Source organism: Triticum aestivum, chromosome 3A (assembly GCF_018294505.1).
Source record: "Triticum aestivum cultivar Chinese Spring chromosome 3A, IWGSC CS RefSeq v2.1, whole genome shotgun sequence".
NCBI lineage: Eukaryota > Viridiplantae > Streptophyta > Magnoliopsida > Poales > Poaceae > Triticum > Triticum aestivum.
This window is the reverse complement of record NC_057800.1, coordinates 112721342-112793430: the sequence shown is the minus strand read 5'-3', so window position 1 is coordinate 112793430 and position 72089 is coordinate 112721342. Positions and strand designations below refer to the sequence as shown.

At 44.8% G+C, this 72089-nt stretch overlaps 1 protein-coding gene across 1 annotated transcript; it reads left to right on the top strand.

Annotated features, from left to right (window-relative positions):
- Positions 1-15029: 15029 nt before the first annotated feature.
- Positions 15030-19775, top strand: LOC123058082 (cytokinin dehydrogenase 2). Its single transcript, XM_044480906.1, has 3 exons — positions 15030-15760; positions 15847-16268; positions 18847-19775. Exons 1-3 carry the CDS (start codon positions 15085-15087, stop codon positions 19450-19452), a joined length of 1704 nt encoding a protein of 567 aa, XP_044336841.1. The 5' UTR covers positions 15030-15084; the 3' UTR covers positions 19453-19775.
- Positions 19776-72089: the final 52314 nt, after the last annotated feature.

The window sequence follows — 72089 nt, the reverse complement described above, 5'->3', positions numbered from 1 at the left end:
CTACATCTAAACATAGGCTAGATGAATTATTTATTACTAAACAGAAGCAAAAAGCAAAGAACAAAAAAAAATTGGGTTGCCTCCCAACAAGGGCTATCGTTTAACGCCCCTAGTTAGGCATGATGATTTCAATGATGCTCACATAAAAGATAAGAGTTGAAAAATAAATAGAGCATCATGAAGAATATGACTAGCACATTTAAGTCTAACCCACTTCCTATGCATAGGGATTTTGTGATGAAACAACTTATGGGAACAAGCATCAACTTGCATAGGAAGGTAAAACAAGGATAACTTCAAGATTTTTGACACATAGAGAGAAAACTTGATATTATTGCAACTCCTACAAGCATAGATTCCTCCCTCATAATAATTTTCAGTAGCATCATGAATGAATTCAAAAATATAACCTTCACATAAAGCATTCTTTTCCTGATCTACAAGCATAGAAATTTTACTACTCTCCACATAAGCAAAATTCTTCTCATTCGGAATAGTGGAAGTATCATAAGAAACTCTAATACTATAAATTGTTTCCACATTAAAAAAGTAATGTTCATAAAAAGGGTAATCATAATCATGACAAGTTTTATAAGTATAATCATCACTACTTTTATATCATAAGTGTCATCACAATAGTCATCATAAATAGGAGGCATGCTATCATCATAATAAATTTGCTCATCAAAACTTGGGAGACTAAAAATATCATCTACATTAAACATAGCATCCCCAAGCTTGGGACAAACATTAATTGCAGCAAATAAATTCTCAACCATGCCATTCTCATCAAACATAGCATCCGCAAGCTTGGGCCTTTTCATATCATAAGAATAATCACTCTCATCATTAATAGTATGGATAGCACCAATAGTATAACAATTATCATCATTACAATGAGTAATAGGAGCAACGTCATTTGGAAGGGATACCTTTTTCCTTTGCTTCTCCATCTTTTCTTTCTCTTCTTCACATCATGTGTGGGTTCAATTCTCTTTTTGGAGCTTCTTATTAATGAGTTGGTTGAATAGAAGGCTCCTTCTCGTTACCTGATTCATCATAAGAAATAATATGAGGGTATTCACTACTAGGAAAAGGGCTATAGATGAAATTGACACTAATGGCGCACCAGAGAAGTGGCGCACCAGAGAAGTGGCGCGCCACTACTATATATTAATGGCGCACCATGTGGCGATGCGTCATTAGTGTGGAAGACACTAATGGCGCACCGGGCACAACGTGCGCCACAAGTAACAATTTTTTATTCATTTTTACAAACATACTAATGGCGCACCGTGGCAGAGTGCGCCATTACTAGTTTAAACTAGTAATGTCGCACTTTGCAACGGTGCGCCATTAGTATATATATATATATATATATATATATATATATATATATATATATATATATATATATATATATATATATATATACTTTTTGCAAAACTGCTAATGGCGCACGGCCAGTAGGTGCGCCATTAGTATGTTGGGCTACTAATGGCGCATGGCTGTATGGTGCGCCATTAGTAACCTGGAACCAGCTAGATATTTTGGACATCCACACCTACACACTCACTTTCACCGCCGCCGACGAGCACCCCCGGCACCCTCCCTCGCTCCACCGCCGTCGACGAGCACCCCCCGCACCCTCCACCGCTCCACCGCCGCCGACAAGCACCCCCCGCACCCTCCACCGCCGCCGACGAGCACCCCTCGCACCCTCTCCCGCTCCACCGCCGCTGACGAGCACACCCGCACCCTCCCCTCGCTCCACCGCCGCCGACGAGCACCCCCGCACCCTCCCCCCGCTCCACCGCCGCCGACGAGCACCCCCGCTCCACCGTCGCCAACGAGCACCCCCCGCACCCGCCCCCGCTCCACCGCCGCCATCGATGATATTTTCAAATAAAAAATTTGATGATATTTTTTAAAAAATTATGACTGTTTTTATAAAAAAATATTACTATTTCATATTCATATTCATTTTAAAAAATAATAATAATAAAGTGTAGACTACAATTGTTGTTAAACAACAATTATTACTGTTTTTATAAAAATATATTACTATTTCATATTCATTTTTTTAAAAAAAATCTTACTTATGGCGCATGGGTGGCTGGTGCGCCATTGCTATCTAAAAAAAGAATACGTATAGCGCACTATCGCGCTGGTGCGCCATTGCTATGAAAAAAACATTCTAATGGCGCACCACCTGGGGGTGCGCCATTAGTAATCTTCCCCCATCCATACACCACCGCGCCGCTCCTTCCCCCTCCCTATCGCCAGACTACTTCGATTCATCCCTCTCCCTGCACCTCGCCGCTCCCTCCCTCGTCCCTCCCTCCACCGCGCCCCGCTGCCATGACCCACTGCGCCGCAGCCGCCCACGTGCCCCCACCGCCTCCCTCTCCCCTTCCTCCCCCTCGAGCGCCGCCTCCCCCTCGAGCCCCGCCTCCCCCCGAGCCCCACCTCCCCCTCGAAACCCTAGAAACCTCGGAGCCGCCCCACGTCCACCAGGAGAGGAGGCCCCACGTCTAGCAGGAGAGGAGGCCCGCGACCTCCCCGCCGTCCAGCAGGAGAACACAGTACGAATCCCTTTTCCGGTTGTCTCTTGCTGATTTTCTTCTTCATCTCCTCCATTCTCTGATGCATTCTCATCTATAGTTGTGTTGTGTTGTTGTGTTGTGTGAAGGAAGGACTTGGTTCAACTTGGATACAGAGAAGCTGCTGCTGTGGGTTCGACTTGTTTGGATTTGGTTCCCCTGTCACCAAGGTGACCACTTGTCTCGCCTCTCCCCCCCTCTATACAAGTTCATGGCTGTGGAGTGCTATGGTCGATGCTTTTCTCAGCTATATGCATTTGATTTCAGACTATATAGCTTGTATATGCAAAGTGCCTAGGGTTAAATAGGTCTGTACAGTAACACACAACATGATACCAATTGCATGCATTGAGAAATAGAGTATTAAAACAGAACTTGACGTGGTTTTCCACTTAGCTATCTGAATTGAGAAAAAACATAGCTTTTGCGGTCTCTGAGGCAAAACTTGCTACTCCATATACAACTAATACTACTACTAGACAAGATACTACTCCATATACTACTAATACTACTACTGTATTTCATTTCAAAGTTCAAAATGCTGGTACTGAGATTTTCATTTCCAATGAGTGATGTTTTTCCTAGCAGTAGAAAAAACATAGCAACTTCTCTGATTTTATAAAGTTGTTCTTATATGGGTGAAACTTCACTTGTTTTTAGGCTAGTGCAGGGTGTTGCTTCTTCTGTATGGGCCAACTATGTCACAAATAAATTGTTCCTTCTTCTGTATTTGACAAGTAATGACTTGCAAAGATGATGGTCATCTTGCTAGTTTGCTGGGTTTTGTCTCCGACCATTGTGTCGTGATGAATTTGCAGGTACCCCGAGAGGCCCTTGAGTTTGCCGGAATGTCGATTAACTTCCGTTCCGGCAAATTCGGGTACTCCATATGTCCTATTTCAGCAAAGGTCATGCCGAAATTTTCCGTGAATTTTAGCATGACTTTGCTAAAAATAGGACATATGGGGTACTTGCGACTAATGCATGGGCCGGGGTATCTTAGTACTTAGTTAAGTAGGATCAACTACCCCGCCATTCTTGATGCATTAAATCATAGGTGGCAATAGAGCCAAGTGATTAGGCCCAACTTAGAATTCTCCTTAGCATCGATAAACCCTAGATGATAAACCCAACATAGGTGGCAATAGAGCCAAGTGATTAGGCCCAACCTAGGGTGCCTCGGCATCGATAAACCCTAAATGATGAAAACTTAACTTGGCTTCTATAGGGTGCCTCGGTGTCGATGAGAACCTAAATGATGTACGCTTAGGCTTTTAGGGTGCCTCGGCATCGACAAAACCTAAATGATGAAAGCTTAGGCTTTTAGGGTGCCTCGACGTCGACAAACCCTAAATGATAAAACCTTGGCTTTTAGGGTGCCTCCGTGTCGATAAGAACCTAAATGATGAAAGCTTAGGCTTTTAGGGTACCTTAGCATCGACAAACCCTAAATGATAAAAGCTTAGCTTTTAGGATGCCTCGATGTCGACAAACCCTAAATGATGTAGTTTTGAATTATGAACGTAGGATATGTCGTCATCATCATCGGACGACGAAAGTCTCTCGGGGGAGTGCTACTGGTGCCACGACGATCGAGGTCTATGCGACATGCCTCACCCGGACGATGATCGGCGCTTCAGCATTAAGCTCGAGGAGACCTTCGAAGTTGAAATGATACACAACGACGACAAGTGTAATAATATCTTTCATGTACTTAGAATAAGGATTGGTTTTGAGCATATCAGTTAATTGCATACACAAAAAGATAGGTCTAATCATTTCAGCAAAGCGCTCAAAATCCTCATCATCCTTTTTCTTGGATGGTTTGGGAGGAAAAGGCATGGGTTTCTGAACCCAAGGCGCTCTTTCTTTACTATGTTTCCTAGCAAAAAAGTCTTTTTTATCATAACATTGATTCTTTGATTGTGGGTTATCAAGATCAACAACAGGTTCAATTTCTATGTCATTATCATTACTAGGTTGAGCATCATTATGAACATTATTGTTAACATTATCACTAGTTTCAGGTTCATTACCTGATTGTGTTTCAGCATCAGAAATAGAAATATCATTTGGATTCTTAGGTGTTTCAACAATAGGATCATTAGAAGCATGCAAAGTCCTATCATTTTTCTTTTTCTTCTTTTTAGAAGAACTAGGTACATCTACATTATTTCTCTGAGAATCTTGCTCAATTCTCTTAGGATGGCCTTCAGGATACAAAGGTTCCTGAGTCATTCTACCACCTGTAGTCATAACTCTTGCACATTATCATTATCCTTACTATTCAATTCATTGAGCAAATCATTTTGAGCTTTAAGTACTTGTTCTACTTGAGTGGTAACCATAGAAGCATGTTTACTAATAAGTTTAAGTTCACCTTTGACATTAGCCATATAATCACCCAAGTGTTCAAGCATATTTGAATTGTATTTCAATTGTCTACCAAAATAAGCATTAAAATCTTCTTGCTTAGCCATAAATTTATCAAACCCATCTAAGCATGGGCTAGCAAATTTAGTAAATGGGATTTCAGCTTTATCATATCTGTAGAGAGAATTTACCTTTACTACCTATGTCGGGTTATCAAGACCATGAGTTTCTTCAATAGGTAAAGGATTAAGATTATATGTTTCTTCAACAAGCGGTAAATTCAGACCATGTATTTCTTCAATAGGAGGTAAATTATTAACATCTTCAGCTTTAATACCTTTTTCTTTCATAGATTTCTTTGCCTCTTGCATATCCTCAGGACTTAGAAATAGAATACCCCTCTTCTTCGGAGTTGGTTTAGGAATAGGCTCAGGAATTGGCTCCAGAGGTGTCCAATTATTTTCATTTGTCAACATATTATTCAATAGAATTTCAGCTTCATCCGGTGTTCTTTCCCTGAAAACAGAACCAGCACAACTATCCAGGTAATCTCTGGAGGCATCGGTTAGTCCATTATAAAAGATATCAAGTATTTCATTTTTCTTAAGAGGATGATCAGGAAAATCATTAAGTAATTGGAGAAGCCTCTGCCAAGCTTGTGGGAGACTCTCTTCTTCAATTTGCACAAAATTATATATATCCCTTAAAGAAGCTTGTTTCTTATGAGCAGGAAAATATTTAGCAGAGAAGTAATAAATCATATCCTGGGGACTACGCACACAACCAGGATCAAGAGAATTAAACCATATCTTAGCATCACCCTTTAATGAGAACAGAAATATTTTAAGGATGTAAAAGTAACGAGTTCTCTCATCTTTAGTGAACAGGGTGGCTATATCATTCAATTTAGTAAGATGTGCCACAACAGTTTCAGATTCATAACCATGAAAAGGATCAGATTCAACCAAAGTAATTATATCAGGATCAACAGAGAATTCATAATCCTTATCAGTAACAAAGATAGGTGAAGTAGCAAAAGCAGGGTCAGGTTTCATTCTAGCATTTAGAGATTGCTTACTCCATTTAGCTAATAGCCTTTTGAGTTCATTTCTATTTTTGCAAGCTAAAATAGCTAAAGAAGCTTCTTGATCAAAAACATAACCCTTAGGAATAACAAGTAATTCTTCATCATCACTTTCATTAGTATCATCAGATTCAATATTTTAAATTTCTCTAGCTCTAACAAGTTGTTCATCAAGAAATTTACCAAGTGGCACAGTAGTATCAAGCATAGAAGTAGTTTCATCATAACTATCATGCATAGCAGAAGTGGCATCATCAATAACATGCGACATATCAGAACGTATAGCAGAAGTAGGTGTAGGTGTCGCAAGCTTACTCAAAACAGAAGGTGAATCAAGTGCAGAGCTAGATGGTAGTACCTTACCTCTCCTCGTAGTTGAGGGATAGATCTTGGTTCTTGGATCTTTCAAGTTCTTCATAATGATAAGCAGATATAAATCCCAACTGACTCAAGGAATAGATCTATGCTCCCCGGCAACGGCGCTAGAAAATAGTCTTGATAACCCACAAGTATAGCGGGTCGCAACAGTTTTCGAGGGTAAAGTATTCAACCCAAATTTATTGATTCGACACAAGGGGAGCCAAAGAATACTCTCAAGTATTAGCAGCTGAGTTGTCAATTTAACCACACCTGGAAACTTAGTATCTGCAGCAAAGTATTTAGTAGCAAAATAATATGATAGTAGTGGTGATGGTAACAAAAGGTAACGGTAGTAAAGTAATGTTTTTGGTATTTTTAGTGATGATAGCAATAGCAACGGAGAAGTAAATAAGCGAAGAACAATATATGGAAAGCTCGTAGGCAATGGATCGGTGATGGAGAATTATGCCGGATGCGGTTCATCATGTAACAGTCATAACCTAGGGTGACACAGAACTAGCTCCAGTTCGTCAATGTAATGTAGGCATGTATTCGAATATAGTCATACGTGCTTATCGAAAAGAACTTGCATGACATCTTTTGTCCTACCCTCCCGTGGCAGCGGGGTCCTTACGGAAACTAAGGGATATTAAGGCCTCCTTTTAATAGAGAACCGGAACAAAGCATTAACACATAGTGAATACATGAACTCCTCCAACTACGGTCATCACCGGTAAGTATCTCGATTATTGTCACTTCGGAGTTAACGGATCATAACACATAATAGGTGACTATAGACTTGCAAGATAGGATCAAGAACACTCATATATTGATGAAAACATAATAGGTTCAGATCTGAAATCATGGCACTCGGGCCCTAGTGACAAGCATTAAGCATAGCAAAGTCATAGCAACATCAATCTTCAGAACATAGTGGATACTAGGGATCAAACCCTAACAAAACTAACTCGATTACATGATAGATCTCATCCAACCCATCACCGTCCAGCGAGCCTACGATGGAATTACTCACGCACGGTGGTGAGCATCATGAAATTGGTGATGGAGGATGGTTGATGATGACAATGGCGACGGATTCCCCTCTCCGGAGCCCCGAACGGACTCCAGATCAGCCCTTCCGAGAGGTTTTAGGGCTTGGCGGCGGCTCTGTATCGTAAAACGCGATGATTTCTTCTCTCTGATTTTTCTCTCTCCCCGAAACACAATATATGGAGTTGGAGTTGGAGTCGGAGAGGCAACAGGGGGCCCACGAGGGAGGGGGCGCGCCCCCCACCCTCATGGACAGGTGGTGGGCCCCCTGACCTTCATCTTTTGCAGGTATTTTTCATATTTTCTGAAAAGTTGCTCCGTGAAGTTTCAGGTCATTCCGAGAACGTTTGTTTCTACACATAAATAACACCATGGTAATTCTGCTGAAAACAGCGTCAGTCCGGGTTAGTTCCATTCAAATCATGCAAGTTAGAGTCCAAAATAAGGGCAGAAGTGTTTGGAAAAGTAGATACGACGGAAACGTATCAGAGGGATGTTTCCCCGGCAGAACAGCTCCGCCGGAGCCCTAGATTGGTTCCACCAAGGTTCCGCCTCGAGACGGCGGCGCTTCGTTCCGAAAGCTTCCCCCTGATTTTTTCTAGGGCAAAAGACACCTTATACCAGAAGATGGGCATCGGGGGGCTTCCAGGTGGCCCACGAGGCAGGGGCGCGCCCCCACCCTCATGGACGGAGGGTGGCCCCCCTCTGGTGCTTCCTTCGCCCAATATTTTTTATATATTCTAAAACTGACTCTCTTAGAGTTTCAGGAATTTTGGAGTTGTGCAGAATAGGTCTCTAATATTTGCTCATTTTCCAGCCCAGAATTCCAGCTACCGGCATTCTCCCTCTTCATGTAAATCTTGTAAAATAAGAGAGAAAAAACATAAGTATTGTGACATAATGCGTAATAACAGCCCATAATGCAATAAATATCGATATAAAAGTATGATGCAAAATGGACGTATCAGCGACCATAAGCGAAAGAGAGCGGCGTGGAATATGAACCCTCAGCGACCTACCACGTCAAGCTAGCGATGGGCTTGGTACATGCTTGTGTTAATTACATAGGGTACCATGAGTGACCAAGCCCCGCGAGATGGCACATCCACTGTTGGTCAGGGTAGCCCCAGGTGCAAAATTTATAGCCTTGTACAACTCAGGTTGCTCGCTTAACAGCCGGTAAAACGCTTCAAATACGAAAATCCTAGACTTACGAACAACTCTGTTACTAAAGAGCATACGGGAGTATGTGTCCATCAGCTAATCTCTCTCTACCCCCCTTGAATTCAGCCATGGGCCCTCCTATATCAAATCTGGTATTGCCACATCACCCTGTAGGTTATAATCCGTAGGAAACTGTCCGAAGTTCTAGCAAAACTCCTTCAAATACAAGCGGGATGACTGCATGGATGCTAAGAGAATTAGGCAATCGTTGTTGACGTGGCTACACTGCTGATGCGGACATGATGCATGTTTAGATAATTAAGATAGTGATGATGTGTCTTTAGGTATACATATGGGAGCGACTACAGCCTAGTCGACTGAAGTAATTTTGGGTCAATTGACTGACCCAAAATCGTTTCAGTCGAGCCTGTTGTCGGACATCCTCACATGATGAGCTACCATCTGCGTATTTGTACATAGTAATTTTTAGGTAGTCCTACCCCTACATGTATGGTACTTCTACACAGTTCTGTCCCTAACGTACTTCCTCTGTAAACTACTCCCTCTGTCCTATAATATAAACAAAGTGTAAAAAACGCTCTTATATTATGAGACGGAGGGAGTAATATAGAAGTGTTTAGATCACCAAAGTAGTGATCTAAACATTCTTATATTAGTTTACAGAGTGAGAAGTTCCTAGAAGCACATCTGCACATGAGCTAGCTTGGCATGTTGGCTGAAAAGCTACCTGCATGCCCATGCATATGCGACTACACATAAAACAAACAATGATAGAAAATTGCATACAGTTGGCATGGAAATTGCACGGTTTCATAATATGCAAAAATAAGTATATAGTACTGCAATTTTTAGACAACGGTATGAACCGCACACACATTATATTAAAATTGAGTGACTGTTTATCCTTGTTATGAGGGCAATTATTTGATAGGCGCTTAATTTTTTACAGCCTGGCTCGGACCCAGAAGCAAAAAGTAAAATAAAACATATACTAGTGGAGTGAGATCGGTATTGGCTCTAAAGAAAGAAAATAAAATAAAATCAAAACAAAATCAAAGTCAAAACACTAAAGTTTTCTATGGAAGAATGAAACCCTTCAAGAAGAAAGAAAATGAAAAAAAAACTAAAACAAAATGAAAATAATAAAGTTTGCACTAAAATTGCACTTTTAGTAATATGCAAACAACGAACATATAATATTGCAATTTTTTGCACTCTACTATAATTTATACACATGTTGTATAGTACTTGTGTGTATACTTATTTAAACACAAAAATATAACATTTTCTAAAAATGAATGAAGTAGTGGCATTGGTACCACCCTTTAGGAAGAAAGGAATGCAAAAATAAATCATGGTAAATTTGCACATAATTTACACATAAATTGCACTTTTTATAGCTATGCAAGCACTAGCATATACTAGTAGAATTTACATAAAAAATAGGTTTCAAAGAAGAAATGAATTAGTGTCATTGGTATTACCCTTAAATAAGAGAGAAAGTGAAATAAAAACTTAAAACTAAAATTTTGTCAAGATTAGTACAAAAAATACACTTCTTATAATATGTAAGAAGAAACATACAGTACTGAAATTTCCATACTATAATATAATGTATACATGTAGTACTTGTGTGCATATATTTACACACACTCAACATAAAAAACGCGTAAATAAAAAAAATAAAAGTTAAAACACACAAAAAACAAAAAATAACAAATAAAGGGAAATAAAGAAGGAAAAGTAAAAACACATACAAACAGAAATCTTGAATAAAAAATTGAAGCAAAAATACCCACAAAATAAAGAATGAATATGTGGCATTGGTATTACGATCTAAGAACAAAGAAAATGGGAAAAATAATCTAAAACAAACACTGACAAAATTTATGTGAAATATACATAAGAATTGTGCTTTTAAAAATATGCAAGAATAAGCATATAAAAGTGGAGCTTTTGCAAAAACAAAATCTAGGAACAAATAAATAGTGGCACATATAGTGCATTTTTCACAGAATAACAGTTTACACGCAAATTATACATTACTTACGAGTATATATTTTATATTCATCCAACAACCAAAATATATCCATAAAAATAGACAAAAAACAGAAGTAAAAAACGCACGCAAAGAACCTAATAAGAAAACATGTAACAGGCTTTAGCCCAACAAGAAATCGACTGACCCAAAATAGGGGTCAATCAAAAAACGTCCAGCCCAATACAGGACACAACACACAACAGGAAAAAACAATTAGCACGTATCTTGGACCAGCAATCAACGGTAAAAAAATCGACTGGCCCAAAACTTAAAACTCAGTCAGCTGGCATGTAGCTAAAGTGTATACATATAAGATATATGATAGGGACCAACTATTGATAAGCTGGTCAGTCGACTGACCACAATTTTGTGTAAGTCGACTTACTTTTTTTTCTTAGCCTATTTAAGTTGATTAGCTCTCAGCTGACAAAATGTGCATGCAAATTTGGGCCCGGCGTTTGTCGCAGGGCCTTGCCCATGCACATTGGGGTTATCTGCTCGCATGCACGTATGTGCCATCCTATTTCATATGGTTCAACACGTATTTTGTTTGTAATCACAATTTTTTAGAATAAAGGCTTAAGAAGAGCCTGACTTTGAATTAACAAAGCCATCAACCGGCCATGATTACAAGATCAACTGCTTACAACGAAAAGCAAAGGGAAACAAAGCAATAAGTACAAGGAGGTCAAGCAAAACAACTTGAAGGCAGCACCAGAAGGGAGCCAAATCATCACCATGCTACTGCCAACACCCTACAAGACGACCTACACCAGCAGAACAAAACTAGGGTCTTGGGAGGAATGCACCACCACGCAAGCTTCGTGATCACAGCCACCCTCGAAGACAGACATGGACCAGACCACCATTTGTTCTGCCTTTGCAAAGGGCTCCTACCCCTTCATCCTGGCTCGAAGGATGTCGCACCGGCAGTCGGCAGATCGGTTCACCCTAGAACCCGAATGGTTGGCATCCAAGCTGCAGGGAGGAGACACTAGAGCGGAACCGCAAGCCCAGGACACACTACTCACGAGCACTGTCGCCGTCTGCGGCTCAGCCACACCAAAGGCCGAGAGTTGCCGGCCACAGTCGCAGAAGCAAGGGAAACAACGATAAGCAGATCAAAGGCCAGAGCTGGATTCGCCGGAGCACATGGCTCCCACCAAATGGTATATCGTTGATGCCGTAGAAGGGAGCCCAATCCCCTCTCACCTAGGCTCATGGGCGTCGACTCTCCGGCGACCTCGACAGGGACCCTCCAGCCAGCAACCTATGAAGAACCCAAACCAAGTTGTCTCCCGCCACCATCACATCCACAACCAAACTCTCTCACCGCCCCTGCAATCCCCGGACGGTGCCTCCAAGAAGGGACACGACACGGGCGTGCCGTCGTCGCCCGAAGTAGGGGACCTAGGCTTTCACCTACCAGGGGACGGAAGGAGGGGGGAGGATCCATACCACAACCTCCAAATAGGGAAACGGCGCCCAAGGCGTCGCTTTTGGTGTGACCACCGCACCGGCCATAATTTCCCCCGGATCCAACCCCGCCTGACAAGATCCGCGCAGCCAGCAACCGGGAGCAGTGGCCTAAGCCACCAGGACCCAGATCCGGCGATGGAAGGAGCAGATAGGGGCGGAGGGGATGGGCTTCATCTGGCGGTGGCATAACTGCGGGGAGGGATGCACACCAGCGACCTAGGACCACCATCGCTCGTCACCCGCGTGATCGAGGGGGTGCCTAGCCAGCACCAGCAGGGCAACCAGCTGCCAGGGCCACCCCACACACACCTGCCGGGGCCGCCACCCCGGATGCCGAGGCCCTCCATGTGTCGTGCAGCCGCCGAATCCCCACCGCCACCTTCATCGGTGTCGAGCGCGCACGTCGGAGCACACCTCAGGAGGCGACGGAGAGGAAGGAGGGGGAGGAGGGGCGCGGCGGTGGCGGCTAGGGTTACCCCCGAGTCACCTCGGATGAGACGACGCGGGAGGGGGAGGGGCACTGTAGAGGTCACGCGTTGGTTCGTCTATCCCGTTTGTAATCACAATCACCCCTGTTTAGTTACCTTATTACTTTATTTATCGTCATTGCTCAGCCTCTGTCGATGCATACGTGCGGACACTTGAAGGGTTAATGATATTCTTTTCAAATGTGTACGGATTGGTATTAGCTTTCTAATACTTGTGAGTTCTTGTCTAAGCTAGTACTTGTTACTCCCCAGTCCTAAAATAAATGTCGAAGGAGTATTAGCTAAAAATGCACGTAGCACAAATTCCAAATCACATATAACCAAGGCTCTGTTGGATAGCAAAGTATTTCCTAATTATTCTTATAATATCACATTTTATGCAGGCATACAAACAAATAGAATTCAGTTCCATTGGTATTACCTTTAAAAACAAAGAAAATGAAACTAAAACATAAAAAGGAAAATAAAAAGTTTACTAAGGAAGAATTGTGGCAATAGTATTTCCCTTCCAAAAGAAAGAGAAAAAAATAAAAAGACAAAATTTGCACACAACTTACATAGAAATTGCTCTTTTTTATACTACGCAAGAATAAGCATAGCATAGTGGAATTTGAAATAATGAAGTTCCATAAGAAGGACATAATTTAGTGGTATTGGTATTACCCTTAAAGAAAAAAGAAAAATAAACAAAAATAAAATAATGAAGTTTTTTGGAGGAAGAATGAATTTGTGGCATTAGTATTACTCTTTCAGAAGAAAAAATATATTAAAATTTACACAGAAATTGCACTTTGTTATAATATGCATCAATATGTATATAATGGTGGAACTTCAAAAAATGAATTTTCCTAAGAAGAAATGAATTTAATGGCATGCATTATCTATAAAAAAGAAAGAAAATGACACAAAAAACAAGAAATGGAATTTTCTAAGAAAGAGTGAATTTGTGGCATTAGTATTTCCCTTCCAGAAGAAAGGGAAATAATTTCAAAAGACCAAATTTACACACAACTTACATAGAAATTGTGCCTTTTATAATATGGAAGAATAAGCATAACATAGTGAAATTTCAAAATGAATGAAGTTCCCTAAGAAGGAAAGACTTTAGTGGGATTGATATTACCCTTAAAGGACAAAGAAAGTGAAAAAAACAAAATAATGAAGTTTTTAAAGGATGAATGAATTTGTGGCATTGGTATTACCCTTTCACAAGGAAAATAATATCAAAATTTACACACAATTTACACTGAAATTGCGCTTTTTTATAATATGCAAGAATAAGCATATAATAGTGAAATTTCCTAATAAAGAATGAATTTAGTGGTGCTGGTATTATCTATAAAAAAGAAAGAAAATGAAATAAAATAAAATAAAATAAAATTCCGAAGGAAGAATGAATTAGTGGCATTGGTATTACCCTTTAAGAAGACAGAAAATGAAAGAAGCAAACAATGAAAAAAATTGCACAAAAATACACATCAGAGCTTGGTCAGCATATCATCTTGAGATTTACGAAGTCACCGTAGGCACCTCGTCGTCGACGAAAACGTCTCCTCCCACTAAATACGCATCGTCGAAAATTCTAAAATAAATCTAAAAATAAATGCGAGCATCAGAATTTAAACCTTGGTGGACTAAGAATAATACAGTCCCTCTAATCATTCAACCACATGTTGCTTGGCCCTGCGTGTCTAGTTTGATCCGTCCACAACACTTTTTCGTTTCTAGGATAGGATTCTACGTGTCTACACGAAAGTCGTTGTAGGTGCCGTCTACACATTAATGCAATCGTGTCGTGAAGTGCGTACGATCGGTGCATGCATCAACCAGACCCAAGCTGCCAACCGCACGCATGCTTGCCGTACCACTGCCTCATCATGCGTGGTGCTTATGTTGCTCTCTCGGCCTCGTCGTGTTGCCCGGGAAATCTTGCGCATGTAATTTTTCCGTTTCCATAGTAGTGTAACTGTACACGTGCATGTTGCTCTCTCGGCCACACGTACTACATCTTTAGGCGCGAGGCCTTTCAGTGGCTAGCTGTAGTTACTCGTAGTCATAGGACACCTGTTCTTTCACCTACGGATTGCAAGATCTCTACCATCGACATACACGCCTGTCTCACTGTTCGTGCACCCAGCTACTTACTGCACATGCTTGTAGACATGTACATGCCATGACCACAAAGTACGTACGGCACAATCAAGAAAATGATCTTTGGACTTTGGGTCTCTGCCCTTTTGATCTCATGCGAAGACTCACAGGAAGCAAGCTAATTAACTAACTGACCTGCTGCTTAACACTTACAGTGTACACGTCTACCTGTACGCTACACACGGTGCCCTTATTTATGCCCAACTCTCCGCCTGAAAGGAGTGTCACGAAACACAGAGAGATCGATCGTTCACCCAAGCTAAGACACAGATGGTCGTCACGAACAAAGCGCGTGCGAGAGAGATGAGACTGATAACCGCTCTCTTCGTGCTCAGCTGCCTCCTCAAGACAACGACGACGAGCCCCGCCACCTGGGCGTACTCACGTGATGATGCGCTCGCCTGGAGGCCGGCCTCCTCCTTACTCCACCAGCTCCGCCACCTCGGGGTCCGCGCGCTGATCCGTGACGACGCCGAGGCCACCGCGCTGGCGTCCGCCGACTTCGGCAACATGTCGGACGCCCAACCGCCGGCGGCGGCCGTGCTTTACCCGTCGTGCCCCGAGGACATCGCCACGCTGCTGCGCGCCTCGTGCACGCGCCCCTCCCCGTTCCCCGTGTCTGCCCGGGGCTGCGGCCACTCGACCCGAGGCCAGGCGTCCGCACCCCGCGGCGTCGTCGTCGACATGATGTCGCTCGGGTGCCACGCCGGCGGCTCAGCCAGCCGCCTCTCCGTCTCGGTCGACGGCCGCTACGTCGACGCCGGTGGCGAGCAGCTGTGGGTGGACGTGCTGCGTGCCGCCCTGGCGCACGGACTCACCCCGAGGTCGTGGACCGACTACCTTCACCTCACCGTCGGAGGCACCCTCTCCAACGCGGGCATCAGCGGCCAGGCCTTCCGCCACGGCCCCCAGATATCCAACGTCCAAGAACTCGACGTGATCACCGGTACGTATGCGCACGATGGCACGAGATGAACCCTTTTGGTTCTTCATGTCACGTTCATGTACCAATGATTGTGAATTGATATGTAGGGCTCGGGGAGATGGTGAGATGCTCAAAGGAAAAGCACGGGGACCTGTTCGACGCCGTGCTGGGCGGGCTGGGGCAGTTCGGCGTCATAACGCGGGCGCGCATCCCACTGACGCCGGCGCCGGCGAGGGCGCGCTGGGTTCGGCTCTTCTACACGGGCGCCGCGGCGCTCACGGGCGACCAGGAGCGGCTCATCGGCGTCGACCTCGGCACCGCTGTCTCCGGGCTCATGGACTACGTGGAGGGCTCGGTGGTGCTCGCGGACCAGGGCCGCGTGGGCAGCTGGCGGTCGTCCTTCTTCTCGGACGCCGACGCGGCGCGCATCGCCGCGCTCGCTGAGGAGGTGGGCGGGGTCCTTTACTGCCTCGAGGGAGCGCTGTACTACGGCGGCGCCGCTCGCGGCGGCGAGGCTGACGTCGATCAGGTAAAACTTGTAGTGAGTATCATCTTTTGTTTGCGTGGGTGCGCTGTCGTGTAGCTAGCATGGCCTATACGGTGACCTGCCAAGTGAGACCGATAGTGACGTTGGGCCACAATGGTGCATGCAGATCCGTGAACCATCAACGTCGTCGTACGTAGTTGGTCTGGCTTTGTCTGCCCCTGAAATGCTCCCGTCGCTGTCACAAATCTAACCCGGCCCCATCAGCAGTACTAATCCCGGTTTAGGGCATTAAGTAAACTATTACTTCCTCTGTAAAAAAAGATTTACATCACTATTTTAGTGTTTTAAATGCTCTTACATTTCTTTATGGAGGGAGTACTAGCTTATAGGAGAAAACGAACATACAAAATGCTCTTTGAGAGCGTAAACCAGCATGTCTAATAACCACTTTTTTCTACCAATATTAATTACGAATACACTAATTCAATTATATAGCATCAAGATTAAAGTTACTCCCTCCGTCCCTAAATATAAGTTTATTTTACAGATTTTAATATGAACTACATACGGAGCAAAATGAATAAATACACTCTAAAATGTGTCTATTTACATCCGTATTAAGTTCATATCGAAACCTCTAAAAATACTTATATTTAGAAACGGAGAAAGTATATAATATTGGTTTGCTATAAAAATTTGTACACCTTAAATCTAGAATGTGTACAATCTACATTTGCCCATTTTTGTTGGATCAAGACTTAAAGTCTCAACTACGACTTTGACCAAATCTATGGCAACTTGCCCTCTCACATATTTGGCCTTTACAAAAGAATTGGGGTGGAGTGACCTATATTATACAATAAAGTAATAAAACAGACAAACTAATCAGTTTTGCTAAAAGCATACCTAGACTAAACTAATCATGTAATAAGGTGAAATTTCTTCTACGATATTTGTGAAAGCTAGCATCCACGATAGAAGAAGGTAAAGGGAAATAGATGGCTTCACTTTTGTAGGGACTAGGGTGTGCACGAATAAATCAATTATTATGGGCGGTCTCGTCACGTACTTATATACTTTGCCAGAATTACTTCAAAACTAGCAAGTAGGCTTTTGCCAGAATTACTTCATCCATGCATCAATCAAGACTCAAGAGCTAGCTAGGCCATGCACTTTCTTCTAGCCACTGCACTGTACAGGCAGTGGAACTGTGCGAACGAGATCTAGGGCCAGTTCTTTTGACCCAATTCTGAAGAATTACTGCCGGCAGAATCACAATCGCAAAAGAACTCGTTGTTGCCCCAGGAATGATCTTAGAATGGCCACAATCACCAGTGCAATCGAAAAGCACCATCCCACCGCGATTCTGGCTATTCTGCGACATCCCGCAAAAGAAAACGGTTGGACTTATCAGAATACCCTTGTTTGAGCGGCATTTTACAGCCAAAATGCCACTGGCCATCCTCCACAACCCGTAGAGCAAAAAACGAGAGCATGACTCGTTCCCCTCGGTCCTCGCTCGATCCCCTTCGAGCGCTAGGGTTCCAGGAGGCAACCGCGCCGCCGCCGGGCCGATCCGGCCTCGCCGGCCCCACCTCGCCGCTTCGCCCCCAGCGGCCTGGACGTCGACGCCTCCTGTCGTCTGCCTCGGCCCTTCCTGTCGCGGCCCGCCGCCCCTCCCTCTCTGGCCGCCCCTCTGGCCCTCCTCTGCATCTGGACGCCGACGTCTCCCGCCGGTGCTCTGGCCTTCCTCTGCCTCCGCGCCGCCGCTGGGCCGATCCGGCCTTGGTGTTGCTGATGTTGGATAGATGGATGGATTTATGTTGGATAGATGCATGGATTTATGTTTGATAGATGGATGGATTGATGGATAAATTTGCTAGATGGATGGATGAATTGATTGATGATTTTGCTAGATGGATGGATGGATGGATTGATGATTTTGCTAGATGAACATGCTATTGTCAATGATGATTCGTGCTGTTGGATAGATGGATGGATGTATGCAATTCAGCACACAATTTCAGTTCAGGGACATTATAGATATTTCAGACCACAACTCATACAACAATCACATGCTAGAATTACAGAAAAGAACTGGACAGACAATTCTGTGGGCAGACGATTCTATGGGCAGTTTCTAGAATCGTGATTCTCCAGAATTATAGGGCGAAAAGACCTGGCCCCTAAAGGCATGAACGGGGGCCGTGCATGCATTGCACATGCAAGCGGCCAAACCCTACGATCTTGCCTGCCCTACACGCTGTTCTAGTTCCATCCGTATACACGTCACACAGCCAGCCACTTGTCAGCAAAGTAGCTCGCTCGGGATCTGCTTTTGTTAAATTTGTACGGTCTGGTCCTACAAATCTTTGCCCTGATTTCTTGTGAAAAACAACCAGTAGATGAGTAGAGATCACTGAAAGAACTCACAGTCCATACATGCTTGTACAATTTTCAGCCGGTAAAGGCCAATGTAAAACTCTGCATGTATATGTCAACTTTGACACGTCCAAGTCTTGCATACCTGCATACAAATTTTAACTGCGGAAAATTTATTAATCAATGCATGCATGTACTGACAGAATTGCATGCTCTGTGGGTGAATGCATGCGTGCAGAGGCTGAATGTGCTGCTGGGGGAGCTGCGGTACGCGCGCGGGTTCGCGTTCGTGCAGGACGTGTCGTACGCGGGGTTCCTTGACCGGGTGCGCGACGGCGAGCTCAAGCTCCGCGCCTCCGGCCTCTGGGACGTGCCGCATCCCTGGCTCAACCTCTTCCTCCCGCGCTCCCGCGTCCTCGACTTCGCCGCCGGCGTCTTCCACGGCATCCTCCGCCGTGACAGCACCACCGGCGCCATGGGACCCGTCCTCGTCTACCCCATGAACCGGAACAGGTGGGACGCCGACACGTCCGCGGTGCTCCCGGAGGAGGAGGAGGTGTTCTACACCGTGGGGATCCTGCGGTCGTCGGTGCCGGCGTCGACGGACGGTGGCCGCCAGCTGCTGAGGCGCCTGGAGGAGCAGAACGAGGACATCTTACGATTCTGCGAGGAGGCCGGGATACCGTGCGTGCAGTACCTGCCGTACTACGCCGACCAGGACGGGTGGGAGAAGAAGCACTTTGGTCTAGCCAAGTGGGCCAGATTCGTGGATCGGAAGAGGAAGTATGATCCCAAGGCGATCCTGTCCCGTGGTCAGAGAATTTTCACCTCCCCGCTCGCTTGATCCATCCATCCATCGATGCCCGCCTAGCTAGCTAGTAGCCCTAAAAAAAAGCTAGCTATCCAATGCACTATGCATGCATGTCATCGCCATATTTCTTGCTTGCAATAGCCCATGAGAGCTGGGCAATAGCCCAGTGACAAGACACAGTGGTGCATCGTCCTTGCAGACCGGGGTTTGACTCCCGTTGAGAGTTAATTTCCGTGATTTCACCTGCATGGGCTCATTCTATGAAAATATGTTCTGGGTGCTAGTATTCATGGATCTCATTTTCTCTTTGATTTATGTTTTAATTTTCTTAAAATAACGTTTAAATTTCTTGCTTGCATGGTCCCTGCCCGAGCATCGATCGATACATAGTACTCATATGGTGCACATATATACGTATCATGTTGGCAAGGGGGATTTGGTTCGAGTTTTCAGCTTTACTAAAGCACATCTAGATGTGCCCAAAGTGTTACGGATCTAAGTCCTAGTATGTGGTCGATTTTACGCAAAGATTCGTGTTGGTATTTTTTTTCTTTTTCCTTTTATATTTCACTGAGTCAGTTGAATGTGCAATAAGGGCATCTCCAACGGCAGCCCGCAAATTCCCTCTGGCATCCGTCCGCGGGCAGGGGGACCAATCCGTGGACACGGATGTGGGAGGCGGCCATTCAGTGATACCTTGTATATGCCCGCCAGTATAGGGCAATTTGAAATTCAAATTTAGCCCAATCCACACAACGCGCCAGATCACACAAGCGCCAGATCGCATGTCCGATCACAACCAAAAAGAGGCAACTATGCTTAGTTTTTACATGCTCGAATCCAAAAGTAAAGGAAATATGCCCTAGAGGCAATAATAAAGTTGTTATTTTATATTTCCTTATATCATGGTAAATGTTTATTATTCATGCTAGAATTGTATTAACCGGAAACTTGATACATGTGTAGATACATAGGCAAAACACCGTGTCCCTAGTAAGCCTCTACTAGACTAGCTCGTTAATCAAAGATGATTAAGTTTCCTAACCATAGACATATGTTGTCATTTGATGAACGGGATCACATCATTAGGAGAATGATGTGATGGACAAGACCCATCCGTTAGCTTAGCATATTGATCGTTAAGTTTTATTGCTATTGCTTTCTTCATGTCATATACATATTCCTTTGACTATGAGATTATGCAACTCTCGGACACCGGAGGAATACCTTGTGTGCTATCAAACCTCACAACGTAACTAGGTGATTATAAAGATGCTCTACAGGTATCTCTGAAGGTGTTTGTTGGGTTGGCATAGATCGAGATAGGATTTTTCACTCTGAGTATCGGAGAGGTATCTCTGGGCCCTCTCGGTAATACACATCATAAGAAGCCATGCAAGCAATGTGACTAATGAGTTAGTTGTGGGATGATGTATTACAAAACGAGTAAAGAGACTTGTCGGTAACGAGATTGAACTAGGTATGAAGATACTGACGATCGAATCTCGGGCAAGTAACATACCGATGACAAAGGGAATAATGTATGTTGTCATTACGGTATGATCGATAAAGATCTTCGTAGAATATGTGGGAACCAATATGAGAATCCAGGTTCCGCTATTGGTTATTGACCGGAGAGGTGTCTCGGTCATGTCTACATAGTTCTCGAACCAGTAGGGCCCACACGCTTAACGTTCGAAGACGATTTTGTATTTTATGAGTTATGTGATTTGGTGACCGAATGTTGTTCGGAGTCCCGGATGAGATCACGAACATGACGAGGAGTGTCAAAATGGTCGAGACGTAAAGATTGATATATAGGACGATAGTATTCAGACACCGGAAGTGTTCCGGAGGGTATCAGGTACATATCGGGTCACCGGAAGGGGTTCCGGGCACCCCCGGCAAAGATATGGGCCTTAGGGCATCTCCAGCCGTTGGCCCCCCAGGACGCATAAAAATCACCCCCTGGGGGCGAGCCGGCGATACAATCAGCGCTGGGGGCAGTTTTGCGCCCAGTCGTCGCCCCCAGCTCGCCCCCAGGCGCCGAAATTGGCCCACTTTGCAGCCCAATTTTGGCGAATAAAGGGCCCATATGGGCGAGAATAGACCCATATTCGGCGTGGTTTCGCCGTGTCTCGGCGTTCAGTTATCAACACAATTATTTCTTATCACATATTTCATCACAGAAAAATCAAATACTTCAACAAAATAGTACAACAACAAATAGTTCAATACAAATTATATAGTTCAACAAATAAAAACTCGTATTTCATCACATGGCGTCCCCCTTGAGCCTCCATAGGTGCTCAATCAGATCTTTCTGCAGTTGATGATGCACCTATGGGTCTCGGATCTCCTGACGCATACTGAGATAGGCAGTCCAAGTTGCCGGTAGCTGGTGATCGACTTCGGCTAGAGGACCCTGCCTGTAGTATGGTTCAGTGTCAACTGGGTCTTCTTGCTCGCTCTCGATGATCATGTTGTGCAAGATGACACAGGAAGTCATAATCTCCCACATTTGATCTTTGGACCAGGTCTGAGCGGGGTACCAAACAATAGCGAATCGAGATTGGAGCACACGAAATGCCCGCTCGACATCCTTCCTGCAAGCCTCCTGAACTTTCGCAAACCAGGCGTTCTTGCCTCCTGCCGCAGGGTTTGAGATCGTCTTCACAAATGTCGACCATCTCGGATAGATGCCATCTGCTAGGTAGTACCCCTTGTTGTATTGGTGCCCATTGATCTCGAAGTTCACCGGAGGAGAATGGCCCTCAACGAGCTTGGCAAAAACAGGAGAGCACTGCAGCACGTTGATGTCATTGTGAGTTCCTCGCATACCAAAGAAGGAGTGCCAAATCCAAAGGTCCTGTGTGGCTACCGCCTCGAGCACCACACTGCAACCGCCTTTGGCGCCTTTGTACATCCCCTACCAACCAAATGGGCAATTCTTCCATTTCCAATGCATGCAGTCGATGCTTCCAAGCATCCTAGGAAATCCTCTTGCTGCATTCTGGGCTAGGATCCGAGCAGTGTCTTCCGCATTGGGTGTTCTCAAGTATTGTGGCCCAAACACTGCCACCACTGCCCGACAGAACTTGTAGAAACACTCTATGCTGGTGGACTCGGCCATGCGCCCATAGTCGTCGAGTGAATCACTGGGAGCTCCATATGCAAGCATCCTCATCGCTGTCATGCACTTCTGGATGGAGGTGAATCCAAGAGCGCCAGTGCAATCCATCTTACACTTGAAGTAGTTGTCGAACTCCCAAATGGAATTCACAATCCTGAGGAAGAGCTTTCGGCTCATCCGATAACGGCGCCGAAATGTTCTCTCGCCATGAAGTGGAGCATCGGCGAAGTAGTCGGAGTAGAGCATGCAGTAGCCTTGGAGACGATGCCGGTTCTTTGCTTTCATCCACCCCGGCGCCGAGCCACCTCGCCGCGGCTTTTCATTGCTCGCCAGCAGTTAGCCGAGGGCGGCGAGCACCATGAGATGCTCTTCTTCCTGGACGTCGGCCGCGGCTTCCTCCTCCAGCAGTGTGGCGAGCTCTTCCTCCTCATCCGAGTCCATCGCCGAGGCAGGCAAAACGCCGAACACCTTGCGCTCGGTGGGCGTGTACCCGCTGTTAAACCGCGCCTCCACGGTCGGAAACGGCGGCCGAAAACGCCCAGCTGCTGTGGGAGGGGCTGCCGCGGCGAAGCGCTACTATTTTCCGGCGGAGAATGGCTATCTAGCGGAGTAGGGCGGCGGCCGTCGCCGGGATATAGCTAATGGTGGCCGAGGGCGCGGGGGGTGCGAGGCGAGTCGGGGGAAGAAAACCTTGACTTTTCCCTTGTCGGTGTGGGCCAGGCGTGCTTTTCCCTAGCGCCGGAGCCCCCAACTGCTCCCCAGCGTGCCGGGTTCGGCCTGTGACCTCCGGGCGGAAAAAAGGTCCGAACCGGCAATTTTCGGCGTCCTGGGGGCGCGACTGGGCCGTTTTTTCGGCGCCGGCGCCGAAAAAGTGGCCTGGGGGGCCCTGTTGGGGGCGCGGCTGGAGATGCCCTTATGGGCCAAGAGAGGGACATACCAACCAGCCCACAAGGGGTCGGTGCGCCCCCATATAGGCCGAAATAGGAGGAGAAGGAAAGAGGGGAAGGGAGAAGGAAAGTGGAGGATTCGGCCTCCCCCTTCCTTCCACCCCCCTCTCTTTCCTTTCCCCTCCGGTTAATAAGGAACGACGGGGGCTGAATTGGGGAGGACCCCAAGTAGGATTCCTCCTACTTGGGGTGCCCCCTTGGCTGCCTTTCCTCCCCTCCAACCTATATATATGTGGGGGGGGGGCACCGCTAGAACACACACCAACAATTGTTAGCCGTGTGCGGCGCCCCCCTCCACAGTTTACGCCTCCGGTCATATCTTCGTAGTGCTTAGGTGAAGCCCTACGCGGATCACTTCACCATCATTGTCAACACACTGTCGTGTTGACGGAACTCATCTACTTCCTCGACACTTTGCTGGATCAAGAGTTCGAGGGACATCATCGAGCTGAACGTGTGCAGAACTTGGAGGTGTCGTACGTTCGGTACTTGATCGGTCGGAACAAGCAGAAGTTCGCCTACATCAACTGCGTGGTCAAACGCTTCCTCTTCGGTCTATGAGGGTACGTAGACACACTCTCCCCCTCTTGTTGCTATGCATCTCCTAGATAGATCTTGCGTGAGCGTAGGATTTTTTTTGAAATTGCATGCTACGTTTCCGAGCGGTGCCATCATGAGCCAGGTCTATGCATAGATGATATGCACGAGTAGAACACAAAGAGTTGTGGGTGGTGATCATCATACAGCTTACCACCAATTTCTTATTTTGATTTGGCGGTATTGTTGGATGAAGCGGCCCAGACCAACCTTATATGACCACGTTCATGAGACCGGTTCCACCGACATACATGCAACTAGTTGTGCATAAAGGTGGCTGGCGGGTGTCTGTTTCTCCTACTTTAGTTAAATCGAATTTGACTGCGTCCGGTCCTTGTTGAAGGTTAAAACAGCAAACTTGATAAATCACCGTTGTGGTTTTGATACGTAGGTAAGAACGGTTCTTGCTAGAAGCCCGTAGCACCCACGTAAAACTTGCAACAATAAAGTAGAGGACGTCTAACTTGTTTTTGTAGGGCATGTTGTGATGTGATATGGTCAAGACATGATGTGATATACGTTATTGTATGACATGATCATGTTTTGTAAAAGTTACTGGCAACCGGCAGGAGCCTTATGGTTGTCTCTTTATTGTATGAAATGCAAACGCCATGTAGTTGCTTTACTTTATCACTATACGTTAGCGATAGTTGTAGAAGCAATAGTTGGCGAGATAACCATGACGCTATGATGGAGATCAAGGTGTCGAGCCAGTGATGATGGAGATCATGATGATGCTTTGGAGATGGAGATCAAAAGCACAAGATGATGATGGCCATATCATGTCACATATTTTGATTGCATATGATGTTTATCTTTTATGCATCTCATTTTGCTTACTACGGTGGTAGCATTATAAGATGATCCCTTAACTAAAATTTCAAGGTATAAGTGTTCTCCCCAAGTATGCACCGTTGTGACAGTTCGTCGTGTTGAGACACCACGTGATGATCAGGTGTGATAGACTCTACGTTCACATACAACGGGTGCAAAACAGTTTTGCACATGCAGAATACTCGGGTTAAACTTGACGAGCCTGGCATGTACAGACATGGCCTCGGAACACTAGAGACCGAAAGGTCGAACGTGAATCATATAGTAGATATGATCAACATAGAGATGTTCACCATTGATGACTACCCCATTTCACGTGATGATCGGACATGGGTTAGTTGATTTGGATCACGTATCACTTAGATGACTTGAGGGATATCTATTTAAGTGGGATTTCTTAAGTAATTTGATTAATTGAACTTAATTTATCATGAACTTAGTCTTGATAGTTTTGCATATCTATGTTGTTGATCAATAGCTCGCTATATAGCTCCTATTTTTTTGATATGTTCCTAGAGAAAAATAAGTTGAAAGATGATAGTAGCAATGATGCGGACTGGGTCCGTGATCTATGGATTATCCTCATTGCTGCACAGAAGAATTATGTCCTTGATGCACTGCTATGTGACAAACCAATTGCAGGAGCAGATGCAGACGTTATGAATGTTTGACAAGCTCGGTATGATGACTACTTGATAGTTTAGAGTGCCATGTTTTACGGCTTAGAACCAGGACTTCAAAAATGTTTTGAACGCCATGGAGCATATGATATGTTCCAAGAGATGAAATTGGTATTTCAGACGCACGCCCATGTCGAGAGGTTTGAGACCTCTGACAAGTACAATGCCTACAAGACGGAGGAGAATAGCTCAGCTAGTGAGCATGTGCTTAGAATGTCTGGGTACTACAATCACTTGAATCAAGTGGGAGTTAATCTTCCAGATAAGATAGTGATTGATAGAGTTCTCTAGTCATTATCATCAAGTTACTAGAACTTCGTGATGAACTATAATATGCAAGGGATGACAAAAACAATTCCCAAGCTCTTCGCGATGCTGAAATCGGTGAAGGTAGAAATCAAGAAAGAGCATCAAGTGTTGATGGTTAACAAGACCACTAGTTTCAAGAAAAAAGGTGATGGAAAGAAAGGGAACTTCAAGAAGAATGGCAAGCAAGTTGCCACTCTCGTGAAGAAGCTCAAAGCTGGACCCCAAGCCTGAAACTAAGTGCTTCTACTGCAAGGAAATGGTCACTGGAAGTGGAACTGCCCCAAATACTTGGCGGATTAGAAGTATGGCAAAGTGAACAAAGGTATATTTGATAGATGTTATTGATGTGTATTTTACTAGTATTCATAGTAACCCCTAGGTATTTGATACCAGTTCGGTTGCTAAAATTAGTAACTCGAAATAGGAGTTACAGAGACTAGTTAAAAGCGAGGTGACGTTGTGTGTTGGAAATGATTCCATGGTTGATATGATCATCATCACACACTCCCTCTACTTTTGGGATTAGTGTTGAACCTAAATAAATGTTATTTGGTGTTTGCGTTGAGCATGAATATGATTAGATCATGTTTATTGCAATACGGTTATTCATTTAAGTTAGAGAATAATTGTTATTCTGTTTACATGAATAAAACCTTCTATGGTCATACACCCAATATGAATGGTTTATTGAATCTGGATCGTAGTGATACACATATTCATAATATTGATGCCAAAAGATGCAAAGTTGATAATGATAGTGCAACATACTTGTACCACTGCCGTTTAGGTCATATTGGTGTAAAGCGCATGAAGAAACTCCATGCAGATGGACTTTTGGAATCACTTGATTGCGAATCATTCGATACTTGCGAACCATACCTCATGGGCAAGATGACTAAAACTCCGTTCTCCGGAACAATGGAGCGAGCTAATGACTTATTGGAAATAATACATACCGATGTATGTGGTCCCATGAGTGTTGAATCACGCAGCGGGTATCGTTATTTTCTGACCTCCGCAGATGATTTGAGTATGTATGGGTATATCTACTTGATGAAACACAAGTCTGAAACATTTGAGAAGTTCAAAGAATTTCAAAGTGAAGTGGAGAATCATCGTAACAAGAAAATAAAGTTTCTACAATCTGACCGCGAAGATGAATATTTGAGTTACGAGTTTGGCCTTCATTTAAAACAATGTGGAATTGTTTCACAACTCATGCCACCTGGAATACCACAGCGAAATGGTGTGTCCGAGCATTGTAACTGTACTTTATTAGATATGGTGCGATCTATGATGTCTCTTACCGATTTACCATTATCATTTTGGGGTTATGCACTAGAGACAGCCGCATTCACATTAAATAGGGCACCATCTAAATCCGCTGAGATGACATCGTATAAACTATGGTTTGGCAAGAAACCTAAGCTGTCGTTTCTTAAAGTTTGGGGTTGTGACACTTATGTCAAAAGGCTTCTGCCTGATAAGCTCGAACCCAGATCAGAGAAGTCCGTCTTCATAGGATACCCTAAGGAAACTATTGGGTACACCTTCTACCACAGACCCAAAGGCAAGATCTTTGTTGCCAAGAATGGAACATTTCTAGAGAAGGAGTTTCTCTCGAAAGAGTGAGTGGGGGGAAAGTATAACTTGATGAGGTAATTGTATCTTCTCTCAATTTGGAAAGTAGCACATCAGAGAAATCCGTTCCCGTGATGCCTACACCAACTAGAGAGGAAGCTAATGATGATGGTCATGAAACTTCAAATCAAGTTACTATTGAACCTCGTTGGTCGAACAGAGCATGTTCCACACAAGATTGGTACGGTAATCCTGTCCTGGAATTCATGTTATTAAACCATGGCGAACCTACGAACTATGAAGAAGTTATGATGAGCCCGGATTCCGATAAATGGCATGAGGCCATAAAATTTGAGATAGGATCCATGTATGAGAACAAAGTGTGGACTTTGGTGGATTTGCCGAATGATCGGCAAGCCATTGAGAATAAATGGATTTTCAAGAGGAAGACAGACGCTGATAGTAATATCACTATATACAAAGCTCGACTTGTCACAAAAGTTTTTTCGACAAGTTCAAGGGACTGACTACTATGAGACTTTCTCACTTGTAGCAATGCTGAAGTCCGTCCGAATCATGTTTGCAATTGCCGCCTTTTATAATTATGAAATCTGGCAAATGGATGTCAAAATTGCATTCCTTAGTGGTTTTCTTAAGGAAGAGTTGTATATGATGCAACCAGAAGATTTTGTCGATCCTAAAGGTGCTAACAAAGTGTGCAAGCTCTAGTGATCCATCTATGGACTAGTGCAAGCATCTTGGAGTTGGAATATGCGCTTTGATGAGGTGATCAAAGCATATGGTTTTATACAGAGTTTTGGAGAAGCCTCTATTTACAAGAAAGTGTGTGGGAGCTCTATGTCATTTCTAATGTTATATGTGGATGACATATTGTTGATTGGAAATAATGTAGAATTTCTGTATAGCATAAAAGGATACTTGAATAAAAGGTTTTCAATTAAAGACCTCGGTGAAGCTGCTTATACATTAGGCATCAAGATCTATAGAGATAGATCAAGATGCTTAATAAGACTTTCACTAAGTATATACCTTGGTAAATTTTTGAAGAAGTTAAAAATAGATCAGTCAAAAAGGGTTCTTGTCTGTTTTGCAAGGTATGAAGTTGAGTAAGACTCAAAACCAGACCACAACAGAAGATAGAGAGAGAATGAAAGTCATTCCTATGCCTCAGCCATAGGTTCTATAAAGTATGCCATGCTGTGTACCTAACCTATTGTGTACCTTGCCATGAGTTTGGCAAGGGGGTACAATAGTGATCCAGGAGTAGATCACTAGACAACAGTCAAAATTATCCTTAGGTACCTAAATAGGACTAAGGAAATGTTTCTCGATTATTGATAACCCACAAGTATAGGGGATCACAACAGTTTTTGAGGGTAGAGTATTCAACCCAAATTTATTGATTCGACACAAGGGGAGCCAAAGAATATTCTCAAGTATTAGCAGCTGAGTTGTCAATTCAACCACACCGGGAAACTTAATATCTGCAGCAAGGTATTTTAGTAGCAAAGTTATATGATAGTAGTGGTAACGGTAGCAAAAGTAATATTTTTGGGTTTTGTAGTGATTGTAACAATAGCAACGGAAAAGTAAATAAGCGAAGAACAATATATGGAAAGCTCGTAGGCAATGGATCGGTGATGGAGAATTATGCCGGATGCGGTTCATCATGTAACAATCATAACTTAGGGTGACACAGAACTAGCTCCAGTTCGTCAATGTAATGCAGGCATGTATTCCAAATATAGTCATACGTGCTTATGGAAAAGAATTTGCATAACATCTTTTGTCCTACCCTCCCGTGGCAGCGGGGTCCTTATGGAAACTAAGGGATATTAAGGCCTCCTTTTAATAGAGAACCGGAAAGCATTAACACATAGTGAATACATGAACTCCTCAAACTACGGTCATCACCGGTAAGTATCCCGATTATTGTCACTTCGGGCTTAACGGATCATAACACATAATAGGTGACTATAGACTTGCAAGATAGGATCAAGAACACTCATATATTGATGAAAACATAATAGGTTCAGATCAAAAATCATGGCACTCGGGCCCTAGTGACAAGCATTAAGCATAGCAAAGTCATAGCAACATCAATCTCAGAACATAGTGGATACTAGGGATCAAACCCTAACAAAACTAACTCGATTACATGATAAATCTCATCCAACCCATCACCGTCCAGCGAGCCTACGATGGAATTACTCACGCACGGCGGTGAGCATCATGAAAGTGGTGATGGAGGATGGTTGATGATGACGATGGCGACGGATTCCCCTCTCCGGAGCCCCGAACGGACTCCAAATCAGCCCTCCCGAGAGAGTTTAGGGCTTGGCGGTGGCTCCGTATCGTAAAACGCGATGAATCCTTCTCTCTAATTTTTTTCTCCCCGAACACGAATATATGGAGTTGGAGTTGAGGTCGGTGGAGCGTCAGGGGGCCCACGAGGCAGGGGGTGAAGGAAATATGCCCTAGAGGCAATAATAAAGTTATTATTTATTTCCTTATATCATGATAAATGTTTATTATTCATGCTAGAATTGTATTAACCGGAAACATAATACATGTGTGAATACATAGACAAACAGAGTGTCACTAGTATGCCTCTACTTGACTAGCTCGTTGATCAAAGATGGTTATGTTTCCTAACCATAGACATGAGTTGTCATTTGATTAACGGGATCACATCATTAGGAGAATGATGTGATTGACTTGACCCATTCCGTTAGCATAGCACTTGATCGTTTAGTTTATTGCCATTGCTTTCTTCATGACTTATACATGTTCCTATGACTATGAGATTATGCAACTCCCGTTTACCGGAGGAACACTTTGTGTGCTACCAAACGCCACAACGTAACTGGGTGATTATAAAGGTGCTCTACAGGTGTCTCCAAAGGTGCTTGTTGGGTTGGCGTATTTTGAGATTAGGATTTGTCACTCCGATTGTCGGAGAGGTATCTCTAGGCCCACTCGGTAATGCACATCACTATAAGCCTTGCAAGCATTGCAACTAATGAGTTAGTTGCAGGATGATGTATTACGGAACAAGTAAAGAGACTTGCCGGTAACGAGATTGAACTATGTATTGAGATACCGACGATCGAATCTCGGGCAAGTAACATACCGATGACAAAGGGAACAACGTATGTTGTTATGCGGTTTGACCGATAAAGATCTTCGTAGAATATGTAGGAGCCAATATGAGCATCCAGGTTCCGCTATTGGTTATTGATCGGAGATGTGTCTCGGTCATGTCTACATAGTTCTCGAACCCGTAGGGTCCGCACGCATAAAGTTCGATGACGGTTATATTATGAGTTTATGTGTTTTGATGTACCGAAGGAGTTCAGAGTCCCGGATGAGATCGGGGACATGACGAGGAGTCTCGAAATGGTCGAGACGTAAAGATCGATATATTGGACGACTATATTCGGACATCGGAAAGGTTCCGAGTGATTCGGGTATTTTCGGGAGTATCAGGGAGTTAGGGGAATTCGTATTGGGCCTTAATGGGCCATACGGGAAAGGAGAGAAAGGCCTCAAAGGGTGGCCGCACCCCTCCCCATGGGCTGGTCCGAATTGGACTAGGGAGGGGGGTGCCCCCCTTCCTTCCTTCTCCTCTTCCCTTCCCTTTCCTTCCCTCCTACTCCTACTACTTGGAAGGGCTCCTAGTTCTACTAGGAAAGGGGGAATCCTACTCCCGGTGGGAGTAGGACTCCCCTAGGGCGCGCCATAGAGAGGGCCGGCCCTCCGCCTCCTCCACTCCTTTATATACAGGGGCAGGGGGCACCCCATAGACACACAAGTTGATCAGTTGATCTCTCCCAGCCGTGTGCGGTGCCCTCCTCCACCATATTCCACCTCGGTCATATCATAGCGGTGCTTAGACGAAGCCCTGGGTCGGTAGCGACATCATCACCGTCACCATGCTGTCGTGCTGACGGAACTCTCCCGTGAAGCTCTGCTGGATCGGAGTTCGCGGGACGTCGTCAAGCTGAACGTGTGCTGAACTCGGAGGTGCCATGCGTTCGGTACTTGGATCGGTCGGATCATGAAGACGCACGACTACATCAACCGCGTTGTGCTAACGCTTCCGCTTTCGGTCTACGAGGGTACATGGACAACACTCTCCCCTCTCGTTGCTATGCATCACCATGATCTTGCGTGTGCGTAGGAATTTTTTTGAAATTACTGCGTTACCCAACAGGGGGCGCGCCCCCCACCCTCGTGGACAGGGTGTGGGCCCCTGACGTGGATTCTTCTTCCAGTATTTTTTATATATTCCAAAAGTAATCTACGTTGATTTTCAGGTCATTCCGAGAACTTTTATTTCTGCACAAAAGTAACACCATGGCAATTCTGCTGAAAATAGCGTTAGTCCGGGTTAGTTCCATTCAAATCATGCAAGTTAGAGTCCAAAATAAGGGCAAAAGTGTTTGGAAAAGTAGATACGATGGAGACGTATCAACTCCCCCAAGCTTAAACCTTTGCTTGTCCTCAAGCAATTTAGTTGATAAACTGAAAGTGATAAATCAAAACTTTTACAAACTCTGTTTGCTCTTGTTGTTGTAAATATGTAAAGCCAGCATTCAAGTTTTCAGCAAAGATTATGAACTAACCATATTCACAATAACATTTAGGTCTCATGTTTACTCATATCAATGGCATAATCAGCTAGCGAGCAATAATAACAAATCTCAGATGACAACACTTTCTCAAAACAATCATGATATGCTATAACTAGATGGTATCTCGCTAGCCCTTTCTGAGACCGCAAAACATAAATGCAGGGCACCTTTAAGGATCAAGGACTGACTAGCTAGACATTGTAATTCATGGTAAAAGAGATCCAGTCACAGTCATACTCAATGTAAACTAATAGTAATGGATGCAAATGACAGAGGTGCTCTCCAACTGGTGCTTTTTAATAAGAGGATGATGGCTCAACATAAAAGTAAATAGATAAGCCCTTCGTAGAGGGAAGCAGGGATTTGTAGAGGTGCCAGAGCTCGGTTTTGAAATAGATAGGAATAATATTTTGAGCGGTATACTTTCATTGTCAACATAACAACCGAGAGATCTCGATATCTTCCATGCTACACACATTATAGGCGGTTCCCAAGCAGAATGGTAAAGTTTATACTCCCCCACCACCAACAAGCATCAATCCATGGCTTGCCTGAAACAACGGGTGCCTCCAACTAACAACAATCCTGGGGGAGTTTTGTTTGCAATTATTTTGATTTGATTTGCTTAAAGCATGGGACTGGGCATCCTGGTGACCAGCCATTTTCTCGTGAGTGAGGAGAGGAGTCCACTCCTCTTGAGAATAACCCGCCTAGCATGGAGGATACAGACAACCCTAGTTGATACATGAGCTATTCGAGCATACAAAACAGAATGTTTATTTGAAGGTTTAGAGTTTGGCACATACAAATTTACTTGGAACGGCAGGTAGATACCGTATATAGGTAGGTATGGTACTCATATGGAACAACTTTGGGGGTTATGGAGTTGGATGCACAAGCAATATTCCCGCTTAGTACAAGTGAAGGCTAGATAAAGACTGGGAAGCGACCAACTAGAGAGCGACAACAGTCATGAACATGCATTAAAATTAATCAATATCGAATGCAAGCATGAGTAGGATATAATTCACCATGAACATAAATATCATAGAGGCTATGTTGATTTGGTTTCAACTACATGCGTGAACATGTGCCAAGTCAAGCCACTCGAATCGTTCAAAGGAGGATACCACCGTATCATACCACATCACAACCATTTTAATAGCATGTTGGCACGCAAGGTAAACCATTATAAGCTCCTAGCTAATTAAGCATGGCATACGCAACTACAATCTCTAATTATCATTGCAAATATGTTTCTTTCATAATAGGCTAAATCAGGAACGCTGAATTAATCATATTTACAAAAACAAGAAAGGTCAAGTTCATACCAGCTTTTCTCGTCTCAATAATTTCATCATATAATCATCATTATTGCGTTTCACTTGCACGACCGAATAGTGTGGATAATAATAATAGTGCATGTGCATTGGACTAAGCTGGAATCTACAAGCATTCAATTCAAGAGAGAATACAAGGTAATATGGGCTCTTTGTTAGATCAACAATAATGCATATAAGAGCCACTCAACATTTTCATTATGGTCTTCTCCTCTCGACCCCCAAAGAAAAGAAACAAAACTATTTACACGGGAAAGCTCCCAACAAGCAAAAGAAGAACGAGAAATATTTTTGGGTTTTCTTTTTAATTACTACTACTACTACTACTACTACAGGCATGGAAAGTAAACTAGCTAAAAGCTACAACTAATTTTTTAGTTTTTCTTAAGGTTTTTCAAACACACAAGAAGAAAACGAGAAAATGAAAATAAACTAGCATGGATGATACAATGAAAAAGTATGAGCACCGACAACTGGCATGAGTGTGTGAACATGAATGTAATGTCAGTGAGAGATACATACTCCCCCAAGCTTAGGCTTTTGGCTTAAGTTGGTCTATGCCCATGGATGGCCTGGTGGATATCCGAAGTTGAAGCCGGGGTCGTACTGAGATGCATCAGCTATTGCTTGACGAGCTGCAGCTTGGAGGCGAGCTGCCTCCGTCCTCCTCCCGTACTCAATCGCCTCCTCCCTGGTTATAACATATCTCCCTTTTGCTTGAAAGTCAAAGAAAGCAGGAGCTCTGATTGTCCGGGGTCGTACGTGATAGGTGCGTCATCTGTCAAAGATTAGTCGGTACCGGAGGGACTGATTGTCCCTCCCAACAAACTGATGACACACCATAGCATCATAAATCTAAATAGGCAGGAGGCAACTCAATATCATATCCACGAATGGGTATCTCAAGAAAATCAACTAAACGGGTTGCATAAATTCCACCAAAGAAATCTCCATTAATTTTGTTATTATGCAACCTATGTGCAACAATGCCCCCCAAGTTATATGTTCTATCTCCTAATACAACACTCTTGAGAACACTAAGATCTGGCACACACATGTGACATGCCTCATCCTTACCATTTATGCATCTACCTATAAAGATAGCAAAATAATGTATAGCAGGAAAATGAATGCTCCCTATGGTAGCTTGCGTGATTTCCCTAGATTCCCCCATAGTTATACTAGCAAGAAAGTCTCTATATTCAGATTTGCGAGGTTCACTAACATTACCCCACTGTGGGAGTTTACAAGAAGTGTTAAAGTCTTCTAAGTCCATGGTATAAGATTTATCATAAAGATCAAACATGATAGTTTGAGAATTGCGTGATGATGAAAATTCAAACCTTCTCACAAAGGAATCAGTGAGGTAGTGGTACTAACAGCACTTATTTGCCACAAAGCTCTCAAGATCGGCTTTACACACATATGCGTCAAATTCCTCCTTGATTCCTGCTTGGACCATGAAATCTTCTGAGGGCCATTCACAAGGCCGCACTTGAGCGTCCCTCGGTGGTTCATCGTCCAGCTCACGCATTGCGGGCCTAGGTCCTTGCTTCCTTGAAGAACCGCCTTGGTACATTTTCCTAAACATATTTCTTCCTCTGAAAAATTTCTGAATTTTTTAGTAACTTAAAATAAAAGTGAGCCAAACTCAACATAATTGATAGCAACTACTCCTACAAGTGCCTAGAGGCCATATCATGCATTAAAACTACTTTTGACCACATAAATTTGACATGCAAGCTCAAGAACAGGGTCACCTAAGCATCAAAAATTTGCAATAAATAAAGTACTAGAACAAAAACTAATTGGACCATTGGAGGAGTCACATAGCAAAGAACAATCCCCCAAAGCAGTTTTGTGAATGGAGCTTTGAGTAAGGAGATCGAAAATGGCAGCAAGATGAGCAAGAACTCGGGTTTGAGCTGGTTGGTGATTTTTTGGGAGGAAGAAGGAGTGTGTGGTGGCTGGAATAAGTGGAGGGGAGTCACCAGGGGCCCATGAGGTAGGGGGGCGCGCCCTGGACCCTCGTGGCCAGGTGCTGGCTCCCCCTGATGTGTTCTCAGTGCCAGATATTCTCAAATATTCCAGAAAAAAACATATTAAATTTTTAGGGCATTTGGAGAACTTTTATTTTCCAGGTATTTTTTATTGCACGGATAATTCAGAAAACTAACAAAAATTACTATTTTTGCTTTATTTAATATAAATAACAGAAAGTAAAAGGAGGGTACAGAAGGTTGTGCCTTCTAACTTCATCCATCTCATTCTCATCAAAAGGAATCCACTAACAAGGTTGATCAAGTCTTATTAACAAACTCATTGCGAATAACATGGAACCGGAGAAATTTCGAATAACACTAGGTTACCTCAACGGGGATATGCACATCCCCAACAATAAGAATATCATATCTCTTTGTGACAGTAGGAAGAGGAAATTCAAAACCTCCAATAGTAATCGATGAAATTTTTCCAATAGAATTGATACTGTGGACTTGAGGTTGTTTCCTCGGAAAGTGTACCATATCCTCATTACCATTAACATGAAAAGTGGCATTGCCTTTGTTGCAATCAATAACAGCCCTTGCAGTATTCAAAAAGGGTCTTCCAAGAATAATAGACATACTATCGTCCTCGGGAATATCAAGAATAACATAGTCCGTTAAAAGAGTAACGTTTGCAACCACAACAGGCACATCCTCACAAATACCGACAGGTATAGCAGTTTATTTATCAGCCATTTGCAAAGATATTTCGGTAGGTGTCAACTTATTCAAATCAAGTCTACGATATAAGGAGAGAGGCATAACACTAACACCGGCTCCAAGATCACATAAAGCAGTTTTAACATAGTTTCTTTTAATGGAGCATGGTATAGTTGGTACTCCTGGGTCTCTAAGTTTCTTTGGTATTCCACCCTTAAAGGTATAATTAGCAAGGATGGTGGAAATTTCAGCTTCCAGTATCTTTATCTTTTTTATAACAATATCCTTCATATACTTAGCATAAGGATTCATTTTAAGCATATCGGTCAAAGGCATACGCAAAAAGATAGGTCTAATCATTTCAGCAAAGCGCTCAAAATCCTCATCATCCTTTTTCTTGGATGGTTTAGGAGGAAAAGGCATGGGTTTCTGAACCCATGGTTCTCTTTCTTTACCATGCTTCCTAGCAACAAAGTCTCTCTTATCATAACATTGATTCTTTGATTGTGGGTTATCAAGATCAACAACAGGTTCAATTTCTACATCATTAATATTGATAGGTTGAGCATCAACATGAACATCATCATTAACATTATCACTAGGTTCATGTTCATTACCATATTGTGTTTCAGCATCAGAGATAGAAATATCATTAGGATTCTCAGGTGTGTCTACAACAGGTTCACTAGAAGCATGCAAAGTCCTATCATTTTTTCTTTTTCTTCCTCTTAGATGGACTAGATGGCCCTCAGGATACAATGGTTCCTGGGTCATTTTACCACCTCTAGTCATAACTCTAACAACATTATCATTATTCTTACTATTCAATTCATTGAGCAAATCATTCTGAGCTTTAAGAACTTGTTCTACTTGAGTGGTAACCATAGAAGCATGTTTACTAATAAGTTTAAGTTCACCTTTAACACTAGCCATATAATCACTCAAGTGTTCAATCATATAAGCATTGCGTTTCAGTTGTCTACCAAAATAAGCATTAAAAATCTTCTTGCTTAACCATAAAGTTATCAAATTCATCCAAACATTGGCTAGCAAACTTAGCAGGAGGGATTTCAGCTTTATCATATCTTAGAGAGAGTTTACCTTTACTACCTGTGTTGGGTTATCGATATCGTGTGTTTCTTTAATAGGTGATGAATTAAGACCATGTATTTCTTCAACAGGAGGTAAATTCTTAACATCTTCAGCTTTTATACCTTTTTCTTTCATAGATCTCTTTGCCTCTTGCATATCTTCAGGACCGAGAAATAGAATACCCCTTTTCTTCAGAGTGGGCTTAGGAGTTGGTTCGGGAAGTGTCCAATTATTTTCAGTAGTCAACATATTATTCAATAGAATGTCAGCTTGATCAACTATTCTTTCCCTGAAAACACAACCAACACAACTCTCCAGGTGGTCTCTGGAAGCATCTGTTAGTCCATTATAAAAGATATCAAGTATTTCATTTTTCTTGAGAGGATGATCAGGAAAAGCATTAAGTAATTGTAGAAGCCTTCCCCAAGCTTGTGGGAGACTCTCTTCCTCAATTTGCACAAAATTATATATTTCCCTTCAAGCAGCTTGTTTCTTATGAGCGGGGAAATATTAAGTAGAGAAGTAGTAAATCATATCCTGGGGACTACGCACACAACCATGATCAAGAGAATTAAACCATATCTTAGCATGACCCTTTAATGAGAACGGAAATAATTTAAGGATATAATAGTAGTGAGTTTTCTCATCATTAGTGAATAGGGTAGCTATATCATTTAATTTAGTAAGATGTGCCACAACAGTTTCAGATTCATAGCTATAGAAAGGATCAGATTCAACCAAAGTAATTATATCAAGATCAACTAAGAAATCATAATCCTTATCAGTAATAAAGATAGGTGAAGTAGCATAAGCAGGATCACATTTCATTCTAGCATTCAGAGATTTTTCTTTCAGCTTAGCTAATAGTTTCTTAAGATCACTTCTATCATTACGGGCAAGAAAGTCTCTAGCAGTCTCTTCATCCATAACATAACCCTCAGGCACAATAGGCAATTCATATCTAGGGGGAGAATCTTCATCATCACTTTCATCTATATTACCAGTTTGATAATTTCATTCTCTCTAGCCCTAGCAAGTTGTTCATCAAGAAATTCACCAAGTGGTACAGTAGTATCAAGCATAGATGTAGTTGCATCATAAGCATCATGCAAAGCAGAAGTGGCATCATCAATAACATGCGACCTATCGGAATCAATAGCATGTGTACGTATCGCAAGTTTACTCAAAACAGAAGGTGAATCAAGTGCAGAGCTAGATGGCAGTTCCTTACCTCCCCTCGTAGTTGAGGGAAAAATCTTGGTTCTTTGATCTTTCAAGTTCTTCATAATGATCAACAGATATAAATCCAAAGTGACTCAAAGAATAGAGCTATGCTCCCTGGCAACGGCGCCAGAAAATGGTCTTGATAACCCACTAGTATAGGGGATCGCAACCGTTTTTAAGGGTAGAGTATTCAACCCAAATTTATTGATCCGACACAAGGGAGCCAAATAATATTCTCAAGTATTAGCAGCTGAGTTGTAAATTCAACCACACCTCGAAACTTAATATCTGCAGCAAGGTATTTTAGTAGCAAAGTAATATGATAGTAGTGGTAACGGTAGCAAAAGTAATTTTTTTGGGTTTTGTAGTGATTGTAACAATAGCAACGGAAAAGTAAATAAGCGAAGAACAATATATGAAAAGCTTGTAGGCAATGGATCGGAGATGGAGAATCATGTCGGATGCGATTATTCATGCAACAGTTATAACATAGGGTGACATAGAACTAGCTCCAATTCATCAATGTAATGTAGGCATGTATTCCAAATATAGTCATACATGCTTATGAAAAAGAACTTGCATGACATCTTTTGTCCTACCCTCCCGTGGTAGCGGGGTCCTATTGGATACTAAGGGATATTAAGGCCTCCTTTTAATAGAGTACCGGACCAAAGCATTAACACATAGTGAATACATGAACTCAAACTACGGTTATCACTGGGAGTGGTCCCGATTATTGTCACTTCGGGGTTGCCAGATCATAACACATAGTAGGTGACTATAGACTTGCAAGATAGGATCAAGAACTCACATATATTCATGAAAACATAATAGGTTCACATCTGAAATCATGGCACTTGGGCCCTAGTGACAAGCATTAAGCATAACAAAGTCATAGCAACATCAATCTCAGAACATAGTGGATACTAGGGATCAAACACTAACAAAACTAACTCGATTACATGATAAATCTCATCCAACCCATCACCGTCTAGCGAGCCTACGATGGAATTACTCACGCACGGCGGTGAGCATCATGGAATTGGTGATGGAGGAAGGTTGATGATGACGATGGCGACGGATTCCCCTCTCCTGAGCCCTGAACGGACTCCAGATTAGCCCTCCCGAGAGAGTTCTGGGCTTGGCGGCGGCTCTGTATCGTAAAACGCGATGAATCCTTCTCTCTGATTTTTTTTCTCCCCTAACACGAATATATGGAGTTGGAGTTGAGGTCGGTGGAGCGTCAGGGGGCCCACGAGGCAGGGGGGGCGCCCAGGAGGGTAGGCGCGCCCCCACCCTCGTGGACAGGGTGTGGGCCCCCTGACATGGATTCTTCTTCCAGTATTTTTTATATATTCCAAAAATAATCTCCGTTGATTTTCAGGTCATTCCAAGAACTTTTATTTGTGCACAAAAATAAAACCATGGCAATTCTGCTGAAAACAACATTAGTTCGGGTTAGTTCCATTCAAATCATGCAAGTTAGAGTCCAAAACAAGGGCAAAAGTGTTTGGAAAAGTAGATACGATGGAGACGTATCAATTATGAAGGTGACAAAAGTTCGTCGTAAAGGGTTACATCGATGCAAGTTTTGACACTGGTCCGGATGACTCTGAGTCTCAATCTGGATACATATTGAAAGTGGGAGAAATTAGCTAGAGTAGCTCTATGCAGAGCATTGTAGACATAGAAATTTGCAAAATACATACAGATCTGAATGTGGCAGACCCGTTGACTAAACGTCTCTCACAAGCAAAACATGATCACACCTTAGTACTCTTTGGGCATTAATCACATGGCGATGTGAACTAGATTATTGACTCTAGTAAACCCTTTGGGTGTTGGTCACATGGCGATGTGAACTATGGGTGGTAATCACATAAAGATGTGAACTATTGGTGTTAAAGCACATGGCGATGTGAACTAGATTATTGACTCTAGTGCAAGTGGGAGACTGAAGGAAATATGCCCTAGAGGCAATAATAAAGTTGTTATTTTATATTTCCTTATACCATGATAAACATTTATTATTCATGCTAGAATTGTATTAACCGGAAACTTGATACATGTGTGGATACATAGACAAAACACCGTGTACCTAGTAAGCCTCTACTAGACTAGCTCATTAATCAAAGATGGTTAAGTTTCCTAACCATAGAGCCATGTGTTAGCTTAGCATATTGATCGTTAAGTTTTATTGCTATTGCTTTCTTCATGTCATATACATATTCCTTTGACAATGAGATTATGCAACTCCTGGACACCGGAGGAATACCTTGTGTGCTATCAAATGTCACAACGTAACTGGGTGGATTCGGCCTCCCCCTTCCTTCCCTCCCCCTCTCTTTCCTTTCCCCTTCGGTTAATAAGGAAGGATGGGGGCTGAATTGCATCCCCTTGGCCGCCTCTCCTCCCCTCCAACCTATATATATGTGGGGGCACCGCTAGAACACACACCAACAATTGTTAGCCGTGTGCAGCTCCCCCCTCCATAGTATACACCTTCGGTCATATCTTCGTAGTGCTTAGGCGAAGCCTTGCGCGAATCGCTTCACCATCACCGTCACCACACTGTCGTGCTGACGGAACTCATCTACTTCCTCAACACTTTGCTGGATCAAGAGTTCGAAGGACGTCATCGAGCTGAACGTGTGCAGAACTTGGAGGTATCGTACGTTCGGTACTTGATCGGTCGGAACGAGAAGAAGTTCGACTACATCAACCACATTGTCAAACGCTTCCGCTTTCTGTCTATGAGGGTATGTAGACACACTCTTCTCCTCTCGTTGCTATGCATCTTCTAGGTAGATCTTGCATGAGCGTAGGAATTTTTTTGAGATTGCATGCTATGTTTCCCAACAAAAAGAAGATCAGTCTGGCAGTCCCTGCATTTTTCTGACCTGCCGATCGACAATCCCAACAATCCGCTCCCCGGTCAAGGTTCCGTCGCCGCCGCCCAGGCAGCCTCCGCCTCCATCTCCAACGCGTCCTCATGGTCCGCCACTATCAACTCATCTTTCGGCCTCTGCAACATGTGACAGTGGACGGATTGCATGATCATTCTTGCGTTGGCATCGAAATAGGCCACGTTCAAGAAGAACATCTTGGCGTCCTCTGTATTGACGGTGATCTTCAACTTCTTTTTCACGAGTGCGGCCTTCCTCTCCTCGATCATGGCCCTTCCTTCTTCTAGCTTGAGCTTCTTCTCCGCCGCCTCCATCAACAATTTGATTGTCTCTGCCTAAGGAAGTCCTGGATTAGGGGGTCTCCGGACAGCGGTACTATATCCTTTAGCCGGACTATTGGACTATGAAGATACAAGAATGAAGACTTCCTCCCGTGTCCGGATGGGACTCTCCTTGGCGTGGAAGGCAAGCTAGGCAATACAGATATGTAGATCTCCTCCCTTGTAACCGACTCTGTGTAACCCTAGCCCCCTCCGGTGTCTATATAAACCAGAGGGTTTAGTCCGTAGGACAACAAACAATCATACCATAGGCTAGCTTTTAGGGTTTAGCCTCTACGATCTCGTGGTAGATCAACTCTTGTAATACTCATATCATCAAGAACAATCAAGCAGGACGTAGGGTATTACCTCCATCAAGAGGGCCCGAACCTGGGTAAACATCATGTCCCCTGCCTCCTGTTACCATCCGCCTTAGACGCACAGTTCGGGACCCCCTACCCGAGATCCGCCGGTTTTGACACCGACATTGGTGCTTTCATTGAGAGTTCCACCGTGTCGTCATCATAAGGAGGGATGGCTCGTCTCGTTGTCAAAGACAACATCACCTCCGGGGGAGCCCTGGCAGTAGGCCAAACTCTCCGACTAGGCGGCTTCGTCATGACCGCCCGCTCGGCCGCTGCGCCGACGATGACTTCTCGGGTCATCGAAAATAGCCTCCACATCGGCTCGAAATTTGCCGAGCAGATGGATCCAATGGAGCTCTCCTCTTTGAACGAGCTCTTGGATCGCATCGCCGCTCTGGGAGTCGCTACGGACTACGATCGGATCGGGCTTAAACCCGACCAAAGGGAGATTAACTCTCCGCTGGTCACCCATCAGATAGCGGTGGTGGAGGAGCAATGCGACGATTCTCCCTCTATCCTGAGGACGAACTATGTCCGGATTCCCGAGCTCTCTGAGCCGGATACCCGCTCACGGGAGGACATTGCCCTAACCCTGAACCTAAAATCAGGCTACATACCGAACCTACTGGGCAACATCCCGGAGCCCGAACTTCCAAGGTCGGAAACTCCCCTGCCCCAGGGTCCCAGATTGGGTCAAGGTCCGGACTTAAATCCATGCACCCACCCAGATACAAATGATCTTTCCCACATTAGGCAAGCACCCCAAGAGACAGTACATCACTATTGGGCCAGATTCCTCCTTGTATTGAACAAGGTCAAGGACTATTGCGAGGAAGGCACAATTTCGTTCTTTTGCAACAATTGCACAGACTAGGGAATCCTCAATGCCATAAGTCACCGTGACATAGCACACTTCGCTGACTTGGCGGTCATAGTACGGAAGTACTGTGCGATGGAAAGCGCCTGGAAAACCCAAACAAATTTTTGGGATAATCCGGCTCTGACAAAACCCCAGTCCGAACTAAAAGGGTGCACTCTCATAAGTCGCCCGACTCAATTACAAAGAAGCAAAAGCCCACTACAGGGCATGGAACCGTATTGGAGGGATGGCTTAACGGGCCCTGCAAAATTCATAGTACAACGGATAGCATACCAACACATAGCCTTAGAGCATGTTGGGTACTCCGGCAGGTGGCCAAGAGCGGTGAGGATCTCCTCATCCAAAACACCCCAGAGCACCTTCCCGTGGATAACAATATAGTATTGACAGTCTTCGAGACCTTCGCCTCAAATAATAGGGACAATTGCATTTTTACCCCTAGTTGGTTCCTACCCACGGGTTTTGCCCTTACTTTTCGAGCTTGCTCAGTTTTGCCCTTACTTTTTCAGTTGAGGTCCCTCGAATGCCCTTTGACCGTTTGACCAAAACTTTGTAAATTCATAACTAGTTCATATGAACTCAGAAAATGCAAATACGATATCAAAATGTTCAGATAAACATTACCTTTATGTGCATATCATTTGCATTCAGGACAAAAGCACCCTTTAAACTACCTGAGGTAATTAATGCTATTAACATTATTAAAAATAAAAAGGTATAAACAATTTTTTTCATGAATAAAAATTACATGCAAATGTAGGTGATGTTTTCTGAACATCCAGATATCTTATTTGCATTTTTCTGAGTTCGTATCATCTTGTTATGAATGTTCTAACGACTTTGACCATTATTTGGAAACTTCATAACAAATTTATACGAACTCGGAAAAATGCAAATAAGATATCAGGATGTTCAGGAAACATCACCTACATTTGCATGTAATTTTTATTCATGAAAAAAAATATTGTTTATACCTTTTTATTTTTAATACTGTTAATAAAATTAATTACCTTAGGTAGATTAAAGGGTGCTTTTTTCCTAAATGCAAATGATATGCACATAAAGGTAATGTTTATCTAAACATTTTGATATCTTATTTGCATTTTTCTGAGTTCATATGAATTAGTTATGAATTTTCAAAGTTTTGGTCAAACGGTCAAAGGTCATTCGAGGGACCTCGACAAAAAAGTTAAGGGCAAAACTAAGCAAGCTCGAAAAGTAAGGGCAAAACCCGTGGGTAGGAACCAACTAGGGGCAAAAATGCAATTGTCCCCAAATAATAGGCGTAAGAGAGCACTTCGCAGCCTTGCCGAAGTCTGCCACGTGGCAGCAATAAATCCATGGAGCGACACGACCATTACTTTCAATGCCAGTGGCGAACATAAATTCCGAACAACCCAAGCACTAGCCGCTTTGGTCCTCAGTCCTATTGTGGACGGCTTTCGGTTCACTAAAGTGCTCATGGACGGGGGCGGCGGATTAAACCTCATTTATGAGGAGACTCTTCAAAAAATGGAAATAGACATCAACCGTATTAAGCAAAGCAGCACGACCTTCCGAGGAATCATCCCTAGTCGGGAGGCACGTTGCGCTGGGAAAATCACACCAGATGTGGTATTCGGCACTCCGGAGAATTATAGGTCTGAAGAAATCACATTCCAAGTGGCCCCGTTCAGTAGCGGATACCACGCCCTTCTAGGGCGGGAGGCATTCATGATTTTTCAAGCCATACCCCATTACGGGTACATGAAGCTCAAAATGCCCAGACCCAATGGAATCATCACTCTAGCTAGTGATCCGGACATAGCACTCCGCACCAAGAACAAAACAGTCGCACTGGCCCTCGAGGCATTATCCGAAGCCCTTGTGACGGAGGAGTTAACTGCGCTACGCTCCACAGTGGACAGGGACGATGTGATACTAGACAAAAGATCCAAGTCCACCTCCTTTAAACCAGCGGATGAAATAGTCAAATTCCAAGTCCATCGAATGGACCCCACAAAAACAACATCCGTCGGGGCACAGTTAAACCCCGCCGCAGACGCCGCACTACGGGAGTTCCTGCGCGAGAATTGGGACATATTCGCCTGGCATCCTTCAGACATGCCAGGAATCCCACACAGGCTGGCCGAGCATAGCCTTAACATTCTAAAAGGATTCAAGCCGGTCAAGCAGACTCTTCGGCGTTTCTCCGAACCTAAGCGACAAGCCATGGGAGAGGAGCTAGCCAAGTTACTGGAGGCCGGATTCATTAGAGAAATAAAGCATCCGGACTGGCTAGCAAACCTGGCGATGGTGCCAAAGAAGGACAAATCCTGGCGCCTATTCGTCGACTTCAAGGACCTTAATAAGGCATGCCCAAAGGATCCCTTCCCCCTCCCACGCATTGATCAAATTATCGACGCTACCGCAGGACACGACTTTATTATGCTTCCTCGACGCATACTCCGATTACCACCAAATTAAGATGGCGGAGTCTGATCAAGCCGCAATGGCATTTATCACTCCATACGGCCCCTTCTGTTTTAACACAATGCCCTTCGGGCTCAAAAAGGCCAGCGCAACGTATCAGCGCATGATTCAGACATGTCTGGAAAAGCAGATTGGCAAAACAGTGGAGGCATACGTTGACGATGTGGTCGTTAAAACCAGACACGTCGAGTCCTTAATAGATGACTTGAGGCCCACGTTCGACAATCTCCGAACATATGACATTAAGCTCAATCCAGAAAAATGCATTTTTGGCGTACCTGCCGGAAAGCTCCTGGCTTTATCGTCTCAAGCTGAGGAATTGAAGCAAATCCGGCTAAAATCCGGGCTCTGTCGCAGTTGGCTATCCCAACTGACCTCAAGCAAATCCAGAAGTTAACTGGATGTGTGGCGGCCTTAAGCCGCTTTATCTCCCGATTAGGAGAAAAGGCACTCCCCCTTTATCGCCTTCTTCGGTGTACCGAACACTTCGAGTGGATGGATGCAACCACGGCCGGATTGGAAGAAATAAAAGCCATCCTGGCCACCAACCCAATCTTGACCGCGCCAAATGTCGGCGAACCAATGCTGTTATATATAGCGGCAACTCACCATGTGGTAAGCGCAGTGCTCATCGTCGAACGAGAGACGGACGGACATAAATTCCCACTTCAAAAGCCGGTATATTATTTATCTACCGTCCTCACTCCATGCAAATTACGGTACACACTTTATCAAAAGATAGCATATGCGGTATTTATGGCATCGCGGAATTATGACACTACTTTCAAGAGTGTTCAATTACGATGGCCTCCGAAGTACCACTCAACGACATAATAAACAACCGCGATGCCACGGGCCGGAATGCCAAATGGGCTATCGAGCTCCTCCCGTTCGACATATAAACCACGGCGAGCCATTAAGTCGCAAGTACTGGCCGATTTCGTCGCCGAATGGACAGAAGCCGAACTCCCTAAAGAGTACGACGCATACTCTAATTGGATCATGCACTTCGACGTCTCTAAAATGCTGGCTGGTCTGGGGGCTGGCATCGTCCTGACGTCCCCCACTGGAGATAAAGTGCAATACGTACCCCAAATACTATACACAGACTCCAATAACGCAGCCGAATACGGGGACCTATTACATGGTCTCCGGATGGCAGTTTCCATGGGTATTCAACGCCTGGAGGTGCGTGGGGACTCGAACATCGCAATATCCCAAATAAATGGAGACGTCGATGCGAAGGATCCGAAAATGGCGGCATATCACAACGCCGTCCTCAAAATGTCAGCTCGGTTCGAGGGGCTTGAATTCCACCATGTGGCTCGGGAAAACAACTAGGCGGTGGATATCCTCGCCCGTATCGGCGCTAAGCGCGATCCTATCCCACCTAATTAACATCTTCCTGAAAAAACTGTTTAAGCCATCCGTGGTATGGGAAGGGGACACCGGCAACAATAGTCCGAACCCGGCCACAACACCAGATACCGAACACTCTGACACAATCGGAGGCTCTGCCATCGAAATAACACCTTCAGCCCACGTAATAATGGCCGTCATCGCCCCATGGATAGAACCATTCCTGGCCTACCTAACCAGGCAGGAACTACCCGAGGACCAAAATGAGGCATGATAACCCACAAGTATAGGGGATCACAACAGTTTTTGGTAAGTAAGAGTGTCTAACCCAACGAGGAGCTAAAGGTAGAACAAATATTCCCTCAAGTTCTATCGACCATCGATACAACTCTACGCACGCTTGACGTTTGCTTTACCTAGAACAAGTATGAAACTAGAAGTACTTTGTAGGTGTTGTTGGATAGGTTTGCAAGATAATAAAGTGTACGTAAATAAAAAGTAGGGGCTGTTTAGATAAAGAAACAATAAAGTAAATATAACGAGTGTGGAAAAGTGGTGGTAGGAGTTGCGAAATTTCCCCTAAGCAATTGACTACTTTACTAGACCGATAGCAATTCATCAACCACCGATAGGACAACAAAAATATACTCAGACATCATAGGATGGCAACACATCATCGGATAATAATATGAAGCATAAAGCACCATGTTCAAGTAGAGGGTACAGCGGGTTGCGGGAGAGTGGACCGCTGTAGATATAGGGGGGGAGGTGATGGAGATGTTGGTGAAGATGGCGGAGGTGTTGGTGTAGATCGCGGTGATGATGATGGCCCCCAGTGGCACTCCGGTGCCACCGGAAGCGAGGGGGAGAGAGCCCCCCTCCTTCTTCTTCTTCCTTGACCTCCTCCCTAGATGGGAGAAGGGTTTCCCCTCTGGTCCATGGCCTCCATGGCACGGGAGGGGCGAGAGCCCCCCCGAGATTGGATCTGTCTCTCTGTCTCTCTCTGTTTCTGCGCTCTCAGATTCTTCCCTTCCACCGTTTCTTATATTCCCGGAGATCCGTAACTCCGATTGGGCTGAAATTTTGACACGATCTCTATCCGGAAATTAGCTTTCTTGTGGCGAAATAAGGGCACCAACCGCCTTTCGGGTGGCCCATGATGGTCAGGGGCGCGCCCAAGGGGGGGGGGGCAGGCGCGCCCCCTATCTCGTGGCCACCTCGGGCACCTTCTCGCGTGGATTTTTCTTCCCAAAAATCATATATATTCCAAAAAAATCTCCATCAATCTTTATCCCGTTTGGACTCCGTTTGATATGGATATTCAGCGAAACAAAAAACATGCAACAAACAGGAACTGGCACTGGGCACTAGATCAATATGTTAGTCCCAAAAATAGTATAAAAAGTTGCCAAAAGTATATGAAAGTTGTAGAATATTCGCATGGAACAATCAAAAATTATAGATACGACGGAGATGTATCAGCATCCCCAAGCTTAATTCCTGCTCGTCCTGGAGTAGGTAAATGATAAAAAAGATAATTTTTGATGTGGAATGCTACCTAGCATAATCTTGATCACATATCTAATCATGGGATGAATATTAAGATACGAGTGATTCAAAGCAATAGTCTATCATTTGACATAAAAACAATAATACTTCAAGCCCACTAATAAAGCGATCATGTCTTTTCAAAATAACAAGGCCAAAGAAAGTTATCCCTACAAAATCATATAGTCTGGCTATGCTCCATCTTCACCACACAAAATACTCAAATCATGCACAACCCCGATGACAAGCCAAGCAATTGTTTCATACTTTTGACGTTCTCAAACCTGTTCAACTTTCACGCAATACATGAGCGTGAGCCATGGACATAGCACTATAGGTGGAATAGAATGGTGGTTGTGGAGAAGACAAAAAGGAGAAGATAGTGTCACATCAACTAGGCGTATCAACGGGCTATGGAGATGCCCATCAATAGATATCAATGTGAGTGAGTAGGGATTGCCATGCAACGAATGCACTAGAGCTATAAGTATATGAAAGCTCAAACTGAAACTAAGTGGGTGTGCATCCAACTTGCTTGCTCATGAAGACCTAGGGCGTTTGAGGAAGCCCATCATCGGAATATACAAGCCAAGTTCTATAATGAAAATTACCACTAGTATATGAAAGTGATAACTCAAGAGACTCTCTATATGAAGAACATGGTGCTACTTTGAAGCAGAAGTGTGGTAAAAGGATAGTAGCACTGCCCCTTCTCTCTTTTTCTCTCATATTCTTTTTATATATTTTTTATTTTTTTGTGGGCTTCTTTGCCCTCTTTTTTTATTTGGGCTTCTTTGGCCTCTTTTATTTTTTCGTAAAGTCCGGAGTCTCATCCCGACTTATGGGGGAATCATAGTCTCCATCACCCTTTCCTCACTAGGGCAATGCTCTAATAATGATGATCATCACACTTTTATTTACTTACAACTCGATATTAAAACTCGATATCTAGAACAAAGATATGACTCTATATGAATGCCTCCGGCGGTGTACCGGGGCAATGATCTAGCGTAGCAATGACATCAAAAAATGGACAAGCCATGAAAACATCATGCTAGCTATCTTACGATCATGTAAAGCAATATGACAATGAATGCTCACGTCATGTATATGATGATGATGGAAGTTGCATGGCAATATATCTCGGAATGGCTATGGAAATGCCATGATAGATAGGTATGGTGGCTGTTTTGAGGAAGGTATATGGTGGGTTTATGGTAGTGGCGAAAGTTGCGCGGTACTAGAGAGGCTAGCAATGGTGGAAGGGTGAGAGTGCGTATAATCCATGGACTCAACATTAGTCATAAAGAACTCACATACTTATTGCAAAAATCTATTAGTCATCAAAACAAAGTACCACGTGCATGCTCCTAGGGGGATAGATTGGTAGGAAAAGACCATCGCTCGTCCCCGACCGCCACTCATAAGGAAGACAATCAATAAATAAATCATGCTCCGACTTCATTACATAACGGTTCACCATACGTGCATGCTACGGGAATCACAAACCTCAACACAAGTATTTCTACTAATCCACAACTACCCACCAGTATGGCTCTAACATCACCATCTTTATATCGCAAAACTATTGCAAGGAATCAAACACATCATATTCAGTGATCTACAAGTTTTATGTAGGATTTTATGACTAACCATGTGAATGACCAGTTCCTGTCATCTCTGTAAACAGATATAAGTGAAGCAAGAGAGTTTAATTCTTTCTACAAAAAATATGCCCACGCTCTAACAAATATAAGTGAAGAAAAAGAGCATTCTACAAATGGCGGTTTTCTATGTAAAGAGAAACAGGCAATCCAAACTTCAATAGATATAAGTGAAGCACATGAAGCATTCTATAAAGCCATACTCAAAAGATATAAGTTAAGTGCATAGAGAATTCTATAAATAAACCAAGGACCATCTCATACCAGAATGGTGCATAAAAGAAAAATGAAAACTAAATGCAAAGGACGCTCCAAGATTGCACATATCGCATGAACGAAACAAATCCGAAAACATACCGATACTTGTTGAAGAAAGAGGGGATGCCTTCCGGGGCATCCCCAAGCTTAGACGCTTGAGTATCCTTGAATATTTACTTGGGGTGCCTCGGGCATCCCCAAGCTTGAGCTCTTTCCTCTCTTCCTTCTTCTCACATCGAGACCTTCTCGATCATCGAACACTTCATCCACACAAAACTTCAACAGAAACCTCAGTAAGATCCGTTAGTATAATAAAGCAAATCACTACTCTAAGTACTGTTGAAAACCAATTCATATTTTGTTTTTGCATTGTGTCTACTGTAATATAACTTTTCCATGGCTTAATCCACTGATATGAATCGATAGTTTCATCAAAACAAGCAAACTATGCATCAAAAACAGAATCTGTCTAAAACAGAACAGTCTGTAATAATCTGAACATTCACCATACTTATGGTACTTGAAAAATTCTACCAAAATTAAGAAAAATAAAAAAATGTATAGGAAGACAGTGCAAAAATAATCAGAACCATTTGACGTTCCAGCTAAAAATGTAAAATCGCGCACTACAGCCAAAGTTTCTGTCCTGCACCGTACAGACCATCAAGCAAATGTAAACATCCTAAAGGCAAACCTTGGCACATTATTTTTATAATACAATGGGATTGTAAAAGGGGATAATTATTTTTGTTGAAAAGTTTCTGTAATCAAGATTCACAAAGTTTCTGTGAGCATGAACAAAGTTCAAGGCTAGCTCCCACTTCAACAATGCTTGTCTTTCTCACTTTCGCTTTCCTTTTTGAAAAAGTTTTGGGTTCCCCTCTTTATTTTTGTTGTTTTTAAACTATATGAAAGCACTCAACAGAAATAAATGACTCTCTAAAACTTTCGGCTTGTCTCCCTGGCAGCGCTTTTTTTAAAGCCATTAAACTAGGCATATAATGCTCAAGTATGGATCCACCCGGATCCCAAGGTATATCAAAGCCAATTTTAATTAACAATGATTTGTAATTTATTAGTGAGCACAAAGTAACATATATCATGTAACAACGAAGTCTAACTCTGTTCCTATGCATCAGCATGTCATAAAAGAACAATTCATGCACACATGGTAAAGGCCAATGCATAGTATAAACAGTTTCTTGCAATTTTATCATATTGGAAACATAGAGAGGTGGAGATATAGTTCCTCTCTCATAATAATTGCAAGTAGGAGCAGCAAGCACATGCATATTATATTCATCAAAATTATCATGTGTAGTAGTAAAAGGCAACCCATCAATATAATCCTCAATAAGAGCAAATTTCTCCGATATAGTATAGTTGGGAGAATTCAAAAAGATAATAGGACTATCATGCGTGGGTGCAATAGCAACAATTTCATGTTTAACATAAGGAACTATAGCAAGTTCATCTCCATAAGCATAATTCATATTGGCATCTTGGCCACAAGCATCATCAAAAAGGGATAATTCAAGAGAATCAACGGGATCATAACAATCATCATACCAATCATCCTTCGGTAAGCACGAAGGGAAATTAAACAATGTATGAGTTGAAGAGTTACTCTCATTAGAAGGTGGGCACGGGGTAGCTAATCCGCTCTTCCTCCTTTTGTTCTTCGCTCTCCTCATCATCTTTTTCATCCAATGAGCTCACAGTTTCATCAATTTCTTCGTCCATAGACTCCTGCAAAATATTAGTCTCCTCTTGGACAGCGGAGTAGTACTCAATATATGGTTAAACATAGGCATTAGAAGCATAATTATCATATCAATATTTAAGTATGGCAAAATTTTCAGATTTGTAAAGAGTAGCATCATACTTTTCAATCAAAGAAGCAATTTCATAAGCACCCTTAAAAGCAACAAATTCTTCAATTTGTTGAACATCATAGTAATTATAAACACCCTTAGCATACGAAGATATGATTCCATTATCACTAAACTCACATTGATAGGGAAGGTGTTCCTTAGGGTTTTCAGAACAACAAGTAAAATCATATATTTCACATAAATTCCAAGCATAGCATTGCAAACGATGAATTTGATCCAGCAAAAGTTTCCCTTTTTCAGATATTCGGTGTCGCACATAACAAGCATGCTCATCTAAAGATTTGCCCTCAACTAAGCTAGTTGGGGTTTCAGCACGAGCACGAAGGATCGAAGATGATCCAAGTAATAAGCTTCAGCGGTGTGATAGATTTTGAGTGGTTCTTCAACCATTGGTTCAGTAGGTACAACTAATTTTTTTGGTATTTTGCGTTTCCTACCCATAACTAAAGATAGAAATCAACTAAGAACAACAAATAAAAATTACTTAGTGATAAAGCAAACAAGCACACACAAGAATATTCACCCCACGCCATTGCTCCCCAGCAACGGCGCCAGAAAAAGGTCTTGATAACCCACAAGTATAGGGGATCGCAACAGTTTTCGATAAGTAAGAGTGTCTAACCCAACGAGGAGCTAAAGGTAGAACAAATATTCCCTCAAGTTCTATCGACCACCGATACAACTCTACGCACGCTTGACGTTCGCTTTACCTAGAACAAGTATGAAACTAGAAGTACTTTGTAGGTGTTGTTGGATAGGTTTGCAAGATAATAAATAGTACGTAAATAAAAATTAGGGGCTGTTTAGATAAAGAAACAATAAAGTAAATATAGCGAGTGTGGAAGAGTGGTGGTAGGAGTTGCGAAATTGCCCCTAAGCAATTGACTACTTTACTAGACCTATAGCAATTCATCAACCAGCGATAGGACAATGAAAATCTACTCAGACATCATAGGATGGCAACACATCATTGGATAATAATATGAAGCATAAAGCACCATGTTGAAGTAGAGGGTACAGCGGGTTGCGGGATAGTGGACCGCTGTAGATAGAGGGGGGGGGGGGGAGGTGATGGAGATGTTGGTGAAGATGGCGGAGGTGTTGGTGTAGATCGCGGTGATGATGATGGCCCCCGGTGGCACTCCGGTGCCACCGAAAGCGAGGGGGAGAGAGCCCCGCTCCTTCTACTTCTTCCTTGACCTCCTCCCTAGATAGGAGAAGGGTTTCCCCTCTAGTCCATGGCCTCCATGGCACGGGAGGGGCGAGAGCCCCTCCGAGATTGGATCTGTCTCTCTGTCTCTCTTTGTTTCTGCGGTGTCATATTCTTCCCTTTCACCGTTTCTTATATTCCCGGAGATCCGTGACTCCGATTAGGCTGAAATTTTGACATGATATCTATCCGGAAATTAGCTTTATTGCGGCGAAAGAAGGGCACCAACCGCCTTACGGGTGGCCCACAAGGGTCTGGGGAGCGCCCTCCTACCTCGTGGCCACCTCGGGCACCGTCTCGCGTGGGTTTTTCTTCCCAAAAATCATATATATTCCAAAAAAATCTCCGTCAATTTTTATCCCGTTTGGACTCTGTTTGATATGGATATTCTGCGAAACAAAAAACATGCAACAAACAGGAATTGGCACTGGGCACTGGATCAATATGTTAGTCCCAAAAATAGTATAAAAAGTTGCCAAAAGTATATGAAAGTTGTAGAATATTGGCATGGAACAATAAAAATTATAGATAAGACGGAGACATATCAAGGCACGTTGCATAGTGCGGCGATCTAAATCCTACAAGGTCCACGAGGGAGAGATTTACAAGAAAAGCACTACCGGAGTCCTTCAAAGGTGCATCTCCGAAGAGGAAGGGCGGAAGCTTTTGGCAGAAATCATGCTGGACTCGGCGGCCATCACGCCGCAGCCCGGGCCCTTGTAAGCAAGGCCTTCCGTACAGGTTTCGACTGGCCGACGGCCAAAGCAGATGCACAACATTTGGTCCAACATTGCGTCGGTTGCCAGCTTTTTGCAAACCAAAGCCATATGCCACCTACCGCTCTCCAAACAATCCCCATTACTTGGCCCTTTGCGGTCTGGGGGCTTGATATGGTTGGACCCCTTAAATGGGGAACCTATAAGAAAAAATATTTACTAGTCATGGTAGATAAATTCACCAAATGGATAGAAGCCAAACCCGTCAAAATGGATGAATCCAGACCGGTGATAGACTTCATATCTGGGGTTGTACACCGTTATGGCATCCCCCACAGCATCATCACTGACAACGACACGAATTTTACAGCCGGCGAGGTGAAACTTTGGTGCAGCAACATGGGAATCAATCTCAATTACGCTTCTGTCTATCACCCACAAACTAACGGTCAAGTCGAGCGAGCAAATGGTCTTATCATGAGCGGCATTAAACCAAGACTAGTGCGATCCTTAAAGGAATCAAACACGCACTGCGTAGAGGAGCTCGAATGCATACTATGGGGGCTACGGACCACACCGAATCGCACTACCGGATAGGCGGATACACAACATTCTTTATGGTGTACGACGCAGAGGCGGTTCTTCCTTGCGACATAGTTGATGACTCACCTCGAGTGCACATGTACGAAGAAAAGAGGCCGAGCTCGATCGGCAGGACAGTTTGGACGCCCTGGAGGAGAAGCGCGACGTGGCAAATGCCCCTTCCGCATTCTATCAGCAACAGGCTCGAAGGTATCAAAATAGAGAAATACGGGCCAATACCTATAACATTGGCGAACTAGTTCTACGCCTGCCGGAGAAGAAAAAGAACAAGCTCAAGTCCAAATGGGAAGGTCCCTTCATTATTGACCAGGTTCTGGCCGGTGGAGCGTACCGTCTACGGGATACATCAGATAATCGACTCGAGCCAAACCCATGGAACGCAGCCAGACTCCAAAGATTCTATGTCTAGCGTCGGACTCTATGTTCGTCTCCTTGCCCCCGTCAATTTTTTGCATATCTGTCTTTTCTCTCTTTCTCTCCTTTTTCCCCATTAAGGCCCTAAAGGCTAAACTTGTGTCTTGGTTACACAATCTTGCCGCGCTAACCACGCTCATTATACCTGGGGGCTTCTTATACAGAAGCTTAATCTAACTATTTTTCTGGGCTTTATGTCCCACACATGTGTTATTCTTCCACATGTACCTTTTTTCGCCATTATACGCATCGATATGACTTAAGTTTTGGCCAAGCTGGGTTGCCTGGCTCTTGTATTTATGCCCTATGTTCCTGTTAATTCTGCTAGGGCATAAGGGGAGCACCTCTGCGATTATTACTGCCGCGTCAGCCGAATGTGTACCTCAGACTGGGTGAAGTCGAAAGCTAGCGTTCTTAAGGGAATATTCGGTCGGTGAATAAAAGATGACTTTTAATTAATTTGACGCATGCCCCCAGAAGATTATAACATGCATCTCTTTTCGCAGTACGGACATGCACATCAGGGCATGCGTACCCAGGGAAAGGAACCCTTAACGGAACTATTCTCCCTGGAAGATGTTTCTTACTACCCATGTAATATAACATAGCTAGTTGGGTACTTGTCTGTTCAAGCACTCATGACCCCTATGCCTGGTTTCCATGCATACTCCGGTTTTTACATAACCGAGCAGGTATTCGGATACACTCCGGACTATCGGGTCCAGAGGTCGAAGCGAAAAGGTCCGCTATGACAAATGATTTACAATCCGGCTAGGGACATTACATATGTCACTTGAAGTACACAATTACTAAGACTGATTAAATTCTTCTTCTATACCATCCAACATGCTGTCTAGCCTACAATCCTGTTGTGAATACTTTGCGGCTAATTCTACTTGGTCATACACTAAACTGACAGGGATCTCTTTCCCCTCTGGGCCCACAGGTCCGACCTCGGCCATGTGGTTTGGGTCCGCTTTGGTATATCGCGTCTTCACCATAGCCCAGGCTTCCCTTGCACCTTGTCGGCAGGCTGATATCTTGCATCGTCGGAAGCGCCGCCGCGCTCCCTTGAGCTTCTCTATAAGCTCCCCCATGCCTCTTGGGGGGGACGCGAATGGCCACAAGGCTTGGGCAATACCCTGCATCACCTGCCGAAGTTGCTCGTGCAGTTGTGAGAGCTCTGGTAGAAGATCACCCGAAGACCCGGGCATCTCTTCCGTGGGACGACCCGTCAGCATACCTGTAGACATAACTCTGTTAGCCAGCTTCTTCGCCGAACTCCTTTAAAAGTTCATTCAAGCACTTACTAAAAAGGCCGCGCCGTAGCCGCTTATTCTCCTTCACGAAGTCCGCAAGCTGGGCTCAGACATATTTCAGTTCCATGCCCAGCCGGATATTGGCGTCTTGGAGATTATTTTTCTCCTGCTTGACTCGCGTAAGCACGCGCTCGCTAGCATTTAGCTATCAATCAGCACGTGCCACATTCACCGCCACGGCCTCTGGATTCACTCCGGGGTCACCTGCAACATCTATTGTTAGATTTGCATACATGTCGCATACTACCTGGTACCTATATTCTTTGCAATGGAAACAAGTGTTACCAGAGGGACCCTTCTCGGACTCCTTCAACACGGAAATAGCGCCCCCTAGCTGGGCCTTGCACTCTTCCAGCTCTTGAGACAATTGGGAATTCTTCTCTGTAAGAACCTGCACAAATAATGATCCTTAAATCAGCTGCGTCAACTGTTTCAAGTCTCAGGGGCTATTGATACATATAATCGTCAGATTTGCTTACTCGTATATCCCTTACATACTGGTCCGTGGCTCTGGCTAGACCATTTTGAGCAGCACAGATGTACGTGTCTCTGGAATTGAAGGCATCAAATGCCTCTTGTGAGAAACAAGCATCACAGAGTACGGCCCAGCGACGCCTGTGATTCATGGCGCTCTCCACTTTGGAATTTGTAGCGGATAGTCTGCCCGCATCCTTTATAGGAGGAGCATCCGGCGTCCGCCCCGTGTTAGCTTCCACCTCTATGTCCGGCCCTGGAGCTTGGCTGGTGGAGGCGTGATCGGCAGCGTCTCCGCATATAGTCCGGCGAGCGTTTTTTCTACTAAGAAACATGGACGTCATTATATCTTAAGAAAGACGACAACCACGGAGCGAGGTTTTGTGTCATACCTCTGCGCAGGCGTCTCCGTCTTGACCGCCTTCCTTTTTGGCCTACCCGGCTTCAGTGCCCCTTGTTGGCGAGTCGCTGCGGGTTCGGCACGGCGTCCCGAAGGCCTTCCCTGTAAAACACCATATGTGTACGGTAGGTGAAGTGCTAAAAGGGGGTCCTTTTTGGATGTTGGGACTCCGGTCTTTTCTTACATGCGATGCAGGGAGTAGTCCAGGATAGTCGGCCGTTATGGCCACCATGGCGTCACCGCAGCTCAGTTGATAGAATTTCTTGTATACCAGATCCACAAATATGTCCGGATCCTCTTCGAGTCTGGGGTCGAGGCCCCGGTCAGGGTCCTCCGGTTGTGGAGGTGGGCTGTTGACCTCCCTTACAACTTTTCACAGCTCCTGCCGTGAAACGACAAGGTGAATATTTACGACAAAGAATGTGGGAAGGTTGGGAGTAAAGAGTGACACTAGTAGAAAACAGGGCTATGGTCCAGGCCGGCTCAGCCCATTAGTCCCGGTTCAGTCTAGAACCGGGACCAATGTGGGCATTGGTCTCGGTTCGTGAGCCCAGGGGGGCGGCCGGGCCACGTGGGCCATTGGTCCCGGTTCGTCTGGACCTTTTGGTCCCGGTTGGTGGGACGAACCGGGACCAATGGGCCTCACTCCTGTCCCACCACCATTGGTCCCGGTTGGTGGCTTGAACCGGGACCAAAGGCTTTCCTTTAGTCCCGGTTCATGTCATCAACCGGGACCAATGAGGTGCCTATATATACCCCCTCGCGCAAGAGCAGAGCACAGTGCTCTGTTTTTTCTGGCCGAGGGGGAGAGGGCTTTGTGGTGCTCTAGCTCACCTCCTATGCACATGAGGTGTTCGATGGAATGCCCGAGCCACACTACTTAAGCTTTCTCCTCTCGAAGCTCGACCTCCAAGCTCCATTTTCCTCGAGATTTGTCTAGATTTAGCGGTCCGTCACGCCCCGTCCCCGTCTTCACCGCCGTCGATCACCCGCGCTGATCTCATCACCGACACCACCGTGGTGAGCCTCTTGTTCTTATCTTCTTTCTGAAAGGAAAAATATTCTTACTTGTATGTTTAGATAGATACTTGTATCATTTTCTTACATTTATTATTGCATCTTATATAGTGCGATGGTTTTGGTATCCACCCCCGTCGGCCCTCGTCCTGTCTATGATTCAGATTTGGTATGTATATTATCTTTATTGTTCAGAGTTCATTTTGAAATGCTTTCCAATTTCAGAGTCATTTAGCTCAAATAATGAATTAATAGCAAACAGAATGAACTACAAAACTTTTATGAAAATAAAAACAATCAATTAAAATATTATGTTATGATCAACTAAAATAAAACTATAATATTCTTCAATAGCAAAAAGAATATAATTTTTGTGACCTAAAATCAAACTATAAGTATTTAATTGTAAGTATAAATAAAAAATAAATAGCAAAGAAGAAAAAAAATCTATTTTTATAGTAAAGTTATTCATAAACTAGTGATTCACAAATTTTTTATAAAATTCAAATTTAAACTATTCAAAATTTTAAAACTAATGGCACTAACAGAAAGTTTATAATTTTTGTGACCTAAAAGCAAAAAGAAATCACTAAAAAACTGTAAGTATTTAGTTTTAAGTAGAAATAAAAAAATAAAAAACCAAAAAAATGTAGAAATAAAAAAGAAAAAACCTAAAAAAAATGCCACCTACTGGGCCTCCACGGCCTGAATACGACTAGAAACCCTACATGGGCCAGGATTCAGGCCCGCAGAGGCCCAATAGGCCCACAGGCAGTAACAAGTTTAGGCCCGAAAGCCTGCATTAGAGAGGAGCTCGAATGGGGAGGCACAACAGCGCTTATAAACAAGTGCCGGCGCCCTTCAGCTAGTGATGTGGGACTAAACTTCAGCTAGCGATGCAGCACAAGACCATTGGTCCCGGTTGGTGGCACCAACTGGGACTAAAGGGGGCATTGGTCACGGTTCGTGGCACCAACCGTGACCATTGCCCCCCTTTAGTCCCGGTTGGTGCCACCAACCGGGACCAATGGCCTTCGCTTCCCGCCCTTTCGGTTGCCGAAAATTGGCCTTTGGTCCCGGTTCGTCGCACCAACCGGGACTAAAGGGGGCATTAGTCCCGGGTCGTAGCACGAACCGGGACCATTGCTCTGGCTATATAAGCCACCACTTATGAAATTTTGGCCAACCGCTCCCATTCGCCCCGACGCCCCCAGGCCGTTCGTCGTCGTCGTCGCTGCCCCGAGCCCGTCGTCGCCCCGCGCCGTCGCCCCGCGCCCGCCACCGTCGCCCCGCCCCGCCCCGCCGTTGCCCCGCCCCGCCCCACCGTCGCCCCGCCCTGCCCCGTCACCGCCCGAGCCCGTACGTCGTCGCCCCGCGCCGTCGCCCTGAGCCCGTCGTCGCCCCGCGCCCGCCGCCGTCGCCCCACCCCGTCGCCGCCCCGAGCCCGCCGCCATCGCCCCGCCCCATCGCTGCCCCGAGCCCGTCACCGCCCCGAGCCCGTCGTCGCCCCGCGCCGGCGCCCTTTAGGTTAATGATATGATGATGTTGATGATATGATGATGTTTTTTTTTCTGTTGATGATATGATGATGTTTTTTTTCTGTTGATGATATGATGATGTTTTTTGTCATATATGCATTTTTTCATATATGTATTAATTTTTTAAGTTGTTAGTAGATATCGATTTTAGGTTAGTGCATTTTATCACTGATTTTAGGTTAGTTGAGCCTCTTTAGTGCATTTTATGTTTGTTGCATTTTAGGTTAGTGCATTTTATGTTAGTGGAGAGGAAAAAGTAAAATAAGGAAAAGGAAAATGAGTAGAGAAAGAAGGAGAAGAAGAAGGAGAAGACGAGGAGAGGAAGAAAAGGAAGAGGAGAAGAAGAAAGGAATAGAGCAGAAGAAGAAAAAATAGAATTTTTTTCTATTTTTTCTTCTTCTCCTCTATTCCTTTCTTCTTCTCCTCTTTTTTTTCTTATTTTTTTCTTCGATCTTCTCCCCCACCCGATAGGAAAGTTTTATATAGAAAGTTACAATTTTAGAAAAGTTTTATATATGCAAAAATTACAATTTTAGAAAAAGAAGGATAGGAAAGAAGAAAATAAGAAGAGGAAAGAAAGAAGAAGAGGAGAGGAAAAGGAGAGGAGAAATAAATAAGAAGAAGAAAAAAGAAGAAAAAGAAGAGGAGAAGGAAGAAAGGAATAGTGGAGAAGAAGAGAAAATAGAAGAATAGTGGAGAAGAAGAGAAAATAGAATATATTCTATTTTCTCTTGTTCTCCACTATTCCTTTTTTCCTTCTCCTCTTCTTTTTCTTCTTTTTTCTTCTTCTTATTTATTTCTCCTCTTCGAGGGGTCGAGGGTCAGGAACTAGGGTAGAGGGTCAAGGGTCGTTAAGGGGTCAAGGGTCGAGGGTTTCAGGGTCGAGGGTTCGAGGGTTCTATAGGTTCGAGGGTCGAGGGTTCCAGCAGGGTCATCTAGGGGTCGAGGGTTCCAGGGTCGTCGAGGGTTCGAGGGGTCGAGGATCGCCGAGGGGTCGAGAGAGGTTTCCTAGTGTCAAAGTATTGAAGAAATCCATGCCTTCATCATTAGCCAGAAGTAACCAGGGCATGTTGGTACGAAGTTCTGCAAAGTTGTTCTGGAATGGAGTCCCGGATAGAATAATCCGCCTTTTGGTACGACTTCAGCAAAGGCCTTCCAAATAGCAATATTCGGAAGGCTCTTGCCGAACTTTGTACCAAAAAGCGAATTATCCTATCTGGGACTCCGTTCCAGAACAACTTTGAAGAGCTTCGTACCATCATGCACATGTTACTTTCGCCTAATGATGAAGACATGGTTTTGTTGAATCCTTTGACACTAGGCAACCTCCCGACCCCTTGGCGGTCCTCTCGAACATGAGAGGAAGAAGAGGGTCGTCTAGGGGTCGAGGGTTCCAGGGTCGTCGAGGGTTCGAGGGGTCGAGGATCGCCGAGGGGTCGAGAGAGGTTTCCTAGTGTCAAAGTATTGAAGAAATCCATGCCTTCATCATTAGCCGGAAGTAACCAGGGCATGTTGGTACGAAGTTCTGCAAAGTTGTTCTGGAATGGAGTCCCGGATAGAATAATCCGCCTTTTGGTACGAATTCAGCAAAGGCCTTCCAAATAGCGATATTCGGAAGGCTCTTTCTGAACTTTGTACCAAAAAGCGAATTATCCTATCTGGGACTCCGTTCCAGAACAACTTTGAAGAGCTTCGTACCATCATGCACATGTTACTTTCGCCTAATGATGAAGACATGGTTTTGTTGAATCCTTTGACACTAGGCAACCTCCCGACCCCTCGGCGATCCTCTCGAACATGAGAGGAAGAAGAGGGTCGTCTAGGGGTCGAGGGTTCCAGGGTCGTCGATGGTTCGAGGGTTCGAGGGTTCTTCTCCTCTATTCTTTCTTCTCCTCTTTTTTTCTTCTTCTTCCTCTTTTTTTATCGGGAACGAGGGTCATCGAGGGACATAGATGTAGTGTCGTCGTTGTCGATATATACCCCCTCCCGATAGCTTACTATGATTAGGTAGCTAGTTCTACGTTTGGCACTAATATATCCATCTGTCATGTTTGAATAATAATAATTGCCATGTTGTAAATATTTGTAGAAACTATGGACACCGCCCTAGACGAAGCAACAAAAGAAGCGTTGTTGAGGGACATAATCGCAGAAGGAAGTGATGCCATCTCGTTGTTTCTCAACGAAACCGATGGTCTGGAAGGAGAGGGTGAACAAGCTGGCTACGGTGACCTAATGCCGGTGCAAGAAGAAGAACATGAGGACGGCTCCAGTGACCCAATGCCGGTGCAAGAAGGAGACCGTGATGACGGCTCCGGTGACCGAACCGAGTCTGGCCAGGTATATATATTAGTTAAGCCTATGCTGACTAGTTGATTGATGCATTCATTGTTTTGGTATGTACACATATTAATTAAGTCTTTGTTCTTTTTTCTAGCCCTCCGGATCGAGCACAACTTCGGTAAAGAGACGAGGCCCGAAGAAAAAGTTGAGCTCGGATGAAAAGTTTGAGATCATAGCAATCGCGCCCGACGGCCAACCTATTGAACCCCTCCGGACAAAGAGCTCATTTGTTGCTCAGTGCGGGGTTCTGGTTAGGGACAAGATCCCGATAAGCATCCAGCAATGGTTTAAGCCGGCTACAGAAGACCCTGAGGTGTCTTATGTCAATGATATGCAGAAAAATGATCTTTGGACTGAGCTGAAGTCAAATTTCACCCTACCGCCTGAGGATAATTCAGAGAACCCAGTTAAAGAGAAATTAATCAAGTCTTTTGCTCTGAAGAGGATGGCAGAACTATTCAGGAGGTGGAAGAAAGAGCTGAATAAGTTTGTCGAAAATAATGAGACACCAGAATTCAAGGGCAGATATGAGAAGATCAGAGATCACTGGCCCGCATTTGTGGCCCACAAGACATCGGAAAAGAGTCAGAAGATGTCGGCGACAAACAAGCAAAATGCTGCGAAGAAGAAGCTTCACCATCGCACGGGGTCAGGTGGCTACCTCGTAGCCCGGCCTAAGTGGTCCAAGACTGAGAATGATCTGGTTCATAAAGGGATCGAACCAGAGACAATTAACTGGCCAGACCGTTGCCGGACTTGGTTCTTCGGGGCTGGCAGAACCTTGGACCCTGTAACAGGGAAGTGCATTTGGACGAACGATCAAATGGACATACCAGTCAGTAAGCTTAAGCAGTATATCGAAGCAGCGCAGGAAGGGACGTTCTTTCCAGACAGAGAGAACGACGAGCTCACAATGGCCCTCGGGAATCCTGAGCACCCTGGACGGACACGAGGCACGCCAGGCTCCATTCCGTGGAAGGTTGGGTTTCCGGACGCAGGCGGTTACAAATCCCATGAGAGGAGGAAAAAAGTGCAGCAGACCCAAATGCAGGCGCTGCAAGCAAGGGTAGACGCGATAGAGGAACGAGAAGCAAATCGCAGCAAACGTACTGCCGAAGCCTCCCCCAAAGCTACCCCGCCATCTCAGCGCAGAAGCAGCGTGGCTTCCACCGAGCTGCTTCAGCCGGAGCATGCCTTGACGGCTCCTGCCAGCTATCCCGTGGATGCTATAACAGAGTCTCAAAATTGCCACCTTATGATGCAATGGATGAATTTGAAGGTCAAGGCGGCTGTTGGCTCTGTTTATCCTACTGAACCCAGCGCAACTTTTCACTGCCGGCCGATTCCAGAAGGATATGCTAGGGTGATGGTGGATGAGATAACGGAGGGATTTGAGGACCTCCAGCTTGACCACCCTAACGGTGAAGGGGAGACTCGGCTGGGGTCTGCTCTGAAGACTCCATGCCTATGGCGGAAGGAGCTCATCAACCTTCCGAACTGGACGCCTCCGGCAAGTCAGGGCACTCCGCCTCCACCGCCTCCTCCTCCGGCGAGTGACGATCAGGGCCCTCGGCCGGCTCCTTCTCCGGCGCGTGGCGGCACTCCGCCTCCTTCTCCGCCTGCGCCGACGCGCCCGAGCAGCCAGCCTCCTCCTTCTCCGCCTCGTCAGCAAGGGCGGAAGAGACCTGCCGCCGCTCCAGCTGCTCCGGCGCGTCGTAGTCCTTCTCCTCCGACTCTTAAGCAAGTAAAGAAGACAACCGCTCCGTCTGCTCGGTCGGCGTCTAGCAGTACAACCAGAGGCGGGAGGACATACAGATTCGGTCCTTCTCTGAAGACTCCAGAGAAGTTACCATATGAGAGGACCCTGGAGGAGAACGCCGAGATCGCGCGAGAAGAAGTGAGGAACTTCTTTGAAGGGGTGAAAGCAAAGAAACATCCACCTCCGGAGGAGAAGGTAGATCGGGTGAAAGTGAAGCGCACTCTGGCTGCCCTGACAAAACCACCAAAGTCTGATCCGCCGAAAGGAAACTATGATCGTATTATTGGAATGGAATTTGCCGAAGCGGAGCGGTCGGGAAGTACTGTCAGTGATCAAAGGCTGAAAGAACGACGAGCTGGGAAACAAATTGCCCAGCTCGGCGAACAAGCGAAGCAATCGTGCCCCCCGCTCAAGGTGCCTAGCCACAACGTCGCTAATGATCCGAGGATGGTGCCCGGTTATAGCAATCTTGCAGATTACCTGCCCGACGAAGTACATTATGAACCCATGGACATCCAGATACAAAGATATGAGTACGGGAAGCCTCTCGTCAAAGATGAAAGATCTCTATCAACGATGATGCGAAGATTGCATGATTGGTACTTGAAAATCTGCAGAGACTCTGGGGGGAGGAGTACTTTGTATGTGAAAGTTAAAAAGGAGCATGACCTCGTTGGAATTGATCTGTTGCCTGTTCCATTTGAGGAGTTCTATCAGTTTTTCAATCAATTGGCCCTCGATAAAACAACGGTCACCTGCTACTGTCTGTAAGTAGTACTACTTCTGTCATTAAGTTTCTCTATATAGCTTAGCTCTTTCATTGCATGTATTTATAATCATCCTCACTATATTATGCAGATTGAAGATCGCCGAATTGAAGAAAAGACAAGTCGGTGATATTGGGTTCATTAACACATATCTCATAGATGCAACTCAGGTTAAATTGCATGCCGCAGATACCGAGGCCAACTTGCTACGATCGTTGGTAATAAATCAAAACAAAGATATAATACTCTTTCCTTACAACTTCAAGTGAGTGTTACTGTCTTGCGCGTATTCGGTTTCCCTTATATATTAGTCAAGGTTATAGTAATGTAATTGATGAGTTATGCATGCGTGTGCAGTTTCCACTATATTCTCCTACATATTAAGCTTGAGCAGGGACTAGTAACCGTCTTAGACTCAAGACGAAAAGATCCCCAGGACTATGCAGACATGACTCAAATACTCGAGAAGTAAGTTAAATCGATCATTATCCACCATATCAGCAACTTTGTTCATTTCCTGATATATCAAGTAATTGTTTTCTTTCTCCGGCAGGGTTTGGAGAAAATTCACCAGAAAAGCTCCGGGACTGCCGAAGGAGCTGCAATTTAGACACCCAAAAGTAAGTACTATAGTAGCATTTTAAGCGCATCTACTAGTCATTCAAGCGCTAGTTTCATCAATACCATTTGGCATTCTTGCTTATCAGTTTGATTAACCTCTATTTCTTGTAAATTGGTTGTGGCAGGAACAAGGGAATGATTTCTGTGGATACTATGTTTGCGTGTCCATCCGCCACACGACCTGTGAGTGGGGCTACATTGAAGAACAATATGAAGTACGTAAATAACAACATTCACAATTTTATTTTATTACCATCATTTGTGTTGAGTTTCATTCATTCATATATATATGTATTGACCCCCTTCTTTAAATTAGATGTTTCGGAAGCGGGATGAACTCCTAGCACCAGCTCGCATGCGAGCAATTCAAGAGAATTGGCGGCATTCTTTCTTGACCACGTGATCCCTGAAAACGGAGAATTCTATGTGGACCCTGAGTCCGTATGATTATATTTGTAAGAGATAATTATTGTATATATGTAGCCGGTAGTGTCAGATAGATATACGAGAACTTGTTGTTCGACCAATCTCTCGGAGAAAGAGAGGTGGTCGATATCACTTCTCTCTGTATGCATATATGTTCATCACGATCTTCTGTTTCCTTCGTTTGCTTACTAGCTAGCCAGCATGTCTAGTCATCTCTATACTTATGTATAGTATGTAGCGTCGACCAAGCACAGACATAAGAGAGGACACTTCTCTCTATTAATTATAGCTAGCTAACACAATATATGAAACACCTAAATTAACCCCCCAAAACCCCCAACCCCCCCCCCCTTTCAAAAAAAAACAAAAACCCCAGCCACAGAAATGCTGACGCGTGGATGCCTATTGGTCCCGGTTGGTGCCACCAATCGGGACCAAAGGGTCTCCTGACTGGGCTCTGCGCACTGCCCACGTGGAGGCCCATCAATCCCGGTTCTGGATTGAACCGGGACTAAAGGGTCGGGGCATTAGTACCGACACTTTAGTCCCGGTTCAGGAACCGGGACTAAAGGCCCTTACGAACCGGGACTATAGGCCCTTTTTCTACCAGTGTGACAGCTCACCCAGCTTGGAGGGTTGTACATGGAGAATCCATCTCGTGGCTTAATACAGATGAACTCCTCTTCTTCTCCCTTGAACAACTCGGACATAATTTTTGCTAAAGCAGCAGCGGAGTCTGGTCCCTTACGCCCGCAGCGGGTGCCATCATCTTCCCCGTACAAACACCGCAGGGGGTTTCCCTCGATATTGAAGCGGCTGCACCCCCCGCATTATGCATATTGACATAACCTCGATTATTGTCAATCCTGATTTAGCCAGCGCTTTAATCCGGTCCATCAGGTAAAGGACTTCTCCATTGTCTTCCTCCTGGGGGCTCCGTGGGCGCCAACTTCGGCGTTTCTTTAGAGGAGCATTGTTGAACTCGGGAAGACCCTTCCGAACAGGGTCTGGAAGAGGGACGTCCTCCATGTAAAACCACTCCGAAGGCCAGTCTTCAGACGTCTTCTTCGGGGTACCGGATAGGTATCCGGTCTCGGCGATGCGCCATATTTCGGCTCCGCCCACTTGATAAAGTGACCCCTTTTGTGTACAGGGCACAAGGCAGAATGTCCTCTTCCACAGCTTGAAATGAGCCTCGCAGCCCAGAAACAGCTCACAAAGGGCAACATAACCGACAATGTGTAATATGGAAGCAGGGGTGAAATTATGCAACTAGAGGCCGTAAAACTCCAGGAGTCCGCGGAGGAACGGATGGATTGGAAATCCAAGTCCCCTTAGTAAGTAAGGGACAAGGCATACCCGCTTCCCCATGGAGGGATTGGGGAAGCTCTCCGCTTGCTCCCCGCCATTATAGGTGGCGAGCCCAGCTCGGACGGGGACCATATACGCTAGAGGGAGAAATCACTGGGTCTGCAACTCTACTAATCGGCTGTGCAGGGCGGAACACTTCTCCCAATCACCGGGCTTAGGGCTACGGAAGCGAGATGAGGAGCTGCGATTGTCGGCCATGATGGAATGGATTTTTCCAACCGCGCTCTGATGGATTCTCGCCGTGGGAGGATGGTGTGGATTGGATCCAAGAATCCCCATCCCTTTAATAGATGATTTATTTACCTAGCTAGGGGTGCGAATGTAAGAACACCCTGGCTCCTCGCATTCGCTCGACACGTGGAAGATAGCCCTTATTGGGCGTAGAAGCCAAGAAGTCCAACATTTATGGGAGCCGGACACTACTTAGTAGATATTCAGGATTTGGAGAAGAACCCGCCTTGCAATGTCGAAGACAATACTGCGCGCCGGACTCATCGTCATTGAAGCCTAGTTCAGGGGCTACTGAGGGAGTCCTGGATTAGGGGGTCTCCGGACAGCCGGACTATTGGACTATGAAGATACAAGATTGAAGACTTCCTCCCGTGTCCGGATGGGACTCTTCTTGGTGTGGAAGGCAAGCTAGGCAATACAGATATGTAGATCTCCTCCCTTGTAACCGACTCTGTGTAACCCTAGCCCCCTCCGGTGTCTATATAAACCGGAGGGTTTAGTCCGTACGACAATGGACAATCATACCATAGGCTAGATTTTAGGGTTTAGCCTCTACGATCTCGTGGTAGATCAACTCTTGTAATGCTCATATCATCAAGAACAATCAAGCATGACGTAGGGTACTACCTCCATCAAGAGGGCCGGAACCTGGGTAAACATCGTGTCCCCTGCCTCCTGTTACCATCCGCCTTGGACGCACAGTTGGAGACCCCCTACCCGAGATCCGCCAGTTTTGACACCGACACCGCCTTTTTTCCTCCTTGAGGTCTGAGCGCTTCACGCATGCCTCCTCCTTCTTCGACAAGATGTCCTCGAAGCTCTCTGTTAGCTTGGCCGCCGCACCTTCTCGCTTCGCCCTCTCCTCTTCCCACTTCTTGCTCCATAAAAATCTTCTAACCTTCTTTGACGGTTCTTGGGTTGGGTTGGTAGGTTTCTTCCTCGGTGGCTTGGGCGATGGCTTGGCTATTAAAAGGTTCCACTTCGGTTACCCATTCAACTTCAACCAACAATGCATGACGATGAAGTTTTCCTTCTCCAACTTCTTATACACCGAAGAAGCATGAGAAGGCTGCAAAGTGAAACATTGTCAACAATGCATATCTGGCTAGTGCGTAACAAACTAAGCATATTCAACTAGTGAGAAACAAAACTAAGCATACACGGCTAGTGGTCAACTTACTTGCTCAGTGAATTATGCACCGCTAGGCCACTATGCGATGAGATACTTCAAGTGCCTGCAATACTTTGACACAGCCTCTTGGATGGTATACAATGGATAGTTAAGGGACTTCGATTCATGATTGTGGATGACCGGGGTGGAGTAGGGGGGTGTCGGTGTGAAAACCTGCCAGTCTCGGGTAGGGGGTCCTGAACTGTGCATCTGAGGATCAAAGGAAACAGGAGACAAGGGAGACGCAATGTTTACCCAGGTTTGGGCCCTCTTAATGGAGGTAAAACCCTATGTCCTGCTTGATTGTATTTGATGAGTATAGGGGTTACAAGAGTCGATCTACCTCGAGATCGTAATGGCTAAACCCTAGATGTCTAGCCTATGGGACTTGTCTTAGCCTCTATGGACTAAACCCTCCAGTTTATATGGACACGGAGGGGTCTAGGGTTGTACAAAGTCGGTTTAGAGAGAAAGGAAATAATACATCCGAACTCTAGGCTTGCCATCCATGCAAAGTAGAGTCCCATCCAGACACGGGGAAAGGTCTTCTCCCTGTATCTTCACGGCCCACCAGTCCGGCCCATATCAAATTGTCCGGACACTCGAGGACCCCTTAGTCCAGGACTCCCTCAGTAGCCCCTAAACCAGTCTTCAATGATGATGTATTCGGCACTTAGATCGTCTTCGGCATTGCAAGGCGGGTCCCTTCTCCGTATATAAAACAGTCTTCTGAACAAGAGAACTATATCCGGCTATGTATCATAGGTACAACTCTCAACCAGAAGGGTACAATACTTAATAAGGCATAACTTTTTCAGCGAAACGTCATGTCTGGCCTTGCCATTATTTCAGACCATTTTTTTGCCTCCCGCTTCGCATTTTGAGGCACAACCTCTATTGACACGTCTTGTCAAAGCAGAGATCGTGCCCCCTTATTGCGGGATTTTCATCAATATAGGTTTGGGTAATCCAATCATGCCATACGCATGACCCCTTTGGAATAGGCAAGTTTTAAGACTGGTGGGGGCGCTTGATATTCACTGCCTATATAAGTGGATAAAGATCCATACTTTTTACCCCACGCCTCCTTCCTTCCTCAGCCTCCCCACCCTCGAGCTCTAGCGCCCAAGTTTAAACCTTTCCCACCGCCCAACCCTTTCAGCCATGGCTGGATCCGGTTCATAGGGCAAGTGGATGGCTTCATCCATCACGGAGAGAAACATCAAGGAACTCCGGGAACCGGGGTACCTGGCCACGAACATCGCGCATCGGTTTCCCCACCAAAAAACAGATTATCCCTACTCCGGAGCCCAATGAGAGGGTGATATTCATCACCCACTTCCTCCGTGGACTAGGCTTTCCCCTCCACCCTTTCGTCCGTGGCCTCATGTTCTATTACGGGCTAGATTTCCACGATCTAGCCCCAAATTCCTTCCTCCACATTTCGGCGTTCATTGTCATGTGCGAGGCGCTCCTCCTCATCCCCCCACTTCGGCCTATGGCTTAAGGTCTTCAACGTGAAGCTGTAAGTGGTCGACGGGCAACATGCGGACTACGGCGGAGCCATGGTGAGCAAGCTCCCCAACGTCACATGGCCCAAAGGGGCCTTTGTGGAAACCGTGAAGGGATGGCAATAGGAGTGGTTCTACATCACCGAACCTCGCGGCGCCACATGGGCAGCCACTCCGGAGTTCAAGTCCGGATCCCCAATGCGGCTCACGTCATGGATTAACAAGGGCCTGGCTTGGGCGTCGTCCGACGAGGTGATGATGCTACAGAAGCGCATCAAGAATATGATGGAGAAGAACACTATTTTTGCTGATGTGATCCAGGTGATGCTTTTTGCCAGATTCTCCACTGCCAGCGCGGCCTCTCCACATGTTGGAATTCAATCCGGCTGGCCCTCGGACCTTGAAGTGATTCTTTGGCACGACACACAAAGAGATCTGGAAGCTACTTTTCAAAGCCCAGAGGTCGTGGCCGGAGACGGCCGAAGACATCAGCCTCGACTGCGCTCATCCGGCCACTCCAGTAAGTTTTCTGATTTCCGAACATAACTTCATCTTGCAAATCCAATGGGTATGCTGAGCTTTCCATTCTTCCCTCAGGGCTGGACAAAGAAGGCGGGGCGGATCCAGTGTCCGGCTCCGCTACCCGAAGACCCAGCCATTCCTCTGCTGACGAGGATGCTGGTCCCGGCGCCGTACCAGGCACCAGAGAAGAAGGCCAAGGAGGCCAAAAGAGGCCTTCGCCGTAAAGGTACTTCGGACGCTGCGTCCGGAGATACCGAAGCTCCCTCCTCCCTCGAGGGAGATGAAGACGAAGAGGAAGAGGAGGAGAGCAATTCTCCCCTTAAGGGGGAGAAGAAAAGAGCGGCCTCCATGGACCTAGAAGTGGAAGCGTCCAAGAAGAGGAAAAATTCCCTTTCGGATGACTCGGACTCAGACGCCGAAGTCATCCCCGAGTGGCGCCCTAGGTTGAAGCCCCTGGCCGCGTCGTAAGTGTCCAAGGATACCGAATATATATCCAGTCTTTACGATTGTGGTTTTAACATATTGAAATTTCATGCTGCAGCCCGGCCCATGATCTCCCCCAACTATCATCGTCTTCTGGGAATTCGCTGGGGCCGGATATGGTGGAGAGTGAGAATCCTCCGCAAGCCTCCCCGCCCACTGCCATGGACAACACTGAAGTGTTGTCCCAAAGAACCTCTCCGGGCCACGGAGAGGTGCGGAGGCCGCCCAGACAGCGTCGGAGGGCAACACCTCAGCTGCCGAGAACATGAGGGAACCGACCCCAATGGAGACTGGTGATTGATACGTCTCCAACGTATCTATAATTTTTGATTGCTCCATGATATATTATCTACTATTTTGGACTATATTGGGCTTTATTTTCCACTTTTATATTACTTCTGGAACTAACCTATTAACCGGAGGCCTAGCCCAGAATTGCTGTTTTTTTGCCTATTTCAGTGTTTCGAAGAAACAGAATATCAAACGGAGTCCAAATGGAATAAAACCTTCTGGAATGTGATTTATTCACCGAACGTGATCCAGGAGACTTAGACCCTGCTCCAAGGAACAAAAGAGGCATTCACGAGGGTGGGGGCGCGCCCCCCTGCCTCGTGGGCCCCTCGGAGCTCCACCGACGTACTCCTTCCTCCTATATATACCTACGTACCCCCAAACGATCAGAATAGGAGCCAAAAACCTAATTCCACCGCCGCAACTTTCTGTATCCATGAGATCCCATCTTGGGGCCTATTCTGGAGCTCCGCCGGAAGAGGGCCATCATCACGGAGGGCTTCTACATCATCATGGCCTCTCCGATGAAGTGTGAGTAGTTTACCTCAGACCTTCGGGTCCATAGTTAGTAGCTGGATGGCTTCTTCTCTCTCTTTGAACCTCAATACAAAGTTCTCCCCCTCCCTTGTGGAGATCTATTCGATGTAATCTTCTTTTTGCGGTGTGTTTGTTGAGACCGATGAATTGTGGGTTTATGATCAAGTCTATCTATGAAT

Excerpts from the sequence above, each read along its gene's own strand:
- LOC123058082 (XM_044480906.1), top strand. The coding sequence starts at position 15,085 with ATGGTCGTCACGAACAAAGCGCGTGCGAGAGAGATGAGACTGATAACC. Across the intron at positions 15,761-15,846 it reads AGAACTCGACGTGATCACCG|GGCTCGGGGAGATGGTGAGA; the intron begins GTACGTATGCGC and ends ATTGATATGTAG. Across the intron at positions 16,269-18,846 it reads GCGAGGCTGACGTCGATCAG|AGGCTGAATGTGCTGCTGGG; the intron begins GTAAAACTTGTA and ends GCATGCGTGCAG.